Here is a 72089-nt window from a genome sequence, read left to right as displayed (position 1 = left end):
AGGGTAACCTGAGTTTCATCAGGGTCAGATTCAGGCCGTGTAGCGTGAGAGGGAAATGTAGTGGTCTGGGTCAATGTACCAGCAGATTCATCAAGCAGTGGCTGGGCATCAGTGCACTTGTGTCGCCCCCAGTGGCATTACCTTCTTCCTAGGAAGTGTGATTTCATGCTTGGGAGCAACGAACGATCTCTCTAGCAGGTTAACTGATTGGGCGGCGTTATTCCCACGAGTCATGACCCTCCAAACAGCGTTCATGAAGGCAAAGTGTTTGTTTTACGTGGGCAGTATGGTTGCAAAGCTGAACCTTAAAGGAATGTCCAGAAGGGCACCACCAGGAGTGGAGCCTACGGTTAAATTCGACTCCACCTGGGAAACCTCAACCATGCCAGCTACAGAACAGATGCACACATTGCAAGCTTAATTCCGTTAACGAACGAGACTCCGTCATGCCCCGCAGTCCGAGTCCGGCTTACTAGAGGGACACGTGAGGCTCTGGCACATGAGATTGGACAATAACTGGTGTGTCATGCCCTTACATGTCAGTGGCTGCATGTGCGCTACACTGAAAAGGCCAGCGTTTGTCGCTTACAGGTGCAGATAACCCGCTGAACAACGTTAGTGATGGGGATCACTGATTACAATTATTACCCGCGAACAATGATTTCCCAGTAAGTGCAGGTCAACCGCAGTTCCGGAATTAGGCCTAACCGTCATTCCTGAAAAAATGAAAAACTTACGTGTGCAAACCACAGGTGCTGTAGCTTGCTTAACAGCTCGCCAGCCGTTCTCACGCCCAGTATGGATTACACGTGATTGCACAAAGGTGAGAAAGGGTACCGTATCCCCGGATAACATGTATGGATAGCGTACACATTCAAAATATATGTCTCAGGAGGCAGGCTCAGACGGTGTTAGGCCCAGTATGGATTGCACGTGATTGCACAAAGGTTAGAAAGGGTACCGTATCCCCGGATAACATGTATGGATAGCATACACATTCAAAATATATGTCTATACATCAGGAGGCAGGCTCAGATGGTGTTAGGCCCAGTATGGATTGCACGTGATTGCACAAAGGTTAGAAAGGGTACCGTATCCCCAGATAACATGTATGGATAGCGTACACATTCAAAATATATGTCTCAGGAGGCAGGCTCAGACGGTGTTAGGCCCAGTATGGATTGCACGTGATTGCACAAAGGTTAGAAAGGGTACCGTTTCCCCGGATAACATGTATGGATAGCGTACACATTCAAAATATATGTCTCAGGAGGCAGGCTCAGACGGTGTTAGGCCCAGTATGGATTGCACGTGATTGCACAAAGGTTAGAAAGGGTACCGTATCCCCGGATAACATGTATGGATAGCGTACACATTCAAAATATATGTCTCAGGAGGCAGGCTCAGACGGTGTTAGGCCCAGTATGGATTGCACGTGATTGCACAAAGGTTAGAAAGGGTACCGTATCCCCGGATAACATGTATGGATAGCGTACACATTCAAAATATATGTCTCAGGAGGCAGGCTCAGACGGTGTTAGGCCCAGTATGGATTGCACGTGATTGCACAAAGGTTAGAAAGGGTACCGTATCCCCGGATAACATGTATGGATAGCGTACACATTCAAAATATATGTCTCAGGAGGCAGGCTCAGACGGTGTTAGGCCCAGTATGGATTGCACGTGATTGCACAAAGGTTAGAAAGGGTACCGTATCCCCGGATAACATGTATGGATAGCGTACACATTCAAAATATATGTCTCAGGAGGCAGGCTCAGACGGTGTTAGGCCCAGTATGGATTGCACGTGATTGCACAAAGGTTAGAAAGGGTACCGTATCCCCAGATAACATGTATGGATAGCGTACACATTCAAAATATATGTCTATACATCAGGAGGCAGGCTCAGACGGTGTCAGGCACAGTATGGATTTGACGGCCCAGATTACACAGCGGAGGAGCAGGGAGAGGTAAAGATTGCAAATGCTGGGGCCCTGCCCAAGCAAGGGGGGCCCACTCGTGGGCGTCGGTACTGGCACTGGGCCCCTCATAGTACAGCGGTGTGTCTGACGGCGGGTGTGCACCACCACCGTCAGAGACACTTGATTGCACTATGAGGGACCCTGTGCCAGTGCCCGCGCCCAAGAGTCGGCCTACCCACCTGTCCAGGGCAACGGCACTCGCACGGTGTCGTGCGCTAGGTGGTGACCCCGGCCATGGGGGGGGAGGCAGCACAGTTAGGGAGTTTTAGAAAGTGGCATATGTTGATGTTGGACATTCAGCTGATGCAAAAGGCGAAATAGGTGAAGTCCCAGGAAGAGGTGGACCAAAGCAAGCCATTTTTCTGTCACCCTATGTGTCATCAGGGGAAGGTGGGACAAAATCCTTGGAAACCCATGCATGGTTCATTTTAATGAAGGTTAGATCATCCACATTTTGGGTTGACAGACGGGTCCTTTTTTCTGTCAGGATTGATCCAGCTGCACTGAAGACTCTTTCCGATAGCACACTTGCAGCTGGGCAAGCGAGCTCCTGTAAGGCATATTGGGCCAATTCAGGCCAGGTGTCCAGTTTAGCGGCCCAATAGTCAAAGGGGAATGACCTGTGTGGGAGAACATCGATATGGGAGGAAAAGTAGTTTGTAACCATAGTTGACAACTGCTGTCTCCCGTCACTTTCCATCGATGCAGTATTACCAGTTGTGTGAGCGGTATTTGAAAAATCAGTCCACAACATTGTCATGAAACCCCTGTCTCCAATGCCACTTCTGCTGTGTGCACCACGAACACCTCTGCCAAGCTGCCCCCGGCCCGTACGGCTCGTGTGAGAACCATCACCGCTGCTGTGTGCTGGTAATGCCTCAAGCAACCGATTTACCAGAGTTGCTTGTTTATTAGCCAATATTAGGTCAAGGTTCTCCTGTGGCATGATGTTTTGTAATTTGCCTTTATAGCGTGGATCCAGGATGCTGGCCAACCAGTAGTCGTCATCGTTCATCATTTTGGCAATGCGGGGGTCCCTTTTTAGGATCTGCAAGGCATAATCTGACATGTGGGCCAATGTTCCCGGTGTCAATGATGCACTGCGAGTGCTGGGTGGAGGAGCACTTTCTGGCAAATCCACATCCCTCCAGTCACGCACAAACCCTGTACCAGACCTTGCCACGCCAACATTTTCACTTGCCCCACGAGATGCATCCTCCTCCCCTAAGTAATCATCCCCATCATCATCCTCCTCCTCCTCTTCTTCCTCCACCTCGTCCAGGAGAGGTCCCTGAGCAGACAATGGCTGAATGTCATCAAGGATTCCCTCCTCCTCTTCCTCCTCATCAACATTGGCTGCAGACGCCTGCTCCTTAAGGTGCGTCAAAGTTTGCATGAGCAGACGCATAAGTGGGATGCTCATGCTTAGGATGGCGTCGTCTGCGCTTACCAGCCGTGTGCATTCCTCAAAACACTGAAGGACTTTACAGAGGTCTTTCAGCTTCGACCACTGCACTCCTGTCAACTCCATGTCTGCTCTCAAAGTGCCTGGCCGTGTATCCTCCCACAAATGCATTATGGCCTGCCTCTGCTCGCACAGCCGCTCCACCATGTGCAGGGTGGAGTTCCACCTTGTTGCAATGTCTATAATGAGGCGGTGGTTGGGAAGGTGGAGCAATCGCTGCAGCTTCTGCATACGAACGGAGTGTACAGGCGACCGGCGGATGTGCGGGCACAGTCTTCGCACCTTCTGGAGCAGGGCTGTTAACTCCGGATAATTTTTGAGGAAGCACTGCACCACCAGGTTCAAGGTGTGAGCCAAGCAAGGTATGTGGCTGAGTTTTGAAAGGGCTATGGCTGCCACAAAATTACGGCCGTTATCACTAACTACCTTGCCTGCCTCAAGATGTACACTGCCCAGCCATGACTCGGTTTGTCGCTTCAAGTACTCGGCCAGCACCTCGGCGGTGTGTCTGTTGCCCAAACACATCATCTGCAACACAGCCTGCTGACGCTTTCCACTAGCTGCTCGATAGGGGGACACATCGTGTGCAACAGTGGCAGCTGCAGATGGAGTGCTCGTACGACTGCGCTCTGTGGACGAGCTTTCGCTTCTGGAGGAGGAGGAGGAGGAGGGTTGAACGCCTACAGCCAACTGTTTCCTATACCGTGGGCTAGGCAGCACTGTCCCACCACCGCTGTCCCCTGTGGACCCTGCATCCACCACATTAACCCAGTGCGCAGTGATGGACACGTAACGGCCCTGGCCATGCCGACTGGACCATTCATCAGTTGTGAGGTGCACCTTTCCGCTCACTGACTGCTTGAGTGCATGGACAATGCGGTCTTTCACATGATGGTGGAGGGCTGGGATGGCTTTGTGAGAGAAGAAGTGGCGACTGGGTAGGTCATAGCGTGGTACTGCATAGGCCATGAGTTCGCAGAAAGCTGTGCTTTCCACCAACCGAAAGGGCATCATCTCAAACGAGATTAGTTTGGCAATGTGGGCGTTCAAACCCAGTGTATGCGGATGAGAGACTGAGTACTTTCTTGACCTACTCATAGTGTCTGGGAGGGTGAGCTGGACTTGAGAGCTGCATATGGTGGAAGTAGCGGTGGACAGGGCGGACTGAGAGAGGGTTGATGATGGTGATGGAGTTGGTGTTCTTTCTGATGGCCTAGAATCAGTCTTTCGTTGATATAACAGTGGGATTCCCTGACTGCTGTGGCCTTGCAACGACACCTCAACATTTGCTGCTGTGCTAACCGGTGGGCTTACAGTGGGGGAAACAATGTAGCGTTGCTGACTACCTTCGTTGTGATCAGTTGCACATGTGGCACTTGAGGTTTGGTGTTGTGTCCACGCTTGCAAGTGCATGCTGGTTAAATGTCTAAGCATGCAACTGGTATTCAAATTTTTCAGATTTTTCCCTCGGCTAAAGGTCTTTGCGCACTTCTTACAGATAACCTTGGCCTGATCATGAGGATTTTGTTCAAAAAAGTGCCACACTGCACTCTTCCTACTTTGGCAGACATTTTGCGGCCTAGCACGCTGTGATCTTTTGACCCTCTGGACAAGCTGTCCAGCAACTCTTTTGATGTTTGGAACCTGTCATTGGAGTGCTACGGGCCTGCCAGATAACAGCTGTTGCGATGTCGATGTCTGCTGTGGATGCTCCTCATCTGAGCTATTGGAAGCAGCACCCTCTTCCCCCAATGGATGCCAATCTGGGTCAACAACTGGGTCATCCATCACCTCCTCTTCTATGTCATGTGCACCTTCCTCTGTGTCACCGTGTATGGTGGTATAGTGTGCGGGAAGGGGCACCTGAGTCTCATCAGGGTCAGAATCTGGCTCTGTACACTGCGAGGACAATGTAGTGCTCTGAGTGAATGTACCAGCAGAATCATCCATCAGCGGCTGTGCATCAGTGCACTCCATGTCAGATTCATCTTGGCCTGGGTAATTCACCATTTCACTTGATAATCCAGGCATGGTATGTGAAAACAGCTCCATGGAGTAATCAGTAGTATGGCCTGCGTCATCCTTCAATCTTGGTTGGGGTGAAGGACACAAGGAAAGGTGTGGTTCATGAACATGAGCCTCCAATGACGACTCAGTGCTTTTACTTTTTACAACTGAAGAAGAGGAGGTGATAGAGCTGGAGGCTGAGTCAGCAATGTAAGACAAAACTTTTTCCTGATGCTCTGGCTTTAAAAGCGGTTTGCCAACTCCTAGAAAACTAAGCGTTCGAGGCCTTATGTAGCCAGACGATGACGCAGGCTCAACACCTCCTGCATTCGGTCCTATTTTGCTCTTGCCACTACCATCAGATCCACCACCAACACCATCATTACCAGCTGCCAACCCCCGCCCAATTCCACGGCCTCTTCCACCAGCCTTCCTCATTTTTGGTAGAAATGTAGACAAAATCCAACAAACTATATAGTAATGTAAAACATGGTACAAGGTGTCTATAGGACAGGGGAGATTTTGAATTTCTGCAGACACTTGTGGACACTGGACACTTTTGGATTGTGTGAGGCCCACTGATATCTGAGCGCTATGTGACAGGCTCGATGGCACAGCTGTGACCAAAGTGACTAGAGGATAAGGGAGATTTTGAATCTCTGCACACACTTTTGGACACTGGACACTTTTGGATTGTGTGAGGCCCACTGATATCTGAGCGCTATGTCACAGGCTCGATGGCACAGCTGTGACCAAAGTGACTAGAGGATAAGGGAGATTTTGAATCTCTGCACACACTTTTGGACACTGGACACTTTTGGATTGTGTGAGGCCCAATGAATATCTGAGCGCTATGTGACAGGCTCGATGGCACAGCTGTGACCAAAGTGACTAGAGGATAAGGGAGATTTTGAATCTCTGCACACACTTTTGGACACTGGACACTTTTGGATTGTGTGAGGCCCAATGAATATCTGAGCGCTATGTGACAGGCTCGATGGCACAGCTGTGACCAAAGTGACTAGAGGATAAGGGAGATTTTGAATCTCTGCACACACTTTTGGACACTGGACACTTTTGGATTGTGTGAGGCCCACTGATATCTGAGCGCTATGTCACAGGCTCGATGGCACAGCTGTGACCAAAGTGACTAGAGGATAAGGGAGATTTTGAATCTCTGCACACACTTTTGGACACTGGACACTTTTGGATTGTGTGAGGCCCAATGAATATCTGAGCGCTATGTGACAGGCTCGATGGCACAGCTGTGACCAAAGTGACTAGAGGATAAGGGAGATTTTGAATCTCTGCACACACTTTTGGACACTGGACACTTTTGGATTGTGTGAGGCCCACTGATATCAGAGCGCTATGTCACAGGCTCGATGGCACAGCTGTGACCAAAGTGACTAGAGGATAAGGGAGATTTTGAATCTCTGCACACACTTTTGGACACTGGACACTTTTGGATTGTGTGAGGCCCAATGAATATCTTAGTGCTATGTGACAGGCTCGATGGCACAGCTGTGACCAAAGTGACTAGAGGATAAGGGAGATTTTGAATCTCTGCACACACTTTTGGACACTGGACACTTTTGGATTGTGTGAGGCCCAATGAATATCTGAGCGCTATGTGACAGGCTCGATTGCACAGCTGTGACCAAAGTGACTAGAGGATAAGGGAGATTTTGAATCTCTGCACACACTTTTGGACACTGGACACTTTTGGGTTGTGTGAGGCCCACTGATATCTGAGCGCTATGTCACAGGCTCGATGGCACAGCTGTGACAAAAGTGACTAGAGGATAAGGGAGATTGGATTGCTTTTAAAAAAGCAGTTTGCGGAGCAGTGGGTAAACAGCAATGCCAGCCTGTCAGGAAGCCTTAAAAGGCATCCCAACAACCAACACCACTGATACACCACAATATAGCCTCCCCTTGCACTGCACACACAGTGACTGGTGTGTTGTGCAGGCCAAATTGCTAGCAGCAGAAGCAGTTTTTTTTTCTTCTCAGCAGGATAAAAAAAAAAATTGGGATTGCTTTTAAAAAAGCAGTTTGCGGAGCAGTGGGTAAACAGCAATGCAGGAATGTCAGGAAGCCTTAGAAGGCAGCCCAACAACCAACACCACTGATACACCACTATATAGCCTCCCCTTGCACTGCACACACAGTGACTGGTGTGTTGTGCAGGCCAAATCGCTAGCAGCAGAAGCAGTTTTTTTGTCTTCTTCCCTGCCTAACGCTCTCCCTACAGAATCAGCAGCAACCTCTCCCTATACTGAGATCGGCAGAAGTAAGATGGCGGTCGGCGTGCACGCCCTTTTATACCCCCTGTGACGCCCACCAAAGCAAGCCAATCACTTGCATGCCCTTCTGAAAGATGGTGGTGAGCCCTGCCTATGTCATCACCTTGCCCACAGTGTCCGTGGATCCTGATTGGCTGAAAAAGAGCGCAAAACAAACTTTTGAAACGCGACTTTGGCGCGTAAGTCGCCGACCTCGTGGCCGACCTCATCCTAGGGTCGGGTTTCGTTTCATGAAACCCGACTTTGCCAAAAGTCGGCGACTTTTGAAATTTTTCGACCCGTTTCGCTCAACTCTATGGCGAACGCAACATGTTGCATTTTTTGAGGGGTTAAAAATCCATCAAATATGTGCAGGCATGCGCATGCGGATGACTGCGTAAAAAAACCCCACATTATTGTCTATGGGAACGCATTGGTTTGATATGCATGTGTACTTCAGGCAGGACAATCCTCCAAATTGACTGCCACTTCCCCTGTAACAACTTCCCCAACCACTCCTAGCCTACCATCACAGCCTCACACCCCCCAGATCCCAAAAGTAAAGCCCTTTTTTAAACATTTTTGTTGTTTGTCAAATTTTATTTTGTTGTTATGTTTGCTAATAAAAATTCAGCAAACATTACAGGTCCATTTAACTTAGCGGCTTAAACCATTTCCTCTTGCCATGCCACACGTCCAATATCCGAAACAAAGTAGGCAGCAAATTTATTCCTCATTTGGGCAACTTCCACTGTTGTCCTCAGAGGGTGATCTTGGTAATCCTGCAATGTGGTATGAACAGGTTTGTCAAGTACTAAGTGGCGTTGCTCTTTCACCAGGATGTAATTGTGCATACAACACACGCTTTCACAACCTCAACAATTGTCTCCGTTTTTAGATTGATGCCTGTTCCCAAAATGCACCATCTAGATACCAGCAATCCAAAGGCACACTCCACAGTCCTTCCTGCCCTTGTCAGTCGGTAGTTGTAAATCAGGGTCACCAACAGACGTTAATTCGCAGGAATTTCTCAATGTAGTTGTGTGTCCTGCCTGGTGATGGATCCTCGGACACGTTGCAGCAAGTCATCGAAGCTCTGTGCTGATATTCTCGTGTACTCAAAAACTTCTCGGGGTTTTCACACAGCTCTGTGTACGAGGAGTGGTAGGCTTCACGGCTCTCTCGGGCTTCTAACATGGGGTGTTGCCAATAACGATGGCGACATCTTCTCCGTCTTTCTCTTCTTCTTTCTTCTTCATAAGCCGCAGCAAAGGCAACAGCCAATTTCAATTGCAAATCAAGATGAAAAAGGAAGCTCTCCACACTAAGATCCATCTTGCAGCTGGATACAGCAGCAACAGACGAGGATTTCATCTATGCAGTGAGTCTATATATAGAAATCCCATGAGAAACGCACATTGGGTGTCTGGTGTCAAGGAAACTCTACTGGAAAAGCATTGGAAATATCGAACGCATGTGCAGAAACTACGCAAATGCATGCAAAAACGCATACAAACGCATGCACACACAGTGTTTCTTTTTTGCCGTCATGTGTAAGATGATGTGGATAAAAAACGCTGTGCAAACATGCGGATGATACGCTGCAGACTCAAACGCTAATCTGAATCTAGCCTAAAGTAGGCTTCACTTGGATGTTAGTTTTGGGATCTGTAACTCAAATAGTTAATGCACACTTTTTTCTGAGCTTTATTTCCAATGTATCAGTTACCTATTAATGGTGTATTTACCTTTACGGCCGGGGTCACACTGGCAAGGAATACGGCCGAGTGAGAGGCGCTAAAAGCACGCATTAGACACGGACCAATGATTCTTAGGGGGTCACTCGCACCAGGCGTATATTTCTCATCTGTATTCTACGGTCCGTGCCAATCGCAGCATCCTGCCATTGTCAGCATACTATGGCCGTAGTACGCCAATGCAAGTCTATGGGTGCGCAAAAAATACGGATTACACACGGACCACAGATGTGACTTGCGAGAAATACGCACCCGGTGTCTTTTAGCAAAGCCGGCAATTCAGTGCGCTATACAGTAACCTCACACTGACAGTTTTAATAAAGAAACGGAAGAATAGATATATACACATAGAATACATATATATATATATACATATATATGTATATATGCATTCTATGTGTCTATATCTAATCTTTGGTTTCTGTTATAAAACCTGTCATAGGGCTCCATTATATGTCCATTTTGCAAGCCTGCGAGAAAATCTCGCCATACGGATTACATACGGATGCTCACATGCGCAAAATACGCGACCGCACCTTGCTTACGGATGACCTACGGAGCACTGTTTAGGGGTCATTCATCCGTATTTCGCCTGTAAACTACGGACCGTATTTTGCGCAGGTTAGTGTGACCCCGGCCTACTGGTGAATTGCTGGGATCTGCAGGATCCTGGAGAGCAGCTACAGTTTTATCTGGAGGTCACCTAGCTCTAGAACCTGGAACTTGGGCGTCTACCGCGAGATCCTGAACCACCTGAGCTTTATCCCTGCTAATGAGTGGCTTATCAATGATTATTATTAGACCTAATGGACATTTCCAGATTTTGGCGTCCATGTGAACTGTCAGAAAAAGATTCGTGATGTGCTACTTTGGATTCTCTATGTCTTCCATCTGGCTCGTATTCATTTGTGAGAAATATGGATGAGTGCAGTGTTAGGCTATGTGCACACGTAGTTTTTCGGATCTGCGGATTTTGAAGTGAAAACCGCAGATAAATCCGCAGAACTAAAGTCCTGCGGTTTATCTGCGGTTTTGCCTGCGGTTTCACACCTCATAATGGATGAGGTGTGAAACCGCAGCGTTTCTGCACTAAAGAATGGACATGCTGCGGATTGTAAACTGCAGCAAAACCGCGTGGAAAAATCCGCAGCATGTGCACTGCGGTTTTTTTTGTACATAGAAAATAAAGGTACTGTACAACGTATCAAAATCTGCTGCGGACCCGCAGAGCCAAAACCTCTGCCGATCCGCAGCAGATTCCTCAGCGTGTGCACATACCCTAATTCAATCTGTTACATCTCATCTGCAACTTTTTTCTCAGCTGAAATAACTGAGAAAAAAAATCACAGCATGCTGCGATTTGCTGCACATCTCGGATGAGACTCGCCAATGCATGTCAATAGATGCTAGAAAAAAATCGCACAGCACTCGCTGTCCGATTTTTACGCACCAGGGTCCTTTGAAAAGCCAGCAATTCATGTGCGATGAACAGTAAAATCACACTGACAGGTTAGGAAAGGATATACACATATACTGTATATATATATATATATACTGCACAAAAAAATAAAGGGAACACTTAAACAACAGAATCTAACTCCAAGTAAATCAAACTTCTGTGAAATCAAACTGTCCACTTATGAAGCAACACTGATTGACAATCAATTTCACATGCTGTTGTGCAAATGGAGTAGACAGCAGATGGAAATTATTGGCAATTATCAAGACACCCTCAAAAAAGGAGTGGTTCTGCAGATGAGGACCACAGACCACATCTCAGTACCAATGCTTTCTGGCTGATGTTTTGGTCACTTTTGAATGTTGGTTGTGCTTTCACTCTCGTGGTAGCATGAGAAGGACTCTGCAACCCACACAAGTGGCTCAGGTAGTGCCGCTCATCCAGGATGGCACATCAATGCGAGCTGTGGCAAGAAGGTTTGCTGTGTCTGTCAGCGTAGTGTCCAGAGGCTGGAGGCGAGGCGCAACCAGGAGACAGACCAGTACACCAGGAGACGTGGAGGGGGCCGTAGGAGGGCAACAACCAAGCAGCAGGATCGCTACCTCAGCCTTTGTGCAATGAAGAACAGGAGGAGCACTGCCAGAGCCCTGTAAAATGACCTCCAGCAGGCCACAAATGTGCATGTGTCTGCACAAACGGTTAGAAACCGACTCCATGAGGATGGTCTGAGGGCCCGACGTCCACAGATGGGGGTTGTGCTCACAACCAAACACCATGCAGGACGCTTGGCATTTGCCACAGAACACCAGGATTGGCAAATTCGCCACTGGTGTACAGTGCTCTTCACAGATGAAAGCAGGTTCACACAGAGCACATTTGACAGATTTGACAGAGTCTGTAGACGCCGTGGAGAGTGATCTGCTGCATGCAATATCCTTCAGCATGACCAGTTTGGCAGTGGGTCAGTAATGGTGTGGGGTGGCATTTCTTTGGCGAGCCGCACAGCCCTCCATGTGCTCGCCAGAGGTAGCCTGACTGCCATTAGGTACCGAGATGAGATCCTCAGACCCCTTTTGAGACCATATGCTGGTGCGGTTGGTTCTGGGTTCCTCCTAATGCAAGACAATGCCAGACCTCATGTGGCTGAAGTGTCAGCAGTTCCTATATGATGAAGGCATTGATGCTGTGGACTGGTCTGCCTGTTTCTCAGACCTGAATCCGATTGAGCACATCTGGGACATCATGTCTCTCTCCATCCACCAATGTCACGTTGCACCACAGACTGTCCAGGAGTGAGTGAATGCTTTAGTCCAGGTCTGGGAGGAGATCCCTTTAGGAGACCATCTGCCGCCTCATCAGGAGCATGCCCAGGCATTGTACAATAGTGAGGTCATACAGGCACGTGGAAGCCACACACATTACTGAGCATCATTTTGACTTGTTTACGGACATTACATTCCACTTTAATTTTGTGTGTGACTTCAAATCCAGGTTTCCATTGGTTAATAAATTTGATTTCCATTGATGATTTTAGTGTGATTTTATTGTCAGCACATTCAACTTTGTACAGAACAAAGTATTCAATGAGAATATTTCATTCATTCAGATCTAGGATGTGTTATTTGAGTGTTCCCTTTATTTTTTTGAACAGTGTATATATATATATATACAGTATATATATATATATATATACTCGTATAATATGTATGTATTTATTTTGCATAGAGAGATAGATATAAGAATAGCCGGTAATTCATTTGCCGGCTTCTGTAAAATCACTGCAGGAGCTGACAGGATAGGAGAGATGGATTACATACAGTAAATCCATATAGAATAGGTAGATATATAGATTTCAGTGACAAATACAATTAGTATAGTGTTTGTGCAAAATACTGGACCTGCATTTAATTAATAAAATATTATTTTACGGAAAAAAATGGCGTGGGGTCCCCCTCTAATTAATAGCCAGCAATGGCTATGCAGACAGCTGAGGGCTGATGGTAATAGCCTAGGAAGGGACCATGGATACTGGCTCCCCCTGGCAAAAAATATCAGCTCTCAGCCACCCCAGAAAAGGCGCATCTTTAAGATGCGCCAATTCTTGCACATAGCCTTGCTCTTCAAACTGCTCTTTAGCGGTGGCATGTGGGGTAATTGTTGGGGGGTTGATGTCACCTTTCAGGTGATGTCACCTTTTAGGTGACATCAAGCCCCGAGGTAAGTAATGGAGAGGCATCAATAAGAGGCCCTATTACTAACCCCATAGTCAAATTGTAAAGAAAACACTGACACACAGTAAAAAATCCTTTAATTGAAATAAAGACACAGACTCCTTTATTATTCTTATGTGGTGCGAGACATGTTGGGGCAGAAAATGCAAGTATCATCAGGATAAAAACCCAATTTTGGGCCTTTTGATCCAAACACTCTATCCAGTTGTGGTCCGTGGTAATAACTATGGACAAGTTGGTCCTTGAGATTGGATGATCTCCTGTAAGTAATGGATGGCTGGTCAGGTAAGTATTTCGAAAGAGTTTGTCCAGTTTAAGTATAGGCCAGTATTTATGTAAGGCGTCCTTCATCTCAGACCATCTACTATTACAGGCTTGCAATGAATCTTACCCTAGGTTCTTTAGTTGGCTTGTAACGTGGTTGCAATAGATCAATGCGTTGGGCTTTTTCAGCTATTTTTTTTACCCTGAATGAGTGGATTTTACATATTTTGTCCCTATTCCGTATATGTTTTTAACGTGTTTTTTTTTATACTATTGCCTCAATAAAAGTCTTAGAATTTTTATGGCTTCGTTTTTTCTCTTGATTTATGTCTAATTGTTGAAGCTGCCTCTAGGCATTTTCCTGTTGGGATTATACTATTTTTTCCTTTACGTGGTTTACAGTTTCTTTCTTGTTTTTCCAGTTGGACATTAAATCCAGAGAAAAAAACTGGCTTTCTTGTATTGATATTGTTTTTAATGGGGACACTATGAAATCTAATTCCACAGAGAATGGGCAAAAATTAGAATTAATAAACTCTATGAAATTTTTTCTAAAAAAGACGTGGTGGAATAAGGCCCTCTAGAAAACTATCTGGCAAAGGGACTTATTCCAAGAGGCTTACGGGTGCGCAGTATGCCCTCTTTTCCGGTGGAAGACGTAATATTCAAGACAAGGTGGGAAGAGGCCTGTACGGCATGTTCTAAATCTTTAATTGAGCTCCTGATTGAGAGCAACAAAAAAAGTCTCGATCAATTGGATGCTGAAATAGAGACCACATGTCAGAAACTGCAGGATTATTTGTCCCCTTCTGAAATCGAAAATCTGAATAAGGAGATTGAGGACCAATTCCTTGTTTGGGAAAAAGAAATTAAGGAGACAAAGGCAAAAAAACTCCATAGAGACCTCAATGATTTTAAAAATGGCACCATTTATAAATGGCAGGCTGTGCCTAATAATGACTCTAATATTTCTCGATTCTGTTCTTACTCATCTTTATCCTCAAAAAAGGTGATGACTCTCAGAAATGCATGTATAATCTGCAGAGGAACAATTATAGGAGGAAAGCTGATACGCCAAGTAGATTCAATAGGAGCACTGAATGCCCCTCCTCTTCTAAACTGCAGGTGATCAACCTTTCGGATATTGAACTCTCTACACCGCAATTAGAGGTACTGAGTTTGGGCTTGTCTTTTTCACCTGTATCTCCCTTTGATTCCTTTGCAGCCACCAAAGACCTCCAACTCTTCCCACGCAAATTAGTTTAAAAAAATTGCACGAAAAATCTACTGTCGGAGAAAACTGGACGGAGAAAGAATTACAGGCCATTTCGATTCTGGAAGAATTAAGGGACAATAATCCAGGCGAATTTGTTCCACCTGCCCTTAAGAAATTTCCATCTTTACAGCTATATCCAAACAATGAGTTATTTGTCAGATTAGTCACAAAAGAATTTGAAAAATTTACGCATTAGATAGCCAGGGAGAACCTCACACCAGCTCAGCGAACAGCCTTAAAAGAATTAAAATGCCTAAAAGGGGCTGTAGTAAAACCTGCTGACAAAGGGACAACGTAGTAATTTGACCCACCAAGATGTATGAGAACGGTTAAGAGATGAAACCTGTTATAAGGGTACCGTTACACTAAGGCTAGTTTCACACTAGCGTTCATGGGCGCAGCGCAGGGCCGCCGCTAAGCCCCGCCCACGGCCGCGTCCCCTCCAGTCAGTTCCTCCTCTGATCGCATGAGGCTGCATGCGTTCAGCGCATCCTATATTTAGCGCTGGATACACTGATTGTGCGCTGACCATGCGCTGGTCTGATTTTTCTGGCGCTGCGCCCTTTTGGCGCTGCGCCCAGAGCACAAAAACACGCTGCGTTGCATTTTTTCGCTCTGGGTGCAGCGCCAAAAGAGCGCAGCACCAGCAAAATCAGACCAGCGCATGGTCAGCGCACGATCAGCGTATCCAGCGCTAAATATAGGATGCGCTGATCGCATGCAGACTCATGCGATCAGAGAAGGAACTGACCAGAGGGGCATGGCCAGGGGTGGGGCTTAGAGGCGGCCCTGCACCCACGAACGCTAGTGTGAAACTAGCCTACGCAACGCACCAGCGATCCCGACAACGATACGACCTGTAAGAATTGCTGGTGAGTCGCTAAACGGTCGCTAGTAAGCTGTCAAACAGACAGATCTACTCAACAATGCAGCAATAATCCGGTGATCCGTATAACGACCTTGGCGGTCGTTGGTACCTTGTTACACAGCAGCTATTCTGATGACTCCCACCTGCGCCCCTGAGTTCAGCGTCGCCAACAAGGTCGTTCAACGGCGTCAAACACAGCGATGCATGCTGGCCAGCGGGACGCCAACGATCAAAAAATGGCCTGGGACATTCGAGCACGATCAGCGATATCCAGCTTTGAGGCCGGTCGCCGCTATGTGTCACACGTAGTGAGATCGCTGTTGCGTCACAAAATTGGTAATGCAAAAGCGATCTCACTAACGATCACATTTTGTGAGACGGGGCCTTTAGAGATTAACCTTTAATCCGTCTGTGAAGTTTCAGGAAGAATTGCAAGGCATCTTGAATAAAGTTTTTGATGGAGGTATCATAACTAAAGACCTGAGAGATCATCTGATACCAGTATACCCCAAAATAGCCTGCATCTACTTCATTCCGAAAATACACAAAATGCCATCTCTCCACCTGGATGCCCCTTTGTCTCAGGTAATGGAAACCTTATGAGAATGTGTGCAAGTATTTGGATTTTCATTTAAAACCACTGGTATGTGACCTTCCCTCATACGTGAAAGACACAAGTGACTTGTTGAAAAAGATTGAAGGGATACTGTTGTGAATTCGCTTTCTGGCCTCCCTCTGGTTATTACTGAAGGTAGTGGAGCTGGTCAGATTGACAGAGGGGTTGCAAGTTCTCTTTCTGGGCTCCCTCTGGTGGTTACTGGAGGTAATGGAGCTGATATGATTAACAGAGGCTTGCCACCTGATAATGAGGACCACGATTGGAGATCTGGGGTTTCAGATTGGGATTTAAGACAGCCGACTCCCTCTATCCCTGCTGGTGATTTTCTTCTTCCCTCCTGAGGTCTGATGTTTCCAGCTCAGTCCCTGCATGTTCAGCTAAGTGTTCATTTGCTATTCTGTTTGCAATTGATCTGGTTTTGTCTATCTCAGTTTTGTGTGGGTCAGCCAGCTCCGGCTGGGGCTGTGCTGAATAACTGTCATTACATATGTTATATGTAATATGTAATATGTTACTGCTTGTGCCAGTTTGTTTTTGTCCCTTATTAGATTGGCCTCTTTTTGCTCTGCTTTCAGAATATACCAGAATGCTGATATAGTGGGCGAAGTCGTGCGACTTCAGTGTTTTTTGCATCAGACGTGTTGGACTTTTTGCAGGGTATTTTGCGTGATTGCAGACAGCGTCTTTCCTTTTCTGTTCTGTCTAGTCAGTGTGGGCCCCATCTTTTGCTCAGTCTATTTTCCTGCCTGCGTTTGTGTTTTCATCTTGTTTCACCGACAATATATGTTTGAAGGCTATCTATTCCTTTGGGGTCTGCTGTGGGGCAGTTTAGATTTCCCCTTTCTTACTTTAGGCTTAGTTAGCTCTCTGGCTGTGCCGAGGAGTCTAGGATCATCGTAGGTACGCTCCATGGCTACTGCTAGTTGTGAGGATAGGATCAGGGGTCTGCAATACCTTGGGATGACGAGATGTGCATCGTCACTATGGACGTTGAATCCCTGTATACCTCTATACATCATGATCATGGGATCAGAGCAGTTAAAACTTTTTTTGCCATGACGGATTACAATTTTGATTTTTCTGAATTCCTCCTAGCCCTCCTTAGGTTTGCGTTGGAACACAACTTCTTCATTTTCAAGGAAAGCATCTACCTCCAGAAGCAAGGCACCATGATCGGGACGACCTTCGCATCTTCCTATGCAAATCTTTTTATGTGGCTTATGGGAAAGAGATGTTTTCTTTTCTAGGCTAGTGGCATACATTGAGAAGGTCCTTTTCTGGGTCCACTACATAGATGACATCTTACATATCTGGCAGGGCTCTGAACAGGACCTTCTCAAATTTTTGAAAATCTTGAACAATAATGCCTTGAATATCAAACTCAAATGCAAATATAGCAAGAATACTATTGCCTTTCTGGATATTCAAATCTCAGGAGACAAGAATGTTTTTTTGCAAACTACCATTTTCCAGAAGGAAACTGCAGTTAATTCTCTCATTCATGCCAATTCATCGCACAGTAGGCCTCTTATTAATGGAATACCGACTGGACAATTTTTGAGAATAAAGAGGATTTGTTCTAATGAACAATCCTTCATCGAGCAGGCATCCCTCCTTCCACTAGGTTTGAGGAACAAGGCTACTCTAGAAGAAGCATAAAATGAAGTAAAAAAATAGCTGAAAAAGCCCAACACATTGATCTATTGCAACCATGTCAGAAGCCAGCTAAAGAATCTAGCGTAAGATTCATTGCCACCTGTAATAGTAGATGGTCTGAGATGAAGGACTCCTTAAATAAATACTGGCCTATACTTAAACTGGACAACACTCTTTCGAAATACTTACCTGACCAGCCATCCATTACTTATAGGAGATCGTCCAATCTCAATAGAATAGAATAAAATAGAATAGAATAGAATCATAGAGTTGGAAGAGACCTCCTGGGCCCTCTGGTCCAACCCCCTGCTCAAAGCAGGATTCGCTAAATCATCCCAGACAGATATCTGTCCAGCCTCTGTTCGAAGACTTCTATTGAAGGAGAACTCACCACCTCTCGCGGCAGCCTGTTCCACTCATTGATCACTCTGTCAAAAAGTTTTTTCTAATATCTAAACTGTGTCTCCTCCCATTCTGTTTCATCCCATTGCTTCTAGTCTTTCCTTGTGCAAATGAGAATAAAGATGATCCTTCTACAATGTGACAGCCCTTTAGATATTTGTAGACAGCTATTAAGTCTCCACTCAGTGTTCTCTTCTGCAAGCTAAACATTCCCAAATCCTGCAACCTTTCCTCATAAGACAGGGTTAGCAGACCGGTCACCATTCTCGTCACTCTTTTCTGAACTTGCTCCAGTTTGTTGATGTCTTTTTTAAAATGTGGCGCCCAAAACTGGACACAGTATTCCAGATGAGGTCTGACCAAAGAGGAGTAGAGGGCAATAATGACTTCACGTGATCTAAACTGTATGCTTCTGTTAATACATCCTAGAATTGCATTTGCCTTTTTTGCTGCTGCATCACACTGTTGACTCATATTCAGTCTGTGATCTATTAGTATACAGAAGTCTTTTTCACATGTGCTGTTGCTTAGCCTTATTCCTCCCATTCTGAATATGCTTTTTTCAGTTTTATTGCCCAGATGTAGTACTTTGCATTTTTCCCTGTTAAAAACCATTCTGTTAGTTTCTGCCCACTGCTCCAGTTTATTTATATCTTTTTGAATCCTCTCTCTCTTCTCTAGTATTAGCCATCCCTCCTAGCTTTGTGTCATCATCAAATTTAATCAGTTTACTCTCAATTCCTTCATAGAATCATAGAATCATAGAATCGTAGAGTTGGAAGGGACCTCCTGGGCCATCTGGTCCAACCCCCTGCTCAAAGCAGGATTCGCTAAATCATCCCAGTCAGATGTCTGTCCAGCCTCTGTTTGAAGACTTCCATTGAAGGAGAACTCACCACTTCTCGTGGCAGCCTGTTCCACTCATTGATCACTCTAACTGTCAAAAAGTTTTTTCTAATATCTAATCTGTGTCTCCTCCCATTCAGTTTCATCCCATTGCTTCTAGTCTTTCCTTGTGCAAATGAGAATAAAGTTGATCCTTCTACAATGTGACAGCCCTTTAGATATTTGTAGACAGCTATTAAGTCTCCTCTCAGTCTTCTCTTTTGCAAACTAAACATTCCCAAATCCTGCAACCTTTCCTCATAAGACAGGGTTTGCAGACCGGTCACCATTCTGGTCGCTCTTTTCTGAACTTGCTCCAGTTTGTTGATGTCTTTTTTAAAATGTGGTGCCCAAAACTGGACACAATATTCCAGATGAGGTCTGACCAAAGAGGAGTAGAGGGAAATAATGACTTCACGTGATCTAGACTGTATGCTTCTGTTAATACATCCTAGAATTGCATTTGCCTTTTTTGCTGCTGCATCACACTGTTGACTCATATTCAGTCTGTGATCTATTAGTATACCCAAGTCTTTTTCACATGTGCTGTCACTTAGCCCTATTCCTCCCATTCTATATATGCTTTTTCCATTTTTATTGCCCAGATGTAGTACTTTGCATTTCTCCCTGTTAAAAACCATTCTGTTTGTTGCTGCCCACTTCTCCAGTTTATTTAAATCTTTTTGAATCCTCTCTCTCTCTTCTCTAGTATTAGCTATCCCTCCTAGCTTTGTGTCATCAGCAAATTTAATCAGTTTACCCTCAATGCCTTCATCTAAATCGTTGATAAAGATGTTGAACAATACAGGGCCCAGGACAGAGCCCTGTGGTACCCCACTTGAGACATTCTTCCAACTGGATGTGCAGCCATTTACGACCACTCTTTGGGTCCGATCACTAAGCCAGTTATGAATCCACCTAACAGTTGCCTTGTCCATTCCATACTTAATCATTTTTTCAATAAGGATTGTATGAGAGACTTTGTCAAATGCTTTGCTGAAGTCAAGATATACTATATCTACAGCATTTCCTTGATCCACCCAATCAGTGATACCGTCATAGAAGGAAATTAAGTTAGTCTGACATGACTTATTAGTTACAAACCCATGCTGACTCTGTTTAATCACTTCATTCTTATCCAGGTATTGACATACATGTTGTTTAATAATTTGTTCAAAGATCTTTCCTGGTATAGAAGTCAGACTCACCGGCCTATAGTTACCTGGGTCCACCTTCTTCCCCTTTTTGAAGATAGGAACAACATTTGCTCTTCTCCAGTCTTCTGGCACTTCTCCTGTTCTCCAAGAATTTTCAAAGATTATAGAGAGGGGTTCAAAAATTTCTTCTGCTATCTCCTTCAGTACTCTGGGGTGTAATTCATCTGGACCTGGAGACTTGAATTCATTTAGGCTAGCTAAGTGTTTCCTCACTATCTTTCTGTTTATAGATATCTTTCCTCACTATCTTTCTGTTCATCTAAAGGTACTGTCACACTTAGCGATGCACCAGCGATCCCGACCAGCGATATGACGCGGTCAGGATCGCTGGTACATCGCTAAGTGGTCGCTAGTGAGCTGCCACACAGGCAGATCTCACCAGCGACATCACTGGGGATGGGGGTCGCTACTTACCTGTCACACTAGGCGATCCTGCATCCTCCTGCCCGGCTCCACGCTCGTCGCTCGTCTCTCCACAGGAAGCGCCGCAGGAAGCTGACGGCGAGAAACGGTCCAGGACGTTCTTGCGCGATCAGCGATAACCAGCGGGGGAGCGGGTTGTAGGTAAGTATCACACACAGCGATATCGCTAGCAATATCGCTATAACGTCACAAGTTATAGCGATATTGCTAGAGATATCGCTTGGTGTGACAGGCCCTTAAATCATTGATAAAGATGTTGAACAATACAGGGCCAACTTGTCCATAGTTATTACTATGGCTCACAAGTGGATAGAGCATTTGGATTAAAAGGTCTAAAATGGGGTTTTTACACTTGTGGTAGTTGCATTTCCTGCCCCAACATGTCTCGCGCCACTGCTTTCCAGTCAAGTGATGGTAAGAAAGTTTTTACGATTACCCAACACAACACCTGCAATACGATAGGGGTGGTCTGCTATACGTTCTGTCCCTGTCCCAGCATTTACATAGGCCTAACATCCAGAGCACTTAAGACTAGGTTAAGGGAGCATTACCGAGATACTTTTGATCGCACGTGACGTGGTAGACATATCACGCTTGAAGCCAATGCCTAGACACTTTAAGAACTTTCACAACTGTCATGCTGATCTACTGATGGTCACCGGCATTGATAGGGTGCCTATTGATCTAAGAGGGGGTGAATGGAGGAAGATAGCTCAACTAGAGGCCCGATGGATCTCTAGAATTAATTCAATGCAACCTTTTGGTCTTAATGAAGTTTTAAGCTTTGTCCCTTTTCTTTATTTTTATGTTTTTATCGTGTTTTTAACAATAATTCTTTTCATTCCTCTTTATTCTAGAAATTTTTTAATGTTTTCTGTCACATTTCCCATTGGTGTGGCTACTTGGACCTGATGTTTCTTTCGGTGACACTTATTCATCTTCATCCATGATGCTGATTCTTGATACTCCATCATGTGATGCACCTAGATGTGATGATATTGGACTCTTTGGAACAATATCAACATTGGAAGATATTCATCCCAGGAACTTTCTACCTGCATTATAGCACTTTATTTACATAGTTTATCTTTAATAAGCACATAGCCACTTTACAGTGGCTTTATTATTCAGCACTAGTCACTTTTTATATTTTTTATGTATACTTCGTAATACCTTCTTTTTTAAATAGTAATTGACACATATGTATGGATAAATTTAATGTTTGCACAGCACGTTTTTTCCACTCATTCATATTTTAAAATCATGTTTCGATTGTTACATGCACTATTCACTTTTTGATGCTCTCGCAGTATGCATCTATATCTTTGAATAATATTTCTATTGACTTATATGACTGCATATAAATATGCTTATCTTATTTTGCACTACGTACACGCCTCAGCACATTTATTTTTTTTTTTATTATTTAGTCTTTATCTTTTTAGTTATTTTTCTTCTTATTTTTATTTGGTATTTTTCTTCCCATTTTTCTTTCTTCATAGTTCCTTTACGCACATTTTTTCACTTATTCTGTGTATATACTTGTTCTTTTTCCACTTATTTTGCGCATGCTTTATGCTCTTTTCTTACTTCTCGCATCCGCATCACTCTCTGGCGGTGTGCACTCCTGTCAGCTTCCAGCCTCCACATCTCCTGGGAGATGCATCTTGATTGCTGCCTGTACCGCCACCACCTTCTCTGACGCGTTGAGAGGGGTTGAGGCCTGGCATCATGTGACGCTGACCCGCGATGACGTCAGGCAGGTCCTGCCGGCGGAAGCGCCGCACTCCTACCGCTGCCACCCATGATATTGAACACGATATATAAAGCCACCACATCCTCTCTCTGCTATACACTCCCCTCGAAAAAGCAACATGCGATATGCACGTCGGGATACCGCCACTGCTTAAGGTAATGTAGAGATATACCTCCTTTGCACATTTCTTAATATTTGAGTCACTTTGATCTGTTGTATTATATCAAGGCTTTTTGCTTGGTACACTTTTCCTTGCTCACTGTTGCTTTGAGCCATATTTTTCTCTCATCTTTTATGATACCTTCACTGTTATACATTTCATTATGGGACCTTTAAAATATAATATTCTTCAGGAGGGTCTTTTTTTGTATTCAGAATTCTAAATTGTATCTATTCATGACCATCTTTAGCCTATGACACTTATTTAACGAGGCTTTTCCCCCAAATTTTTCTTACATTTTTTATAGGCTTTCTTGTATTTGGATTAATATTATTGATCTATTTCTTCTTATCAACATTTCATTACCTTGAATGAGTGACTTTTGCATATTTTGTCCCTATTCCGTATTTTTTTTTTAACGTGATTTTTACTATTGTCTCAATAAAAATCTTGTAATTTTTATGGCATATAGCTTCATTTTTTCTTTTGATTTATGTCTAATTTTTGAAGCTGTCCCTAGGTATTTTCCTGTTAGGATCATACAATTATATATCTAGTTGAGTGTTACTTCCTATATACTTGGTTACTTAAATTTAATTGAGGAAGGTACATATAGGAGCTATTAAGAAAAAACAGGCTGAATATCTTTATACTGACCATCCTGTCATAACCTTACATTATTTGCTCCCAAAAATCCATAAAAATATCTTCCCACCACCCTTAAAGACTATAGTGGCAGGCATAGGATCATTGGAAGAAAGAATAGGAGTATGGGTGGATCACTACCTACAGTCTTAAGTTTAAGATATTACCAGACACATTAAAGATACAAAATATGTCACCACTGTTTTTGACAACTTTCCATGGTTAGAAGAATACACATGGTTCTCATATGACATGGTAGGGTTTTATCTTTCTATCCCATATTCCATTGTCCTTTCTTGTGTATTTTACCAGCTGGACACTTTTAACTCCTATAATATTGAAACCAAAGAATTTTTGCTGTCTGCTGTGAATTTTCTTCTTAATCACGACTATTTTAGTTTTGACAATCTGTATTTCCTGCAGAAAACTGGAGTAGGCATGGGTGCCAAATTCTGTCCATCTTTGGCAAATATTATCATGTCAAAATGGGAGGAATTATTTTTATACAATGATTACAATGCTCATAGTAACAAAATAATGTGTTACGGGCGTTTTATTGATGATGTCCTCCTGGTGTGGAGGGACACACAGGATGAGGCGGAAGCATTTGTGAAATATATTAATGACAACAATTTTAATCTTAAATTTACATATTCCTTCCAGAAAAATAGTATACATTTTTTGGACCTACAATTATCTGTGAATAATTTAAGGAGTAAAAGATGTGACCTTATTGAAAACCTACAGAGAGCACCTCCATTTTGACAGCACAATCATGCCATCCTCCACATACTAAAAAAAAAACCCATTTGGAGAATTGATCAGAAATAAACTAAATTATTCTGATGAAAATACATTTATGGAAGTGTCAGAAAAAACATGTCAAAGACTATAGAGGGTACCCTAAATGGTGCTTTACAAAAGCACACAAAATTGTATCCAACATAAACATAGATCGTAAAACCCTATTGGGCACAAAACAGAAAAACATTGAAACAAAAAACAATTACTCCATTGTTACATTTAGGATTGAATATAGCAGGACGATAAACTAAAACAAAAGTTAAACAATGATATACGCTTTGCCGCCAAAAAAGCAACCTTGTTAGTCTCCATATTGTCTACCAGCCTTTTTAGTATCAAATATAATAATTTTCACATACAGAAAACATGGCTGAACACACAAGGTTTTTTTAAATGTGGAACCAATCATTGTAAGGATGCGACTTTGTACAAAAAACAAATTCCAATCAAAATATAATTTGTCGAGTTTTCCAATACATGATTTTATTAATTGTAATATAGCAAATCTCATTTACTTAATAGTGTGTACTAAGTGCACAACTCAATACGTTGACTACAGGTCCAGCGAAAGTTTGGATAAGACGGCATCTTTCTGATGCAATTAACCCCATGGCAATATCAACATCTGCAGTCTCTGAACATTTTGCCAACGTCCATAAAGGAGATGTAACTGGCTTTAAGTTCTCAGGCATAAAAAAAGTTTACAGACCTTACCATGGGGTGACTACAAACACAAGTTACTAAACTGAGAATCCTACTGGATATTCATGTGAGACACTCGAGTACCACACAGCTTAAACTTAATACAGTATTTAATCTTACAATATTAAATTTATTTGATAGCATTATATTTATTTAAGCTGTTATATTACACTTTTTTAACTCAACTCTTCTGCTTGTTTTACATATTTATTAATCAGTACCACTGTGTACCTGGAGATGAGTGAACCTTTCAAGGTTCGGTTCGATTCGCCAAACATTTAGACGTTCGCCAAACGGTTCGACGAATGTACCCAAGCACCATTAAATTCATTGGGAGGCCAAACCAAACATATACACAACACCTTAAGGGGTGACAAAAAGCTTCCCAAACAGCTAAAACTAGGAGCAGACACCATGAAAAGAGGCAGCAATTGACACACTGTAGAAATTTGCAAATGGTACAATAGCAGGGTCTAAGCCCAGCATTTATAGCTTGAAATTGAAGTTTCAATGATGACCTGGTGGTTAAGCGAGCAGAAAAAGTCTTCTTAGCTGGGAGCAATGATACCTCCAATTTTTTTCTAGCCACACTCGGATGGCACAAATATTAGTTTGTCACTCCCCTTACCCTCATGTCAGTCAAGCAACTGCACCTAGGATAAGTAGTAGCCTTGTCATATACTAGCTATCAGGTACTCTGTAAGTGAGGGTGGTATGTGTATCCCCAGTCCCAAGCCGAGAATACACACATAAACCTGCGATTCGTCACTGCCAGTGTTCCCCGATAACACCAGGATGCCACGTTCCCACCAGTCCCTTGTTTGATACCAAAGCCTATATCGGGTCAGAAACCAACCCAAGGAAGCAGGATTTTGCGCGGAGTACGTGTTGGTTCGACCATAGAGCAAAAAGAACGAAACTAGTAAATTTATAAGTTTACTGCAGAAAATATCAGCAGTGTTTACAAAAATGCAAAAGATATTACAAAAAGGAGACAAAATACAATATTTTTTAAAAAAGTTAGAAATAAAAGGGATTAAAATATGAAACTTACTCTATCTCAGATACAGGTATGATGTGTTGATAAAGGGGAGGAGAGACGTCTCAAAGAAATGGATCAGCAGCACAGCATGTGGTCTAGCATACTCTGCAGCATCTAACCACCTCCCCAAATGAGCATTTCGATTTTATGCTTTACTCCCAGACCTAGAAACTCCTCCCTTGCTGACTTCACTGGTGGGCTGTATGCAAGGGGGTACTCCTCTTTTTCAAGAATATTAAAACACTTCTACATTCCATATCTTTGGCTGGGAAGCTCACAAGGTGTCTATTAGGGGCATTTCATTTTAACCTGTGAATTTATCATTCTTTTGAGACCAAACATAGCATGTCTGTGTGTTATGGGGGGCAGAAATGCATTTACCAGGTTTCTGATGGCCCTAAAGGCTACAAAACCTTGCCATGCGTAGCTCCAATCACCTTGATCCCGGATATCTATTTTCCCTGTCTCTAGGATTATTGTGTGTTATGGAATTCGACCTGGAATAAGATGGCTGATAGACAAAGGAGTTTTGAAGAGAAAAATCCACACTTAACTCTGTCAGAGCAGTAAAAGTGACCATTTGGCTGAAAGGAGGGGGAATGGATAGAATTTCACAGAGTAGAGACTCAAGGGGCTGGCAGTAATGTGTGGGGAATGCAGCAGGAACTGGGTTTTACACAATCCAATGGGGGAAGAGCAGGCAGCTCTGTATGGATACTTAGGACAATAGGAAATAATTCATATTTCCCTGACATGGACCCTGGCAGACAAAGATTTTTTCAAGGAACTGATGATGTCTGCGCCATGCTGGTGCAGTGCAGGCACAGCTTTCTTAGAGAAGTAATGGCAACTGGTATTGGGGACTGCGACAGCCATCAATTTTCTGAAACCACCTGAATTTACCAGGAAAGGCAGCATTTCCATGGCCATCAGATTGAAGATGGTGGAGTTAAAGCTCTTAGCTTTGGCACATGTTGGAGGAAAATGTATTTTACATGACCACAACTGAGGACCAAGGGCTGGCTGCTGTGCTGAGAGAAGGTGCAGTAGGATGAACATGACAAACTGCTGGACTGTGAGTGAGGTGCTGGTAGAGACGTTATGGTGGATTGAGAAATATGTGTTGTGCTAGGTGACACAAAAACAGCAATCATGTCAACTTCCATAACAGCTGATGGACTCTCACTCATCCCGACTGTGGGGGGAAACAAAAAACCAGACAATGTGATTTTCTGGATTTTTTTTTCTCAGTTTGTCTCCCATAGTTGAGGTCTACCTATGATGTAAATTACAGACGCCTCTCATCTTTTTAAGTGGTGGAACTTGCACTATTGCTGGCTGACTAAATACTTTTTTCCCACTGTATATGTTGGTCCCCATGGATGAAGATCCACTGTCTTATGGGCCCAAATAATGCTCCAAACATAATGGGCCCCATTTCTAATGCTCTAGTGTATAATGGGCCCTGTAAATGCTGCTCCAGTGTCTGATGTCCACCGTTGGATTGTTCCAGTGTATGGTGGGCCCCATCTATCATTCTCCAGAGTATAGTGCTCCCCAAAAATTGCTGTCCCAACATTGAAAACAATGAAATAAGTCTCCTCGCTAGGGAATCCCTGTACTTGTCTGGACTCCTCGTCGTCCCCATCTTCCATCTCACTGCACAGTATTTCAACCTTGCAAGTGCTGTGATCCTGAGCAAGCAGGGGGGCCCACTCGTTGGCGACGGCACTGGCACAGGGCCCCTGATAGTACGGTGGTGTGTCTGATGGCGGGTGGGCCGAACCTGCACTTTCATCTGCAGCTTCCTCTTTGTCACCGTGTAAGATGGAACTGTATATGGGGAGGGTAACCTGAGTTTCATCAGGGTCAGATTCAGGCCGGGTAGCGTGCGAGGGGAATGTAGTGGTCTGGGTCAATGTACCAGCAGATTCATCGAGCAGTGGCTGGGCATCAGTGCACTTGTGTCGCCCCCAGGAGTACGGTCGCCACAGTGGCATTACCTTCTTCCTAGGGAGTGTGATGTCATGCTTGGGAGCAAGGAAGGATCTCTCTAGCAGGTTAACTGATTGGGCGGCGTTATTCCCACGAGTCATGACCCTCCAAACAGCGTTCATGAAGGCAAAGTGTTTGGTTTACGTGGGCAGTATGGTTGCAAAGCTGAACCTTAAAGGAATGTCCAGAAGGGCACCACCAGGAGTGGAGCCAACGGCGTAATTTGACTCAACACAGGCAACCTCAACCATGCCAGCTACAGAACAGATGCACACATAGCAAGCTTAATTCTGTTAACGAACGAGACTCCGTCATGCCCTGCGGTCCGAGTCCGGCTTACTAGAGGGACACGTGAGGCTCTGGCACATGAGATTGGCCAATAACTGGTGTGTCATGCCCTTACATGTCCGTGGCTGCATGTGCGCTACACTGAAAAGGCCAGCGTTTGTCGCTTACAGGTGCAGATAACCCGCTGAACAACGTTAGTGATGGGGATCACTGATTACAATTATTACTCGCGAACGATGATTTCCCAGTAAGTGCAGGTCAACCGCAGTTCCGGAATTAGGCCTAACCGTCATTCCTGAAAAAAATGAAAAACTTACGTGTGCAAACCACAGGTGCTGTAGCTTGCTTAACAGCTCGCCAGCCGTTCTCACGCCCAGTATGGGTTACACGTGATTGCACAAAGGTGAGAAAGGGTACCGTATCCCCGGATAACATGTATGGATAGCGTACACATTCAAAAGATATGTCTATACATCAGGAGGCAGGCTCAGACGGTGTAAGGCCCAGTATGGCTTGCAAGTGATTGCACAAAGGTGAGAAAGGGTACCGTATCCCCGGATAACATGTATGGATAGCGTACACATTCAAAAGATATGTCTATACATCAGGAGGCAGGCTCAGACGGTGTTAGGCCCAGTATGGCTTGCACGTGATTGCACAAAGGTGAGAAAGGGTACCGTATCCCGGGATAACATGTATGGATAGCGTACACATTCAAAAGATATGTCTATACATCAGGAGGCAGGCTCAGACGGTGTAAGGCCCAGTATGGCTTGCAAGTGATTGCACAAAGGTGAGAAAGGGTACCGTATCCCCGGATAACATGTATGGATAGCGTACACATTCAAAAGATATGTCTATACATCAGGAGGCAGGCTCAGACGGTGTAAGGCCCAGTATGGCTTGCAAGTGATTGCACAAAGGTGAGAAAAGGTACCGTATCTCCGGATAACATGTATGGGTAGCGTACACATTCAAAAGATATGTCTATACATCAGGAGGCAGGCTCAGATGGTGTAAGGCCCAGTATGGCTTGCAAGTGATTGCACAAAGGTGAGAAAGGGTACCGTATCCCCAGATAACATGTATGGATAGCGTACACATTCAAAAGATATGTCTATACATCAGGAGGCAGGCTCAGACGGTGTTAGGCCCAGTAGGGCTTGCACATGATTGCACAAAGGTGAGAAAGGGTACCGCATCCCCGGATAACATGTATGGATAGCGTACACATTCAAAAGATATGTCTATACATCAGGAGGCAGGCTCAGACGGTGTCAGGCACAGTATGGATTTGACGGCCCAGACTACACAGCGGAGGAGCAGGGAGAGGTAAAGATTGCAAATGCTGGGGCCCTGCCCAAGCAAGGGGGGCCCACTCGTGGGCGTCGGTACTGGCACTGGGCCCCTCATAGTACGGCGGTGTGTCTGACGGCGGATGTGCACCACCACCGTCAGAGACACTTGATTGCACTATGAGGGACCCTGTGCCAGTGACCGTGCCCAAGAGTCGGCCTACCCACCTGTCCAGGGCAATGGCACTCGCACGGTGTCGTGCGCTAGGTGGTGACCCCGGCCATGGGGGGGAGGCAGCACAGTTAGGGAGTTTTAGAAAGTGGCATATGTTGATGTTGGACATTCAGCTGATGCAAAAGGCGAAATAGGTGAAGTCCCAGGAAGAGGTGGACCAAAGCAAGCCATTTTTCTGTCACCCTATGTGTCATCAGGGGAAGGTGGGACAAAATCCTTGGAAACCCATGCGTGGTTCATTTTAATGAAGGTTAGATCATCCACATTTTGGGTTGACAGACGGGTCCTTTTTTCTGTCAGGATTGATCCAGCTGCACTGAAGACTCTTTCCGATAGCACACTTGCAGCTGGGCAAGCGAGCTCCTGTAAGGCATATTGTGCCAATTCAGGACAGGTGTCCAGTTTAGCAGCCCAATAGTCAAAGGGGAATGACCTGTGTGGGAGAACATCGATATGGGAGGAAAAGTAGTTTGTAACCATAGTTGACAACTGCTGTCTCCTGTCACTTTCCATCGATGCTGTATTACCAGTTGTGTGAGCGGTACTTGAAAAATCAGTCCACAATATTGTCATGAAACCCCTGTCTCCAACGCCACTTCTGCTGTGTGCACCATGAACACCTCTGCCAAGCTGGCCCCGGGCCATACGGCTCGTGTGAGAACCATCACTGCTGCTGTGTGCTGGGAATGCCTCAAGCAACCGATTTACCAGAGTTGCTTGTTTATTAGCCAATATTAGGTCAAGGTTCTCCTGTGGCATGATGTTTTGTAATTTGCCTTTATAGCGTGGATCCAGGATGCTGGCCAACCAGTAGTCGTCATCGTTCATCATTTTGGCAATGCGGGGGTCCCTTTTTAGGATCCGCAAGGCATAATCTGACATGTGGGCCAATGTTCCCGGTGTCAATGATGCACTGCGAGTGCTGGTTGGAGGAGCACTTTCTGGCAAATCCACATCTCTCCAGTCACGCACAAACCCTGTACCAGACCTTGCCACACCAACATTTTCACTTGCCCCACGAGATGCATCCTCCTCCCCTAAGTAATCATCCCCATCATCATCCTCCTCCTCTTCTTCCTCCAACTCGTCCAGGAGAGGTCCCTGAGCAGACAATGGCTGAATGTCATCAAGGATTCCCTCCACCTCTTCCTCCTCGTCAACATTGGCTGCAGACGCCTGCTCCTTAAGGTGCGTCAAAGTTTGCATGAGCAGACGCATAAGTGGGATGCTCATGCTTAGGATGGCGTCGTCTGCGCTTACCAGCCGTGTGCATTCCTCAAAACACTGAAGGACTTTACAGAGGTCTTTCAGCTTCGACCACTGCACACCTGTCAACTCCATGTCTGCTCTCAAAGTGCCTGGCCGTGTAACTCCGGATAATTTTTGAGGAAGCACTGCACCACTAGGTTCAAGGTGTGAGCCAAGCAAGGTATGTGGCTGAGTTTTGAAAGGGATATGGCTGCCACAAAATTACGGCCGTTATCACTAACTACCTTGCCTGCCTCAAGATGTACACTGCCCAGCCATGACTCAGCTTGTCGCTTCAAGTACTTGGCCAGCACCTCGGCGGTGTGTCTGTCGCCCAAACACATTATCTGCAACACAGCCTGCTGACGCTTTCCACTAGCTGCTCGATAGGGGGACACCTCGTGTGCAACAGTGGCAGCTGCAGATGGAGTGCTCGTACGACTGCGCTCTGTGGACGAGCTTTTGCTTCTGGAGGAGGAGGAGGAGGAGGGTGGAACGCCTACAGCCAACTGTTTCCTATACCGTGGGCTAGGCAGCACTGTCCCACCACCGCTGTCCCCTGTGGACCCTGCATCCACCACATTAACCCAGTGCGCAGTGATGGACACGTAACGGCCCTGGCCATGCCGACTGGACCATGCATCAGTTGTGAGGTGCACCTTTCCACTCACTGACTGCTTGAGTGCATGGACAATGCGGTCTTTCACATGATGGTGGAGGGCTGGGATGGCTTTGTGAGAGAAGAAGTGGTGACTGGGTAGGTCATAGCGTGGTACTGCATAGGCCATGAGTTCGCGGAAAGCTGCGCTTTCCACCAACCGATAGGGCATCATCTCAAACGAGATTAGTTTGGCAATGTGGGCGTTCAAACCCAGTGTACGCGGATGAGAGACTGAGTACTTTCTTGACCTACTCATAGTGTCTGGGAGGGTGAGCTGGACTTGAGAGCTGCATATGGTGGAAGTAGCGGTGGACAGGGCGGACTGAGAGAGGGTTGATGATGGTGATGGAGTTGGTGTTCTTTCTGATGGCCTAGATTCAGTATTTCGTTGATATAACAGTGGGATTCCCTGACTGCTGTGGCCTTGCAACGACACCTCAACATTTGCTGCTGTGCTAACCGGTGGGCTTACAGTGGGGGAAACAATGTAGCGTTGCTGACTACCTTCTTTGTGATCAGTTGCACATGTGGCACTTGAGGTTTGGTGTTGTGTCCACGCTTGCAAGTGCATGCTGGTTAAATGTCTAAGGCCTGTTTCACACTTGCTTTTTTTTGCAGCGCGTTTTTCCCGCAAAAAAACGCATTGAAAAAACGCATACAAATGCATACAAACGCTGCCTTTTTTTCAAGCATTTTCATGCGCATGCAGGAAAAAAACGCAGCATTTTTGTGCGTTTGTATGCGTTTTTTGTGCGTTTGCGGTTTTTTACAGATTTTGGAAAAACCCCCCAAAAAAGAAAAAAAAACATTCAACAACACACAAGACCAATGGGACTTCATTGTGGGTGTGGTATGTTAATATATAGACCCTGTCTACAGTATTCTTCACATTTGCTTGATTCTTCTCGTGACCATGGATCTGCGCTTGAAGAGTTTTCACTTCAACTTGGATTTGGACATCGCGATGGCTCAGGCGTATGCAGTTGCTTGCCATGAACAAAGGAAGAGAGAGAGGGAGCGAAGATGGCAGCGGCGGCGTATGTGGATACATCCGATTGTTGAACTCCGGGAGAGCCGTGGGGCATACCACACCCTCTACAGCGAGCTCCAGGCAAACCCGGAGAAATTTATAGATTATATCCGGATGTCCCAAGAAAGTTTCAGGGATTTGCTTGCTCGTGTCCAACAATCCATCCGGAGACAGGACACACAGCTCCGTCGTGCGATTCCTCCTGAGGAACGGCTACTGGTGACATTACGGTATGTAATATTAAACCAAGGGGTGCGGTCTGATGTTTTTTTTTTAAATTTAGTATTCAAAACCTTGGGTAATTAGTTTTCATGAATGTACTAATATTTTATTTTATAGTTTTTTAAAATAATATACATAAATATTAATTTTACTTCTTTGTCTGTTCACAGATTCCTGGCGACTGGAGAAACCCTATCTTCACTACACTTCCAGTACCGTATTGGAATCTCTACCTTGTCTGGAATTGTTGCTGACACCTGCCGGGCTCTCTGGAATGTTCTTTGTCCAGAATTTCTGCCCCTGCCCACCGCTGAAAAGTGGATGGAAATTGCTGACAAATTCTGGACAGTATGCAATTTTCCCAACTGTTTGGGAGCTGTTGATGGTAAACACATACGGATCATCAAACCCAAAAGAACGGGATCTGAGTACTATAATTACAAAAAGTACTTTTCAATAGTACTCATGGCCATTGCGGATGCCGGATGTATGTTTGTAGCAGTGGACATTGGAGCATTTGGCCGTGGTAATGACTCACAGGCTTTTAAAAACTCAGACATGGGCCGGAGGTTGTATGGCAACCAATTTAATTTCCCTATGCCACGGCCTCTTCCTCACACCGAAGCTCCGCCACTGCCCTTTGTAATGGTTGGCGATGAGGCTTTTCAAATGTGCGGAAACTTACTGAAACCCTACTCCAGCCGGGACTTGGACCACACCAAAAAAATATTTAATTACAGGCTGACCAGGGCCAGAAGAACTGTCGAGTGTGCTTTTGGGATTCTTGTCTCCAGATGGCGAATTCTGGGCACGGCCATTAATCTTAAACTTGAAACAGTCGATGAGGTGGTGAAGGCCTGTGTGGTTCTACATAACTTTGTGATGGCTAAAGAGCACCCGACCTTTGAACTGGACGATGATGCTCCTAACCCATTGCCTGAATTCACTCAGCACACTCTCAGGTCATCCGTTGAAGTTGGCCAAATGAGGGACCAATTTGCGGCCTACTTTATTTCTGATGTAGGACGGGTGCACTGGCAAGATGAAATGGTGTAATGTTTTTGTTTGTTTATGGTAATAAAAAACCTTATTTGATACCATTACTGAGTGCACTATATTTTTTAAAATCCAATTAAATAAAAAACTTCCCATGTATAACTGAATTTTTTGATGTTCACACACCTGGGCAGGTAAATACACATATGAGTTAAAATGCAGCATTGCTAGTCTGCGTGAAATATATTGGAACGAGCAAAGCTGCAGGCCATGAATCAGGAAACCAATTTTTTTCAAGAGAAAATTGTCAAACTAGTTGAAAAAAAAGTATGTGATTTTTTCAAAATCCAACCCTCAAAACCCAACCCCACCCAATGAAAGTCAATGGGGAATACAAGTCAGCATTGAGTGGATGAATGTAATCAGCTCAATTCCAACTTTTATTTAAAATTGTGGTAGTGTATAAATAGACAAGTTTCTAGAGTTATTACACTAGGCCTTGGAATGACTATACTAGGCCGTGGTATTTAAAATATGAGTATAGTAGGCCTTGTGCCTACTAGTATAGTCATATGTGAAATACCACGGCCTAGTATAGTCATACCAAGGCCTACTGTAATAACTCGATTTTTACCAACTAGGATCTTGTTTCACGAAAAACAAACTGGTGAAACTTGACAAGTTTCAACAGTTTGTTTTTCATGAAACCAGATTCTAGTTGTTAAAACTAGAGTTATTACACTAGGCCTTGGAATGACTATACTAGGCCGTGGTATTTCAAATATGAGTATAGTAGGCCTTGGGCCTACTAGTATAGTCATGTGAAATACCACGGCCTAGTATAGTCATACCAAGGCCTACTGTAATAACTCGATTTTTACCAACTAGCATCTTGTTTCACAAAAAACAAACTGGTGAAACTTTTTAAGAAAGAAACTTATTTTTTAGACAAGTTTCAACTTTTTGTTTTTCATGAAACCAGATCCAAGTTGGTAAAACTCGAGTTATTACACTAGGCCTTGGTATGACTATACTAGTCCGTGTTATTTCACATATGACTATACTAGGCCTTGGGTTGGTTTTTAACATGTATTTACCCATCAGTGTGTGTGAGCAGCGCAAACAACATTAATGAAACTTTGTAATGGTGAACCACAAATGTAAATTTATTTTTAATCACAAAAATAAACCAAAAAATTATTTTTTCCGGCGTTTGGGGGCAGATGGTTTCAATTTGGGTGTGTGCAGGGAATATGCAACACTTGCAGTTGAAGACGGTGTTTGAGGGGAAGGGGCAACAAAACTTGTGGGGGAAGGTAGTCCAGTTAAGGGAATTAAACTAGGAACACTTGGAGGAGAGGAAATCTGTTCAGGTACATTTGTTGTAATGGCATGTCGCCGTAGGCTTGTGTGCCTGGACCGACTTTGGCCCAATGCCCGCCTTGATTGATTTCGCCTTGAACTTGGGGCAAATATTGAGTGTAGGTCCCCCGTCTGCTGGGGTGGCTGCTGCTGAGGTGGCTGCTGCTGCTGCTGAGGTGGCTGCTGCTGCTGCTGAGGTGGCTGCTGCTGCTGAGGTGGCTGCTGCTGAGGTGGCTGCTGCTGAGGTGGCTGCTGCTGCTGCTGAGGTGGCTGCTGCTGCTGCTCTTGGTTGGCAGTGCTCGTCCTTGCAGGAGGACTGGTGGCGGCAGTGATGGTCCAGGTTTGCGGAGTGGTGGTGGCAGGGCTACTACATGTTGTTGTAGTGGCAGGGCTGTTCCATGTTTGCCTAGTGGTGGCTGAGCTCCATGCATGCATGGGAGTGGCGGTGGTGCTCCAGACAGGAGCAGTGCTTGCCATGGTGGTGTCGGTGAAGTGACCAGCTGCACTCAGACTTGTGGTGGTGTAACGGTGGGTGTCCTGGCTTTGAATAGAGGTGTCCATGCAGTGGTATGCAGCACAAGTCGGTAGTGAGGTGAAGCGAGTCAATGGTGGCACAGGTGGAAATGACACCACTGACTGCTGACCGTACCGATTATGCTGCATAGCCTGCAAGAAAGCATTGTTGCAGGCCTGCAGCACATTCAGCTGTTGCTCAGGACTAAGGTGTTCCGCCATGCCCTTTTCAATCTTACTAAAAAAATGGTGTGCTGGTCTGTTGAGATCGGCCTCCAGACGGTCAAGGCGCTGTTCTACAGAATTGAAGCGGTGTTCAAAGTGGTTAAAACCACGTTCCATGAGTGCAAAACCGCTTTCAACTCTGTCGGACAGCGACTTGAGGCTGGAATTAAAGGCCTCGCTCAAATGCATAAACTCGGGCAAGACATTCCTGTCCAAGGCCCTCTGCCTCTGGCGGGTAGTGCCCGCATAACCAGTGGCAGAGACCTGGGACAGGGGAACACCTGATGGCCCAGCTTCCTGGTCACCAGCTGTGTGTGTGGCTGACCTGCAAGGTGCTTCATAGCTGTCGGATGGCTGGGACGGGTCAGAGGACGTCCGAGGAAGGACCGCTCCAGGGCCAGGTTGCAGGGTGCTGCTCCAGGTGCTGTGGAAGAAAGGAAAATCATTACTACCATGCCTTTACAAGAAGCATCAGCTGTGGATTAGAAAAACACAGATTAATAAAAATAAAAACCCAAAATTTATAATACTTACGATCTCGTGGCAAGGACCGGTCTTAGGAACTGCAACGCGTGATAGTGATGGTATCTAGTTCTGGTCCTTGACGCAGATCCACTGCGAACCTGGCCCTCAGCACGAACATCACTGTTGAAGCGGTCCTTGATCGAACGCCAACGTGTTCGGACTTTGTCCACTGTTGGGGAAAAAAAAAACAGTGCCGTCAAGGACAACAGTCACTGCGGCACAATATAGCAATACAATACTCAAAGCAGTCACTGTAGAGCCCGATGACACTGTTGGGTTTCCTGCTAGAATATACCTAGCACGAAACCCAACAGTGCCGTCAAGGACAACAGTCACTGCGGCACAATATAGCAATACAATACTCAAAGCAGTCACTGTAGAGCCCTATGACACTGTTGGGTTTCCTGCTAGAATATACTGTACCTAGCACGAAACCCAACAGTGCCGTCAAGGACAACAGTCACTGCGGCACAATATAGCAATACAATACTCAAAGCAGTCACTGTAGAGCCCGATGACACTGTTGGGTTTCCTGCTAGAATATACCTAGCACGAAACCCAACAGTGCCGTCAAGGACAACAGTCACTGCGGCACAATATAGCAATACAATACTCAAAGCAGTCACTGTAGAGCCCGATGACACTGTTGGGTTTCCTGCTAGAATATACCTAGCACGAAACCCAACAGTGCCGTCAAGGACAACAGTCACTGCGGCACAATATAGCAATACAATACTCAAAGCAGTCACTGTAGAGCCCGATGACACTGTTGGGTTTCCTGCTAGAATATACCTAGCACGAAACCCAACAGTGCCGTCAAGGACAACAGTCACTGCGGCACAATATAGCAATACAATACTCAAAGCAGTCACTGTAGAGCCCGATGACACTGTTGGGTTTCCTGCTAGAATATACCTAGCACGAAACCCAACAGTGCCGTCAAGGACAACAGTCACTGCGGCACAATATAGCAATACAATACTCAAAGCAGTCACTGTAGAGCCCGATGACACTGTTGGGTTTCCTGCTAGAATATACTGTACCTAGCACGAAACCCAACAGTGCCGTCAAGGACAACAGTCACTGCGGCACAATATAGCAATACAATACTCAAAGCAGTCACTGTAGAGCCCGATGACACTGTTGGGTTTCCTGCTAGAATATACTGTACCTAGCACGAAACCCAACAGTGCCGTCAAGGACAACAGTCACTGCGGCACAATATAGCAATACAATACTCAAAGCAGTCACTGTAGAGCCCGATGACACTGTTGGGTTTCCTGCTAGAATATACCTAGCACGAAACCCAACAGTGCCGTCAAGGACAACAGTCACTGCGGCACAATATAGCAATACAATACTCAAAGCAGTCACTGTAGAGCCCGATGACACTGTTGGGTTTCCTGCTAGAATATACCTAGCACGAAACCCAACAGTGCCGTCAAGGACAACAGTCACTGCGGCACAATATAGCAATACAATACTCAAAGCAGTCACTGTAGAGCCCGATGACACTGTTGGGTTTCCTGCTAGAATATACCTAGCACGAAACCCAACAGTGCCGTCAAGGACAACAGTCACTGCGGCACAATATAGCAATACAATACTCAAAGCAGTCACTGTAGAGCCCGATGACACTATTGGGTTTCCTGCTAGAATATACTGTACCTAGCACGAAACCCAACAGTGCCGTCAAGGACAACAGTCACTGCGGCACAATATAGCAATACAATACTCAAAGCAGTCACTGTAGAGCCCGATGACACTGTTGGGTTTCCTGCTAGAATATACCTAGCACGAAACCCAACAGTGCCGTCAAGGACAACAGTCACTGCGGCACAATATAGCAATACAATACTCAAAGCAGTCACTGTAGAGCCCGATGACACTGTTGGGTTTCCTGCTAGAATATACCTAGCACGAAACCCAACAGTGCCGTCAAGGACAACAGTCACTGCGGCACAATATAGCAATACAATACTCAAAGCAGTCACTGTAGAGCCCGATGACACTGTTGGGTTTCCTGCTAGAATATACCTAGCACGAAACCCAACAGTGCCGTCAAGGACAACAGTCACTGCGGCACAATATAGCAATACAATACTCAAAGCAGTCACTGTAGAGCCCGATGACACTGTTGGGTTTCCTGCTAGAATATACCTAGCACGAAACCCAACAGTGCCGTCAAGGACAACAGTCACTGCGGCACAATACAGAGCAGGGAAATACTCACTAAACGCCTTTTTGGAGGATGCTGTGGCGCTGTCCCAGCCATCCATCAACGCTGCGGCCACCTCATTCCATAGCCGCCGGGTCACCACATTGTCCTTGTACAGCCGGTCACGGCTGTCCCACAACGGCGCACGCTCCTGGACCAGGCTGATGAGCTGCTCATTATCCAGGTAGACGTCTTCATCCCGTTGTGGAACCTAGACAAAACACATTCATTAGAATAATCAAATTTAAATTGAATAAAAAGTTACAAAAAAAGAAACATAAAAAAGAGTAAAAATAGAAGATAAAAAATAAAGAACATTACAAATCATTTGATACATACATTCCGTATCACCACCGGGACTTGGCTTCGCTGCTCCTGCTCTTCGCCCTCACTAGTCCCGTCCGCAGAAGATGATGATGATGATGTATTAAAAAAGTTGAAAAAAACGTAAGAGATTTGGAGTAGCAGCAGATATACTTACCAGATGCATGAAAATAATCACCTCACGGTCTGCTTGCGCCAATTCCTGCCGCGATGGGGAATATTCGGATTCTGAAGACATACTGCATGTAAAAATAATAAAAATCATTAGTACATACATAATTTAAAAGGACAGGCATATAATGTAATATACTCACATTCTTGACGCTGATAGAAGATGGGTTCCTTGGTGACTGTCTGCTCTCCAATCTGTCAGTGTAGTAGTGGCAGAGTTTTGGCAGGCACCTCCTTTATATAGACTTTTTTTGTTTTGACTTTAGAAGTTTATAACTAGTACAACAAGTGGACACCACCAAAAAAACGCAGCGCTAAAAAAACGCATACATGCGCATGCCGGTGCGCACGTATGCGCATCCATAGGCTATAATGGCCATTTTTAGCGCAAAACGTGCGCATACGTGCGCATGCGCTTTTTTGCAGGACCAAAAAATGCAACATGTAGCGTCTGTAAAATACAAACGCACACCCCAAAAAAACGCAGCGCATGAAAATCGCATACGTGCGCATGCCAGCGCGCAGGTATGCGCACCCATGTTAAATATAGGGGAAAAAACGCATGCGCACGTATGCGTTTTTTTCAAGCGCAAAAAAACGCAAATGTGAAACCAGCCTCAGCATGCAACTGGTATTCAAATTTTTCAGATTTTTCCCTCGGCTAAAGGTCTTTGCGCACTTCTTACAGATAACCTTGGCCTGATCATGAGGATTTTGTTCAAAAAAGTGCCACACTGCACTCTTTCTACTTTGGCAGACATTTTGTGGCCTAGCATGCTGTGATGTTTTGACCCTCTGGACAGGCTGTCCAGCAACTCTTTTGATTTTTGGAACCTGTCTTTGGAGTGCTCCGGGCCTGCCAGATAACAGCTGTTGCGACGTTGATGTCTGCTGTGGATGCTCCTCATCTGAGCTATTGGAAGCAGCACCCTCTTCCTCCAATGGATGCCAATCTGGGTCAACAACTGGGTCATCCATCACCTCCTCTTCAATGTCATGTGCACCTTCCTCTGTGTCACCGTGTATGGTGGTATAGTGTGCGGGAAGGGGCACCTGAGTCTCATCAGGGTCAGAATCTGGCTCTGTACACTGCGAGGACAATGTAGTGCTCTGAGTGAATGTACCAGCAGAATCATCTATCAGCGGCTGTGCATCAGTGCACTCCATGTCAGATTCATCTTGGCCTGGGTAATTCACCATTTCACTTGATAATCCAGGCATGGTATGTGAAAACAGCTCCATGGAGTAATCAGTAGTATGGCCTGCATCATCCTTCAATCTTGGTTGTGGTGAAGGACACAAGGAAAGATGTGGTTCATGAACATGAGCCTCCAATGACGACTCAGTGCTTTTACTTTTTACAAATTCAGAAGAGGAGGCGATAGAGCTGGAGGCTGAGTCAGCAATGTAAGACAAAACTTTTTCCTGATGCTCTGGCGTTAAAAGCGGTTTGCCAACTCCTAGAAAACTAAGCCTTCGAAGCCTTATGGAGCCAGAAGATGACGCAGGCTCAACACCTCCTGCATTCGCTCCTATTTTGCTTTTGCCACTACCATCAGATCCACCACCAACACCATCATTACCAGCTGCCAACCCACGCCCAATTCCACGGCCTCTTTCACAAGCCTTCCTCATTTTTGGTAGAAATGTAGACAAAATCCTACAAACTATATAGTAATGTAAAACAAGGTACAAGGTGTCTATAGGACAGGGGAGATTTAGATTTTCTGCAGACACTTGTGGACACTGGACACTTGGATTGTGTGAGGCCCACTGAATATCACAGCGCTATGTCACAGGCTCGATGGCACAGGTGTGAAAAAAGTGACTACAGGATAAGGGACATTTTGAATTTCTGGGAGATTTTGAATTTCTGCAGACACTTGTGGACACTGGACACTTGGATTGTGTGAGGCCCACTGAATATCACAACGCTATGTCACAGGCTCGATGGCACAGGTGTGAAAAAAGTGACTACAGGATAAGGGAGATTTTGAATTTCTGGGAGATTTTGAATTTCTGCAGACACTTGTGGACACTGGACACTTGGATTGTGTGAGGCCCACTGAATATCACAGCGCTATGTCATAGGCTCGATGGCACAGGTGTGAAAAAAGTGACTACAGGATAAGGGAGATTTTGAATTTCTGGGAGATTTTGAATTTCTGCAGACACTTGTGGACACTGGACACTTGGATTGTGTGAGGCCCACTGAATATCACAGCGCTATGTCACAGGCTCGATGGCACAGGTGTGAAAAAAGTGACTACAGGATAAGGGAGATTTTGAATTTCTGGGAGATTTTGAATTTCTGCAGACACTTGTGAACACTGGACACTTGGATTGTGTGAGGCCCACTGAATATCACAGCGCTATGTCACAGGCTCGATGCAGCAGGTGTGAAAAAAGTGACTACAGGATAAGGGAGATTTTGAATTTCTGCAGACACTTGTGGACACTGGACACTTGGATTGTGTGAGGCCCACTGAATATCACAGCGCTATGTCACAGGCTCGATGGCACAGGTGTGAAAAAAGTGACTACAGGATAAGGGAGATTTTGAATTTTTGCAGACACTTGTGGACACTGGACCCTTGGATTGTGTGAGGCCCACTGAATATCACAGCGCTATGTCACAGGCTCGATGGCACAGGTGTGAAAAAAGTGACTACAGGATAAGGGAGATTTTGAATTTCTGCAGACACTCGTGGACACTGGACACTTGGATTGTGTGAGGCCCACTGAATATCACAGTGCTATGTCACAGGCTCGATGGCACAGGTGTGAAAAAAGTGACTACAGGATAAGGGAGATCTTGAATTTCTGCAGACACTCGTGGACACTGGACACTTGGATTGTGTGAGGCCCACTGAATATCACAGCGCTATGTCACAGGCTCGATGGCACAGGTGTGAAAAAAGTGACTACAGGATAAGGGAGATTTTGAATTTCTGCAGACATTTGTGGACACTGGACACTTGGATTGTGTGAGGCCCACTGAATATCACAGCGCTATGTCACAGGCTCGATGGCACAGGTGTGAAAAAAGTGACTACAGGATAAGGGAGATTTTGAATTTCTGGGAGATTTTGAATTTCTGCAGACACTTGTGGACACTGGACAATTGGATTGTGTGAGGCCCACTGAATATCACAGCGCTATGTCACAGGCTCGATGGCACAGGTGTGAAAAAAGTGACTACAGGATAAGGGAGATTTTGAATTTCTGCAGCCACTTGTGGACACTGGACACTTGGATTGTGTGAGGCCCAATGAATATCACAGCGCTATGTCACAGGCTCGATGCAGCAGGTGTGAAAAAAGTGACTACAGGATAAGGGAGATTTTGAATTTCTGCAGACACTGGACACTTTTGGATTGTGTGAGGCCCAATGAATATCAGAGCGCTATGTCACAGGCTCGATGCAGCAGGTGTGAAAAAAGTGAATTGTAGAATTGGGCAGAATAGGAATCTCCCTAGAGTGTAGGTCTGTAAGAACGGAACAAGTCCTCCACTTATCCTTCCACAGTGACACACAGATAGCTTCACTGTGGCTGTGATAACAGCCGTTACACGGTACTGTGTGAGGAGCGTACACCGCTGTATGGTGTGAATAAATGCACGCTCAGTACCTTAGCAGGACAAAAAAAAAATTGGGATTGCTTTTAAAAAAGCAGTTTGCAGAGCAGTGGGGAAACAGCAATGCAGCTGTCAGGAAGCCTTAGAAGGCAGCCTAACAACCAACACCGCTGATCCACCACAATATAGCCTCCCCTTGCACTGCACACACAGTGACTGTTGTGTTGCACAGGCAAAATCGCTAGCAGCAGAAGCAGTTTTTTTGTCTTCTTCCCTGCCTAACGCTCTCCCTACAGAATCAGCAACCTCTCCCTATGCTAAGATCGGCAGAAGTAAGATGGCGGTCAGCGTGCACGCCCTTTTATAACCCCTGTGACGCCCACCAAAGCAAGCCAATCACTTGCATGCCCTTCTGAAAGATGGTGGCGACCCCTGCCTATGTCATCACGTTGTCCACAGTGTCCGTGGATCCTGATTGGCTGAAAAAGAGCGCTAAACAAACTTTTGAAATGCGACTTTGGCGCGTAAGTCGCTGACCTCGTGGCCGACCTCATCCTAGGGTCAGGTTTCGTTTCATAAAACCCGACTTTGCCAAAAGTCGGCGACTTTTGAAATTGTTCGACCCGTTTCGCTCAACTCTACTCTTTTTCTCTGGGGCCGTCGGAGGATTCTTTCTTTAATGGAGATTAAGCAATTGTCTGATCGTGTGGAGCAGCTCGCTGCCAAAGTGCGGGGAATTTCCGCCTATATCGCTCAATCACATGCTGTTGAAACAAAAATCCTCACTCCTGATGTGTTTTCTGGGGATTGGTCTAAATTTTTGAATTTTAAGTAATAGTTGTAAATTATTTCTTGCCTTGAAGCCTAACTCATCGGGGAGCTCTGCGTAGCAAGTAAAAATTGTCATCTCCCTGCTGCGCGGCTATCCTGAAAATCCTATTATGACTAATGTGGATGCATTTTTTCAGGTCTTGGGCTTGTTGTATGATGAACCTAATGCCATTGATCAAGCTGAGAGAACCCTCTTGGCATTAAACCAGGGTCTGGATCCTGCAGAGTTATATTGTCAAAAATTCCAAAAGTGGGCGGTCCTTACTACATGGAGTGATAGTGCATTGGCAGCCCTCTTTCGGAAAGGTTTATCAGAGACTGTAAAAGATGTTATGGTGGGATTTCCTGTTCCCTCTGGTCTGGATGGCTCTATGTCATTAGCCATTCAAGTTGATCGGCGTTTACGTGAACGTAAAACTACACGGGAGGCGCTGTCACCTTTTGAACAAATGTCAGAACCTATGCAATGTAATGGGGTTTTGTCTAGGGCGCAACGTCAGGAGTTTAGAAGGCGTAATAAGCTGTGTTTTTTCTGTGGAGGCGCCTCTCATACTATTTCTGTCTGCCCTAAATGAGATAAAAGTTTTGCACACACATTTGCTGTGTGCAGTGTACAACCTAAGTTCCTTTTGTCAATTACTCTGATCTGCTCCTTGTCCACGTTTTCCACTAAGGCTTTTGTGGATTCAGGAGCAGCTCTGAATCTGATGGATTTGGACTTTGCTAAACGTTGTGGTTTGTCCATGACACCTCTGCAGACGCCTATTCCTTTGAGGGGTATTGATGCCACTCCTTTGGCGGAGAATAACCCTCAGTTTTGGACCCAGGTGATAATGCGAGTTGCCCCAGACTACCAAGAAAATTGTAAATTTTTAGTGCTGCATAATTTGCATGATACTACTGTTCTGGGTTTCCCCTGGTTGCAAACTCATAACCCAGTTTTGGATTGGAGATCTGTGTCTGTGGTGAGTTGGGGTTGTAAGTGTGTTCTTAGGGACGCTCCTGTTTTCTCCACCTCTCCTCGGTCTCATGATGTTCCTGATTATCTTGCTGAATTCTCTGATGTACACTCACTGGCCACTTTATTAGGTACACCATGCTAGTAACGGGTTGGACCCCCTTTTGCCTTCAGAACTGCCTCAATTCTTCGTGGCAGAGATTCAACAAGGTGCTGGAAGCATTCCTCAGAGATTTTGGACCATATTGACATGATGGCATCACACAGTTGGCGCAGATTTGTCGGCTGCACATCCCTGATGCGAATCTCCCGTTCCACCACATCCCAAAGATGCTCTATTGGATTGAGATCTGGTGACTGAGGAGGCCATTTGAGTACAGTGAACTCATTGTCATGTTCAAGAAACCAATCTGAGATGATTCGAGCTTTATGACATGGCGCATTATCCTGCTGAAAGTAGCCATCAGATGTTGGGTACATTGTGGTCATAAAGGGATGGACATGGTCAGCAACAATACTCAGGTAGGCTGTGGCGTTGCAACGATGCTCAATTGGTACCAAGGGGCCCAAAGAGTGCCAAGAAAAAATTCCCCACACCATGACACCACCACCACCAGCCTGAACCGTTGATACAAGGCAGGATGGATCCATGCTTTCATGTTGTTTACGCCAAATTCTGACCCTACCATCTGAATGTCGCAGCAGAAATCGAGACTCATCAGACCAGGCAACGTTTTTCCAATCTTCTACTGTCCAATTTCGATGAGCTTGTGCAAATTGTAGCCTCAGTTTCCTGTTCTTAGCTGAGAGGAGTGGTACCCAGTGTGGTCTTCTGCTGCTGTAGCCCATCTGCCTCAAAGTTCGACGCACTGTGCGTTCAGAGATGCTCTTCTGCCTACCTTGGTTGTAACGGGTGGCAATTTGAGTCACTGTTGCCTTTCTATCAGCTCGAACCAGTCTGCCCATTCTCCTCTGACCTCTGGCATCAACAAGGCATTTCCGGCCACAGAACTGCCGCTCACTGGATTTTTTTTCTTTTTCGGACCATTCTCTGTAAACCCTAGAGATGGTTGTGCGTGAAAATCCCAGTAGATCAGCAGTTTCTGAAATACTCAGACCAGCCCTTCTGGCACCAACAATCATGCCACGTTCAAAGGCACTCAAATCACCTTTCTTCCCCATACTGATGCTCGGTTTGAACTGCAGGAGATTGTCTTGACCATGTCTACATGCCTAAATGCACTGAGTTGCCGCCATGTGATTGGCTGATTAGAAATTAAGTCTTAACACACAGTTGGACAGGTGTACCTAATAAAGTGGCCAGTGAGTGTATATAGTGAGAGTAAGTCTGCATCTTTGCCCCCTCATAGGAGTTATGACTTTGCAATTGAGTTGATGCCTGGGTGTAAATTTCACAAGGGTCGGCTTTTTAACTTATCAGTACCCGAACATGATGCTATGCGATCCTATATTAAGGAGTCATTGGAGAAGGGTCATATTAGACCATCCTCGTCACCTTTAGGCACTGGGTTTTTTTTTGTGGCCAAGAAAGATGGTTCATTAAGACCGTGTATTGATTATCATTCCCTTAACAAGATGACGGTTAAATATCAGTACCCGTTACCTCTGATGTCTGATTTATTCTCAAGAGTTAAGAGTGCCTGCTGGTTTACTAAGCTTGACCTCAGGGGGGGCGTATAATTTTATTCGCATCAAGCATGGGGATGAATGGAAGACGGCGTTTAATACTCCGGAGGGACATTTTGAGTACCTGGTGATGCCGTTTGGGCTCTCTAATGCCCCTTCTGTCTTCCAGTCCTTTATGAATGATATTTTCCGAGACATTGTGGATAAGTTTTTGATCATCTATCTGGATGATATTTTGATCTTTTCTAGTGATTGGGATTCCCATGTGGAACACGTCCGGACTGTGTTTCGGATTTTGAGAGAGAATTCCCTGTTTCTTAAGGGATCGAAATGTCTCTTTGGTGTACAGAGGATTTCATTTTTGGGATTTATCTTATCTCCATCGACTATTGAAATAGAACCGGCCAAGGTACAGGCCATTTATGATTGGGTTCAGCCTACTTTTTTGAAGGCTCTTCAGAAGTTTTTGGGTTTTGCTAATTTCTATCGTAAATTTATAGGTAATTTTTCTAGTATTATCAAACCACTGACTGATCTGACCAAGAAGGGAGCTGATGTGCTGAATTGGTCTCCTGAGGCTGTCTCAGCATTTCAGGAGCTTAAGTGGAGATTTACTTCAGCTCCAGTTTTACGGCAAGCTGATGTCTCACTTCCATTTCAAGTGGAGGTAGACCCTTCTGAGATTGGTGCAGGAGCTGTTTTGTCCCAAAAAGACCCTGTGACTTCTAAGATGAATCCCTGTGCTTTCTTTTCTCGAAAGTTCTCCCCATCTGAACACAACCTTTGACGTGGGGAATCGGGAATTGTTGGCCATGAAATGGGCATTTGAGGAGTGGAGACATTGGTTGGAGGGAGCTAGACATCAATTTGTGGTCCTCACCGATCACAAGAATCTGACTTAACTGGAGTTGGCCAAACGCTTGAATCCTAGACAGGCTAGATGGGCCTTGTTTTTCACGCGTTTTAATTTTGTGGTCTCTTTTCTTCCGGGCACAAAGAATGTTAAGGCAGACACCCTTTCTAGGAGTTTCTTTGCTGATTCTCTTAATGTGACCGAGCCTACTACTATCCTAGGTGAGGGGGTAGTTCTTTCTGCCATTTCGCCCGATTTGAGATGCGCCCTGGTGGAATTTCAGGAGGATAAACCTGAGCGTTGCCCTATGGGAAGATTGTATGTTCCTGACCAGTGGAGAAAGAGAGTGATGTCTGAAGTCCATTGCTCCGTATTGGCTGGTCATCCAGGTATTTTTGGTACCAGAGATTTGGTGAGTCGGTCGTTTTGGTCGCCTGCCTTATCTCGTGATTTCAGGAATTTTGTACAGTCCTGTGGGACTTGTTTTCGGTCTAAACTCTGTTCTCATTCTAGTGGGTTGCTGATGCCCCTGCCGGTGCCCAAGAGGCCATGGACCCATATCTCAATGGATTTTATTTCTGATCTTCCGGTCTCTCAGAGAATGACTGTTATCTGGGTAATTTGTGATAGATTTTCGAGGATGGTCCATCTTGTACCACTCCCAAAGTTGCCATCTCCCGCTGAGTTGGTACCCTTGTTTTTACAACAGGTGGTTTGGTTACACGGGATTCCTGAGAACATTGTGTCCGATAGAGGGGTCCAGTTTGTTTCCAGATTTTGGAAAGCCTTTTATTCCAATCTGGGAATTCAGTTATCCTTCTCCTCAGCGTTTCATCCCCAGACCAATGGGCAGACTGAGAGAACAAACCAGACCCTGAAGTCTTATTTAAGATGTTTTATATCTGCAGATCAAGATGATTGGGTCTCATTTTTGCCCTTTGCCGAATTTGCGCTGAACAATAGAGCTAGTTCTGCCACCTTGATGTCACCCTTTTTCTGTAATTTTGGGTTTCATCCTCGATTATCTTCAGGGCAAGTGGAATCTTTGTCCTGCCCAGGTGTGGACACTGTGGTTGTGAGAATGCAGCAGATATGGGACCAAGTGGTGGATAAATTGTCACTCTCTCAGGAAAAGGCCCAGCGTTTTTCCAACCGGCATAGGACCATTGGTCCCCGGTTTAAAGTGGGTGATATGGTTTGGTTGTTGTCTAAGAATATTCCTATGAAGGTTGCATCTCCAAAATTTAAGCCAAGATTTATTGGACCTTATAGGATTTTGGAGATTCTTAATCCTGTTTCTTTTCGATTTCACAAATCACTGTTGAAGAGGTTTGTTGAGCCAGTAGTTCTTGTGGCGGCACCTCCTGACCCTGTCTTGTTTAAAGGCATTGTGGAATATGAGGTAGAGAAAATATTGTATTCTCGTTTGGTTAGAAGGAGACTCCAGTATTTGGTCAAATGGAAGGGTTATGGCCAGGAGGATAATTCTTGGGTCTCTGCCTCTGATATTCATGCCAATAAATTGGTTCGTGCTTTTCACCGGGCCCATCCTGATCAGCCTGGTGGCATGGATGAGGGTTCGGTGACCCCTCCTCAAGGGGGGTACTGTTATGAGCTCATTTTCTGCTCCACCAGTTGAGAGTTCTCCTTCCGTTCTCCCTCTGGTGGTGTCAGGAGGTAGTGAGGTTGGTTTAATTGGTAGTGATCTGCTACCTGGTGAGGAGGATAACGATTGGATCTCTGGAGTATCAGACTGGATATAAGACAGCCGACACCCTATCCCGGTGCTGGTGATTCAGTCTGCTTCTCAGGTCTTGGACTCAGCTCTGTTCCAGTCTTCTCAAGGTAAGTTTGTTTTTGCTAATGTTCACACTTGCTCTTGTTGGTCAATTCAGTTTTTTGTGTGGTCAGCCAGCCCGGCTGGGCTGTGCTGAATTTCCACTCTTATTTATCTGTATTTGTCAATTTGCTTTTTTTTGTCCCTTATTAGATTGGCCTCTTTTTTGCTCTGTCTCAGAATATTTCAGAGTGCTGATATAGTGGGAGAAGTCTAGTGACTTCAGGGTTAATTTTGCTATCAGATGTGTTGGACATTACTTTTGGTAGGGTGTTTGGCAGACTGCAGACAGTGTCTTTCCTTTCCTGTCCTTTCTAGTTAGTTTGGCCCCATCGTTTGCTCAGCCTATTTTCCTGCCTTTGTATGTGTTTTCATCTTGTTTCACCATCAATACATGTGGGGGCTGCCTTTCCTTTGGAGGTCTGCTCTGGGGCAGTTAGTTTTCCTCTTTTCCTGCTTTAGGCTTATTTAGCTCTCCGGTTGTGACGAGGCGTCTAGGACCAACGTAGGAACGCTCCACGACTGCTGCTAGTTGCGTGGTTAGAATCAGGGATCTGCAGTCTGCATAGTTACCAACCTCTCTGGTTTTCTGAGACTTAGCTTGTGTTGTTTTTTTTTCCTCGGTGACCCATTCATAACAGCTCCGGTCCTGAGTGCCGGCGGCAGTGCCGGATATTGAGGTACGAGACTCATGCGAGTTTCTCACAAGTCTAACCCCGGCCTAATACTGAATAATCATGATTTTTGCTATTTAAATGGCATGGTTTGGTTCTAAACCCACTGGGGCTAAACTTTTCGGGTGTTGACCGGTGTTCCACAGCCCCTGTCCTCACAGGGCATGTTTTTAAATTTTTGTGTGTTTTTTAAATGTTTTTAATATTTTTGTATGGTTTACATATAGTCTAATAAAATTTTATATATTTTTTATGATGATCCCTGCCTGAATGCATGATGGTATATTCTCTACTTTTCTCATTGATCTTCAGTGACATGCAGCAGGTTGAATCCATTTACTAATTTGTTGATGGTGCCCTCCTATCTTGGGTTCTCTGCTAATACTGACTGTGGGAACATATCCTAAGTGTTCAGACAGGCAGTGTGGAGGGAGGACATTATAGAGACTAAGGACATTATGTGGGGGACATTAGGAGAGGGACGGTGTAAGCGGGATATTAAGGGGAGGGGTGGTATAGGGGGTATATTATGGGGAGGTGTGGTATAGGAGGTATATTATGGGGAGGGGATGTGTATGGGGTATACTGTGTGGAGGTGTGGTGTAGGGGGGTATATTATGGAGAAGGGTGGTGTGGGAAGGATATTATGGAGAGACAGGTGGGATTTTTTTGTGCAGGAAGCACATTGAGGGGCAATTATTTAGTCAGGGGCACAACATGGTAGATATTTAAATTTTGTTGGCAGTATAATGATACTTTTTATTTTTAAGGGCACCGTGTCAGCAAATGCTGCTGAAGATGGAGAAGAGGGAAGTTTGCAGAAACTAGCTGTAGGCATGAAATCTCATCATGGCGCCTGTACTACATGAAGAAAAAAGGGACAGAACGACTCAAATCAAGTATGATGTCATCTCTAAGGTACCAGGATGTAATTGTTTGTAATACTGATTACATCTCATAAGAAGTAAGGTCGCTGTTTGGTCCACAGTCTGATGATGAAGGTAACAACAACTCCCAGTATCTCCTTACCATAGTTAAGGACATACTGGGAGGTACATGTTCATGTCACACAAGTGTATCATGGGGCTGATCTAACACTGAAATTGAGCACTGTAATATGCGTGGTGCTGCCTTCATCTACTAATGGTGGTTCTGACCCTCCATTCATCTACTGATGGTGGTTCTGTCGCTGCATTCATCTACTGATGGTGGTTCTAATGTTGTGTTCATTTACTGACTGTGTTATAATGGTTTATTCATTTACTGATGGTGGTTCTTACCCTGCGTTCATCTACAGATGGTGGTTCTGTCCCTGCATTTATCTACTTGTCGGTGGTTCTGTCCCTGCATTCATCTACTGATGGTGGTTCTATCGCTGCATTCATCTGGGTCACCCTCCCAGGGCTGAGGGGTACTCGGTACCGGGCCAGTCTCTAGGATGGGAATGTCAAAGCAGCGGTGACCCGGTCCGTTGCCCTGGGCGCGCAAGTAAAAGGGAGATAGAATAGTGTTTTGTAGTGGAAATGAATAGTTCGTGATGCCACCTGTGGTGTTCGGCAATGAAGATGTAAGCCGACACTGCAGACAGATCCTCCGGGACAGATGGTGTGGTGCAGCAGAGATGTTATAGCCCTCCACAGGCAGGGCTGTAGTCCCAGGGCAGAGTAGGTGAAGTGACACGTAGATGGTGTAGTGTCAGGTGCAAGGGATGTAGCAGTGCGGGGCAGGTTGGCGCTGGAATAAGTGAAGGACACCAGGGCATGTAGTTTCAAAGCTTTACTCACAGTCTGTTGTGCAAACAGGTGCCTGCCTCCATGCCGTGTCCTCCAGGTCAGGGACTCAGTCAACCCCCAGGCCAGATGGAATACTCCTTTCCAACACTCTGCCAACATGTGCCTTTCTGAACGTCTCATCTTATAGCGCCTTTGAGTGAAGTACTCCTAGTACTGAGTTACACTGGAGTTCCTCCTGTCAGATGTTCTTATGAACCCTATTTGTACGGCAGACAGCTGTAGCCTGCTTTGGGGACTTCTTGCTACTAAGTCCCGGCTCACTATCCAGTTGCTGTTGTGCCCCCAAGTCTTGTGTGGGAATAAAGTGGTCACTACTTCTATTCTTCCAGTGTCTGCTGCAGGACCATTAGTATCCATACAACCTCGGGGACCGAACCCCGGCCTTGTGCTTAGAACTTCTAGGAAGGGTTCTCTTCTAACCCATGTCCTGTGTTCTCTTTTACTCCTCACGTTCCGTACTAATCCTTTCTTTCTATGGAGAAACAGGCTTTCAGTCTTTGTTGCTCTCTCTCTCCCTTTCCCGTGCCAGCAGACCCAGGTAACTGGGATCTGCTGCAGCACTTCCATCCATCTATCCCTCTCTCCGGGGATCTTCTTCTCTCCAGCTCTCGAACCAACTGACTAACTGTTGTCCTAAACTCTTCCTGCTCCTTGTAATGTAAACTGTTATGAATGAGTCACCATATGAGGCAAAAACAGAAATACTAGCTAAGTCCAGAAAACCGGAGAAGTTGGCAGCTATCGGATTACAGACCCATGAACCTATCAACAACAACTAGCAGTAGCCGTGGGGGGTTCCTACGGTGCCCTAGACCCCTCAATCACAGCCGGAGAACTACATAGCCTAAAGATAGAAAGGGAAATCTAAACTGCCCCAGAGCAGACCCCAAAGCAATAGGCAGCCCCCAACATATAATGACGGTGAAGCAAGATGAAAAAACACTCACACAGATAGAAAGATAGGCTGAGCAAGCGATGGGGCCCAAGCTAACTACAAAGGACAGGATAGAAAAGTTGCTGTCTGTAATCCGCCAAAACCCTATCAAAAGAGCCAACAGCTGATAGGGAAAAAAACCCTGAAGACGCTAGGCTTCAAAAAGACTATATCAGTACTCAGGTATATTCTGAAGACAGAGCAAAAAGGAATTCAGCACACCCCAGCAGGGAATGGCAGAAATCCAGAAAAACAAGGAAAAACAAAACCAAAACACAAAACAGAGCAGAGAACTTAGCTTTTGAGGAGCAGGAATCAGACTGGTCTCCTAGAATCCCTCAGAGAGATCACCAGCATGGCAGAAGGGCGTCGCCTGCCTTATATCCAGTCAGAAATTCCCGTCACCCAGTCATCATCATCCAGCTCAGGTGCTTGGTGATCAGCCTCACTACCTTCCTTCACCAGAAGAGGGAGTTCATCAGACCTCAATGGTGAAGGGGAAAATGAACTCACAACAGTAAACTAACTCCACCCACCTCCCAGCTCGTTTCGTGTTCCAAGCAGGGAGCCACAAATGGGTGCTTTGCTATACTCCAAGCAGGAAGCCACTGAAGGTGCTTTGCTGCACTACTTTGTGGTGTGGGGTGCAGGTGTTGGAGTGTGGTCAGGAGTCTCCACCTTACCTGGATGGTGGGATACCACACCTCAGGAGGAGGTGCAGTACCTCTGTGGCGACTGAGCCTCAGGGGCGCCACACGTCTACAGATGGTGGTTCTGTTCCTGCATTTATCTACTTAGCATCCTCAATAATCAGAACCTCCCACTCCCGTCTCCAAGACTTTATACGTGCTGCGCCAATTCTTTGGAATGCACTTCCCAGGTCAATACGATTAGTCCCCAATCCCCACAATTTTAAGCGTGCCCTGAAAAAGCATTTATTCAGACTGGCCTACCACCTCAACACATTAACCTAATCTATCCCTGGGTGGCACAGTCAAAAGTTTTAACATAACCAGGTTCCCCGCATCATGTTCCCACATGCTTTATGCATCCATTAGACCTCTGTGTTTGTACTGTTACACGCTTAACAATATGGCTGGTCCAAACAATCAGGGCAATTGTTACCACCCACCTTTTGTGACTACCTCTTTCCTCATAGACTGTAAGCATGCGAGCAGGGCCCTCATTCCTCTTGGTATTTGTTATAATCTATGTGATTATTATTATGCTGTAATGTTTATTGTCCGTACAAATCCCCTCTGAAATGTAAAGTGCTGCGGAATATGTCGGCGCTATAGAAATAAAATTTATTTTTATTATTATTATTACTTGTCGGTGGTTCTGTCCCTGCATTCATCTACTGATGGTGGTTCTGACCTGCATTCATCTACTGATGGTGGTTTTGACCCTGCATTCATCTACTGATGGTGGTACTGTCCCTGCATTCATCTACTGATGGTAGTTCTGTAACTGCATTCATCTACTGATGGTGGTTCTGTCCCTGCATTCATCTACTGATGGTGGTTCTGTCCCTGCATTCATCTACTGATGGTGGTTCTGTCCCTGCATTCATCTACTGATGGTGGTTCTGTCCCTGCATTCATCTAGTGATGGTGGTTCTGTCCCTGCATTCATCTACTGATGGTGGTTCTGTCCCTGCATTCATCTGATGGTGGTTCTGTCCCTCCATTCATCTGATGGTGGTTCTGACCCTGCATTCATCTACTGATGGTGGTTCTGTCCCTCCATTCATCTGATGGTGGTTCTGGCGCTGCATTTATCTACTGATGATTCTGTCACTTCATCATGTACACATGTAGCAAACCATAATGTGCTTCATGGCTATATTAAAACTGAAAATTATATGGTTCCATATGTGATATCTGAGGTTCTGTAGGCAGGTCAAGGTGTGACCACCAGTATAGAGCTTTGTAAAAAAAAAAAAACCTCTTAGGTAATGATGAGAAACATAACATACTTTGCTTTACTACATATCTGAAAATGTCGACCATTATATGCTCGTTACATGTACCATGCACAGGATGGAATGGTTCAGAAATTTCTTTTGTCGATTTTTAGGATCATTTTGAGCTTGGTGAAGTCTTAATCACTACGTAATTTCATCAGATTACTCAATTGTCACAGTAAAGTATTCTTCCGCTACTGTCTGTATGTGTCCTTCAGAAGCTATATCCGGTTCTAAATTTATAGTAATAGGCTCTGATGTTACCGCGTAGCTGTGTTCAATGAAAGATGATGGTTTCCATTTTTTAAGTCCATTACTTTGGTCGGAATCATCTAATTCAGGTTGATCTTCACTGTCCTTACATGGCGGCAGCGGAAAAATTGTGGGAAGGGCTCCTTTTTTCAATCTACGAGAGCTATTTGCAGCTTAATAGCAGTCCACAGTAAAATGTTTGGTACATATCCAATACACCCCCTGCTTACTGGACAGTATGCATTCTAGAGTCTGGTCAATATTTAGGTTTTTGTTTGGAAGGCGATTAAGCCATTCCGTTAGTAAACATCTGTTCCGTTGAAAGGAATGCATCATGCTGTAGGGATAGTTAGGTATCCAACAAGTTTTACAATGTTCAACGTAACAGACTGGCATTTTTAATTTGTGAAAGAAAAAGCTCACAGCATAGGAAAGTTGCAGTCTCGGAGCAGGTGTCCAGCAGCCAGGAAATCACAGCTCTAGGCCATTCCCATCCGTACATTGCACACAATTCGCCCATTATGCACGAAGAGAAGGTGCGACATTCTGATGAAGAGAAAAAATAAGGAGCAAGCAGAGATCCGAGCTGCGTGCAGCATCTGCGACAGCGAAGAGAAAACTACAAATCCCACAATCCCTCCTGGCAAGGCATGCTGGGACAAGTGAATTATCTTACAAATTCAAAGATGACAATGGTATGAACAAAGTGATAGGTGTTCCTGGCATTTATTACATTTATTAATGTTTTGAACGCAATTCCTAATAATATTTCTCATCAAAGTATTGTTGATAGGATTTTAATCTATAGAACTAAAAAAAACACTTTTTTAAAACTGTTCTGACCTGTGTCAACAATGTTGTGCTAATCTAATTTCAGTTGGATTACCCAGTTTCTGTTTTCAATCTTAACCCAAGCTTCTATCAAGCTATAAAAATATGGAAGAGCTGCTTGACCATGACGTGTTTTGAATACACATCTTTCTGATATGGAGTCAGAAGCACTACAGTTGAATTAAGATCTTCACAATCAGATTCAGTGATTTCCACTCAAAAATTAAGAATCTGGTAGTAAACCCTCTTTTCTTAAAAATTCAAAGATGGCAATGGTAAAAACAAATTAATAGGTGCTTCAGACGTTAATTACATTTATTAATGTTTTGAACTCAGTTCCCAATAACAATTCTTATCAAAGTCCTCTTGAAAAGACTATAATCTATAGAATTAAAAAAGGAAATTTCTTAAACACTGCTGACTGGTTGCAACAAAGTCAAAGTTAACTTTTGTCAGTTGGACTACGCAGTTACTGTTTTCAATAATAACCCAAACATCGATCAAGATATAAGATCTGCTTGACCCTGACGTGATTTGAACAAGCAACCTTCTAATCTGGAGTCAGCCGCGCTACCGTTGCGCCACAAGGTCAGTTGAGAAGCATTGCTGCTCCCATAATTCACATGAAAAGTGCATGATAAAATATATGGCCACCATCTTGAAATTTGCTAATTTTAATCACAGTTTGGAAAAGATATAAACAAGGATGAATTAAGGTCTTCACTTTCAGATTCATGGATTTCCACTTAAAAATTTAGAATCTAGTAATAAACACTCTTTTCTTACAAATTCAAAGATGACAATGTTATGAACAAATTAATAGGTGTTTCTGACTTGCCACACATTTTCTGTTTTGAACTCAATTCCCAATGAAATATCTCATCAAAGGATTGTTGATAAGATTTTATTCTGTAGAATTAAAAAAAACAATTTTTCAAACACTTTCCTGACAGGTGGCAACAAGATCATGATGATCTATTGTCAGTTAGAATACGCAGTTTCTGTTTTAACCCAAACATCGATCAAATTTTAAAAAGATGAAAGAGATACTTGAACGTGACATAATTTAAACATGCATCATTCTGACAAGGAGTAAGGCACACTACCGTCAGTCTACGAGGTCAGCTGTAATGCTTGCTTGCCCCAATAATTCACATATAAAAGTGCATGAGGAAATATATGGACACCATCTTGAAATTTGCTACTTTAAATCATAGTTTAGAAAAGTAATAACAAGGATGAATTAGGATCTTCACGTTCCGATTCAGGGATTTCCCATTTAAAGTTTAGATTCTAGTAATAAGCCCAATTTTCTTACAAATTCAAAGATGACAATGGTATGAACAAAGTGATAGGTGTTCCTGGCATTTATTACATTTATTAATGTTTTGAACTCAATTCCCAATAACATTTCTCATCAAAGTATTGTTGATAAGATTTTAATCTATAGAACTAAAAAACACTTTTTTGAAAACTGTTCTGACAGGTGTCAGCAACGTTTTGTGTTATGATCTCATTTTCTGCTCCACCAGTTGAGAGTTCTCCTTCCGTTCTCCCTCTGGTGGTGACAGGAGGTAGTGAGGTTGGTTTAATTGGTAGTGATCTGCCACCTGGTGAGAAAGATAACGATTGGATCTCTGGAGTATCATACTGGATATAAGACAGCCGACGCCCTATCCTGGTGCTGGTGATTCAATCTGCTTCTCAGGTCTTGGACTCCGCTCTGTTCCAGTCTTCTCAAGTTAAGTTTGTTTTAGTTAATGTGCACACTTGCTCTTGTTGGTTAATTCAGTTTTTTGTGTGGTCAGCCAGCCCACCTGGGCTGTGCTGAATTTGCACTCTTGTTTATCAGTATTTGCCAATTTGCCTTTTTTTGTCCCTTATTAGATTGGCCTGTTTTGATCTGTCTCAGAATATTTCAGAGTGCTGATATACTGAGAGAAGTCTAGTGACTTCAGGGTTAATTTTGCTATCAGTTGTGTTGGACATTATTTTTGTTAGGGTTTTTGGCAGATTGCAGACAGTTTCTTTCCTATCCTGTCCTTTCTAGTTAGTTTGGCCCCATCGTTTGCTCAGCCTATTTTCCTGCCTTTGTTTGTATTTTCATCTTGCTTCACCGTCAATACATGTGGGGGGCTGTCTTTCCTTTGGGGTCTGCTCTGGGGCAGTTAGTTTTCCTCTTTTCCTGCATTAGGCTTACTTAGCTCTCCAGTTGTGACGAGGCGTCTAGGACCACCGTAGAAATGCTCCATGACTGCTGCTAGTTGCGTGTTAGGATCAGGGGTCTGCAGTCTGCATAGATACCAACCTCTTTGGTTTTCTGATACTTAGCGTGTGTTGTTTTTTATTTCCTCCTCAGCGACCCGTTCATAACAGAATCACCAGCCATACTGCAAATTCTAGGGTACTCAAAAGCAGGAGGAAGTTGTTAGAAAAAAAGGGAAAAAAAGTGGCAGAATTTTTTTTTTATTTATTTTTTCCTCTTTTTTTCTGGGGCCATAGGAGGATTTTTTTTTCCTAATGGAGATTAAGCAATTTTCTGATCATTTGGAGCAACTTGCTGCTGAAGTACAGGGAATTTCAACCTACCTCATTCAGTCACATGCTGCTGAACCTAAGATCCCTACTCCTGATGTGTTTTTTGGGGATTGGCCTAAATTTCTGAATTTTAAGAATAATTGTAAATTATTTCTTGCCTTGAAGCCTAACTCATCGGGGAGCTTTGTGCAGCAGGTTAAAATTGTCATCTCCTTGCTGCGCGGCGATCCCCAGGATTGGGCATTTTCTCTGACACCTGAAAATCCTAGTCTGACTAGTGTGGATGCATTTTTTCAGGCCTTGGGGTTGTTGTATGATGAACCTAATGCCGTTGATCAAGCTGAGAGAACCCTGTTGGCATTAAACCAGGGTCAGGATCCTGCAGAGTTACACTGTCAAAAATTCCAAAAGTGGGCGGTTCTTACTACAGTCATGGCCAAAAGTATTGACACCCCTGCAATTCTGTCAGATAATACTCAGTTTCTTCCTGAAAATGATTGCAAACACAAATTCTTTGGTATTATTATCTTCATTTAATTAGTCTTAAATGAAAAAACACAAAAAAAATTGTCCTAAAGCCAAATTGGATATAATTCCACACCAAACATAACAAAGAGGGTGGACAAAAGTATTGGCACTGTTCGAAAAATCATGTGATGCTTCTCTAATTTGTGTAATTAATAGCACCTATAACTTACCTGTGGCACCTAACAGGTGTTGGCAATAACTAAATCACACTTGCAGCCAGTTGACATGGATTACAGTTGACTCAACCTCTGTCCTGTGTCCTTGTGTGTACCACATTGAGCACGGAGAAAAGAAAGAAGACCAAAGACCTGTCGGAGGACTTGAGAAACCAAATTGTGAGGAAGCATGAGCAATCTCAAGGCTACAAGTCCATCTCCAAAGATCTGAATGTTCCTGTGTCTACCGTGCGCAGTGTCATCAAGAAGTTTAAAGCCCATGGCACTGTGGCTAACCTCCCTAGATGTGGCCGGAAAAGAAAAATTGACAAGAGATTTCAACGCAAGATTGTGCGGATGTTGGATAAAGAACCTCCACTAACATCCAAACAAGTTCAAGCTGCCCTGCAGTCCAAGGGTACAACGGTGTCAATCCATACTATCCGTCGGCATCTGAATGAAAAGGGACTGTATGGTAGGAGACCCAGGAAGACTCCAATTCTTACCCGAGACATAAAAAAGCCAGGCTGGAGTTTGCCAAAACTTACCTGAAAAAGCCTAAAACATTTTGGAAGAATGTTCTCTGGTCAGATGAGACAAAAGTAGAGCTTTTAGGGCAAAAGCATCAACATAGAGTATACAGGAGAAAAAAGAGGCATTCAAAGAAAAGTACACGGTCCCTACAGTCAAATATGGCGGAGGTTCCCTGATGTTTTGGGGTTGCTATGCTGCCTCTGGCACTGGACTGCTTGACCGTGTGCATGGCATTATGAAGTCAGAAGACTACCAACAAATTTTGCAGCATAATGTAGGGCCCAGTGTGAGAAAGCTGGGTCTACCTCAGAGGTCATGGGTCTTCCAGCAGGACAATAACCCAAAACACACTTCAAAAAGCACTATAAAATGGTTTGAGAGAAAGCACTGGAGACTTCTAAGGTGGCCAGCAATGAGTCCAGACCTGAATCCCATAGAACACCTGTGGAGAGATCTAAAAATGGCAGTTTGGAGAAGGCACCCTTCAAATATCAGGGACCTGGAGTAGTTTGCCAAAGACGAATGGTCTAAAATTCCAGCAGAGCATTGTAAGAAACTCATTGATGGTTACCGGAAGCGGTTGGTCGCAGTTATTTTGGCTAAAGGTTGTGCAACCAAGTATTAGGCTGAGGGTGCCAATACTTTTGTCCGGCCCATTTTTGGAGTTTTGTGTGAAATGATCAATGTTTTGCTTTTTGCTTCATTCTCTTTTGTGTTTTTTCATTTAAGACAAATTAAATGAAGATAATAATACCAAAGAATTTGTGTTTGCAATCATTTTCAGGAAGAAACTGAATATTATCTGACAGAATTGCAGGGGTGTCAATACTTTTGGCCATGACTGTACATGGAATGATAGTGCATTGGCAGCTCTCTTTCGGAAAGGTTTATCAGAGACCGTAAAAGATGTTATGGTGGGATTTCCTGTTCCCTCTGGTCTGGATGGCTCTACGTCATTAGCCATTCAAGTTGATCGGCGTTTACATGAACGTAAAAATACATGGGAGGCGCTGCCATCTTTTGAACAAATGTCAGAACCTATGCAATGTGATGGGGTTTTGTCTTGGTCGCAACATCAGGAGTTTAGAAGGCGTAATAAGCTGTGTTTTTTCTGTGGAGATGCCTCTCATACTATTTCTGTCTGCCCTAAATGAGAGAAACATTTTGCACACACATTTGCTGTGGGCAGTGTACAACCTAAGTTCCTTTTGGCAATTACTCTGATCTGCTCCTGATCCACATTTTCCACTAAGGCTTTTGTGGATTCAGGAGCAGCTCTGAATCTGATGGATTTGGACTTTGCTAAACGTTGTGGTTTGTCCATGACACCTCTGCAGATGCCTATTCATTTGAGGGGTATTGATGCTACTCCTTTGGTGGAGAATAAACCTCAGTTTTGGACCCAGGTGATAATGCGAGTTGCCCCAGACCACCAAGAAAATTGTAAATTTTTGGTGCTGCATAATTTGCATGATACTATTGTTCTGGGTTTTCCCTGGTTGCAAACTCATAACCCAGTTTTGGATTGGAAATCTGTGTCTGTGGTGAGTTGGGGTTGTCAGTGTGTTCTTAGGGACGCTCCTGCTTTCTCCACCTCTCCTCAGTCTCATGATATTCCTGATTATCTGGCTGATTTCTCTGATGTGTTTACTGAGAGTAAGTCTGCATCTTTGCCCCCTCATAGGAGTTATGACTGTGCAATTAAGTTGATGCCTGGGTGTAAAATTCCAAAGGGTCAGCTTTTCAACTTATCTGTACCCGAACATGATGCTATGCGATCCTATATTAAGGAGTCGTTGGAGAAGGGTCATATTAGACCATCCTCGTCACCTTTAGGTGTTGGTTTTTTTTGTGGCCAAGAAAGATGGTTCATTAAGACCGTGTATTATCATTCCCTTAACAAGGTGATGGTTAAATATCAGTACCCGTTACCTCTGATGTCTGATTTATTCTGCAGAGTTAAGAGTGCCTGCTGGTTTACTAAGCTTGACCTCAGGGGGCGTATAATCTTATTACATCAAGCACGAGGATGAATGGAAGATGGCGTTTAAAACTCCAGAGGGACATTTTGAGTACCTGGTGATGCCTTTTGAGCTCTCTAATGCCCCTTCTGTCTTCCAGTCCTTTATGAATGATATTTTCCGAGACTTTGTGGATAAGTTTTTGATCATATATCTGGATGATATATTGATCTTTTCTAGTGATTGGGATTCCCATGTGGAACATGTCCGGACTGTGTTCCGGATTTTGAGAGAGAATGCCCTGTTTGTTAAGGGATCGAAATGTCTCTTTGGTGTACAGAGGATTTCATTTTTGGGATTTATCTTATCTCCATCGACTTTTGAAATGGACCCGGCCAAGGTACAGGCCATTTATGATGGGGTTCAGCCTACTTCTTTGAAGGCTCTTCAGAAGTTTTTGGGTTTTGCTAAATTCTATTGTAAATTTATAGGTAATTTTTCCTTGTATTGTCAAACCACTGACTGATCTGACCAAGAAGGGAGCTGATGTGCTGAATTGGTCTCCTGAGGCTGTCTCAGCATTTCAGGAGCTTAAGTGGAGATTTACTTCAGCTCCAGTTTTACGGCAACCTGATGTCTCACTTCCATTTCAAGTGGAGGTAGACCCTTCTGAGATTGGTGCAGGAGCTGTTTTGTCCCAAAAAGACCCTGTGACTTCTAAGATGAATCCCTGTGCCTTCTTTTCTCAAAAGTTCTCCCCATCTGAACGCAACTATGACATGGGGGAATCGGGAATTGTTGGCCATGAAATGGGCATTTGAGGAGTAGAGACATTGGTTGGAAAAACAAGGCCCATGTAGCCACTTGAGAAGTGGAGACATTGGTTGGAGGGAGCTAGACATCAATTTGTGGTCCTCACCGATCACAGGAATCTGACTTATCTGGAGTCGGCCAAACGCTTGAATCCTAGACAGGCTAGATGGGCCTTGTTTTTCACGTGTTTTAATTTTGTGGTCTCTTTTCTTCCGGGCACTAAGAATGTTAAGGCAGACGCCCTTTCTAGGAGTTTCTTTGCTGATTCTCTTAATGTGACCGAGCCTACTACTATCCTAGGTGAGGGGGTAGTTTTTTCTGCTATTTCGCCCGATTTGAGATGCGCCCTGGAGGAATTTCAGGAGGATAAACCTGAGCATTGCCCTATGGGAAGATTGTATGTTCCTGACCAGTGGAGAAAGAGAGTGATGTCTGAAGTCCATTGCTCCGTATTGGCTGGTCATCCAGGTATTTTTGGTACCAGAGATTTGGTGAGTCAATCGCTTTGGTCGCCTGCCTTATCTCGTGATGTCATGGAATATTGTACAGTCCTGTGGAACTAGTTCTCGGTCTAAACCCTGTTCTCATTCTAGTGGGTTGCTGATGCCCCTGTCGGTACCCAAGAGGCCATGGACCCATAGCTCAATGGATTTTATTTCTGATCTTCCTGTCTCTCAGAGAATGACTGTTATCTGGGTAATTTGTGATAGATTTTTTGAAGATGGTCCATCTTGTACCACTCCCAAAGTTGCCATCTTCCGCTGAGTTGGTACCCTTGTTTTTACAACAGGTGGTTCGGTTACATGGGATTCCTGAGAACATTGTGTCCGATAGAGGGGTTCAGTTTGTTTCCAGATTCTGGAAAGCCTTTTGTTCCAATCTGGGAATGGGCAGACTGAGAGAACAAACCAGTCCCTTTAGTCTTATTTAAGATGTTTTATATCTGCTGATTAATATGATTGGGTCTCATTTTTGCCCTTGGCCGAATTTGCGCTGAACAATAGAGCTAGTTCTGCCACTTTGATGTCACTCTTTTTCTGTAATTTTGGATTTCATCCTCGATTCTCTTCAGGGCAAGTGGAATCTTCATCCTGCCCAGGTGTGGACACTGTGGTTGTGAGAATGCAGCAGATATGAGACCAAGTGGTGGATAAATTGTCTCTCTCTCAGGAAAAGGCCCAGCATTTTTCCAACCGGCATAGGACCATTGGTCCCCGGTTTAAAGTGGGTGATATGGTTTGGTTGTCATCTAAGAATATTCCTATGAAGGTTGCATCTCCAAAATTTAAGCCAAGATTTATTGGACCTTATAAGATTTTGGAGATTCTTAATCCTGTTTCTTTTCGATTGGCTCTTCCAGTTACGTTCAAAATCCATAACGTATTTCGCAAATCACTGTTGAAGAGGTTTTTTGAGCCAGTAGTTCCTGTGGTGGCACCTCCTGACCCTGTATTGGTGAAAGGCAATATGGAATATGAGGTAGAGAAAATATTGGATTCTCGTTTGGTTAGACGGAGACTTCAGTATATGGTCAAAATGGAAGGGTTATGGCCAGGAGGATAATTCTTGGGTCTCTGCCTCTGATATTCATGCCAATAAATCGGCTTCCTTAAATCCAATCAGAAATTCCTGATGTCCAATCACAGTCCTCTTCCTCAGGTGGCCGGTCTCTGCCATTTAGATCAGCTTCATTACCTCCCTTCACCAACAGAGGGAGTCTAGATAGAGAACTCACTACTCCTCTGTCAGCACAGCCAGCTCTATAACCCTCACCAGAAGCCAGAGGTAAACCCGAAAATGAGCTCACAACAGTACCCCCCCTTGACGAGGGGTCACCGAACCCTTATTAACGCCACCGGGCAGATCAGGATGGGCCCGATGAAAAGCACAAACCAATCTATCGGCATGAATTTCAGAGGCAGAGACCCAAGAATTGTCCTCCTGGCCATAACCCTTCCACTTGACCAAATACTGGAGTCTCCGTCTAGCCAGACAAGAATCCAGTATTTTCTCTACCTCATATTCCACATTACCTTTAACCAATACAGGGTCAGGAGGTGCCGCCATAGGAACTACTGGCTCAACATATCTCTTTCAACAGCGACTCATGAAACACGTTATGGATCTTAAACGTAACAGGAAGAGCCAATCGAAAAGAAACCGGATTAAGACTCTCCAAAATCTTGTAAGGTCAAATAAATCTTGGCTTGAACTTTGGAGAAGCCACCTTCATAGAGATATTCTTTGATGACAACCAAACCATATCACCCACTTTAAACCGGGGACCAATGGTCCTATGCCTGTTAGAAAACCGCTGGGCCTTTTCCTGGGAGAGAGACAACTTATCCACTACTTGGTCCCAAATCTGCTGCATTCTCACATTATTTTTGGTAGGGTTTTTGGCAGATTGCAGACAGTTTCTTCCCTTTCCTGTCCTTTCTAGTTAGTTTGGCCCCATCATTTCCTCAGCCTATTTTCCTGCCTTTGTTTGTGTTTTCATCTTGTTTCACCGTCAATACATGTGGGGGGCAGTCTTTACTTTGGGGTCTGCTCTGAGGCAGTTAGTTTTCCTCTTTTCCTGCTTTAGGCTTATTTAGCTCTCCGGTTGTGACGAGGCACCTAGGACCACAGTAGGAACGCTCCACGACTGCTGCTAGTTGCGTGTTAGGATCAGGGGTCTGCAGTCTGCATAGTTACCAACCTCTTTGGTTTTCTGAGACTTAGCGTGTGTTTTTTATTTCCTCCTCGGCGACCCATTCATAACAATTGTGTTAATCTATTTTCAATTGGATTACCCAGTTTCTGTTTTCAATCTTAACCCAAACATCGATCAAGCTATAAAAATATGAAACAGCTGCTTGACCATGATGTGATTTGAATACACAACTTTCTAATATGGACTCAGAAGAACTACAGTTGAATTAAGATCTTCACATTCAGATTCAGTGATTTCCAGTCAAAAATTAAGAATCTGATAATAAACCCTCTTTTCTTGCAATTTCAAAGATGGCAATGGTAAAAATAAATTAATAGGTGCTTCTGGCATTAATTACATTTATTAATGTTCTTAACTCAATCCCCAATAAAAATTCTCATCAAAGTACTCTTGAAAAGGCTATAATCTATAGAATTAAAAAAGGCAATTTCTTGACCACTGCTGACTGGTTGCAACAAAGTCGAATTAACTTTTGTCAGTTGGACTACGCAGTTACTGTTTTCAATAATAAACCAAACATCGAACAAGATATGAAAAGATTTAAGAGCTGCTTAACAAGGACGTGATTTGTACACGCAACCTTTGGATCTGAAATCATATGCACTACCTTTGCGCCACGAGGTCAGTTAAAAGGCATTGTTGCTCCCATACTTCACATGAAAAGTGCATGATAAAATATATGGCCACCATCTTGAGATTTGCTACTTTTAATCACAGTTTGGAAAAGATATAAACAAGGAGAAATTAAGTTCTTCACTTTCGGATTCAGGGATTTTCAATTAAAATTTAGAATCTAGTAATAAACCCTATTTTCTTACAAATTCAAAGAAGACAATGGTATGAACAAATTAATAGGTGTTTCTGACTTGCCACAAATTTTCTATGTTTTGAACTCAATTCCCAATGATATATCACATCAAAGGATCGTTGATAAGATTTTATTCTGTAGAATTAGAAAAAGCAATTTTTCAAACACTTTCCTGACAGGTGGCAACAAGATCATGATAATCTATTGCTAGAATAGGCAGTTTCTGTTTTCAATCTTAACCCAAACATTGACCAAATTTTAAAAAGATGAAAGAAATAATTGAACGTGACATAATTTTAACATGCATCATTCTGTCCAGAAGTAAGGAGCACTACGGTCAGTCTACTAGGTCAGCTGTGAAGCTTGCTTGCTCCCATAATTCACATATAAAGTGCATGAGGAAATGTATGGACACCATCTTGAAATTTGCTAATTTAAATCACAGTTTAGAAAAGTAATAACAAGGATGAATTAGGATCTTCACATTCCGATTCAGTGATTTCCAGTTTAAAGTTTAGATTCTTGTAATAAGCCCGATTTTCTTACAAATTCAAAGATGACAATGGTATGAACAAAGTGATAGGTGTTCCTGGCATTTATTACATTTATTAATGTTTTGAACTCAATTCCCAATAATATTTCTCATCAAAGTATTGTTGATAAGATTTTAATCTATAGAACTAGAAAAAACACTTTTTTAAAACTGTTCTGACAGGCGTCAACAACGTTGTGTTAATCTATTTTTAGATGGATTACCCAGTTTCTGTTTGCAATCTTAACCAAACATCGATCAAGCTATAAAAATATGAAAGCGATGCCTGCCCATGACGTGATTTGAATGCACAACTTTCTGATTTGTAGACAGAAGCACTACAGTTGAATTAAGATCTTCACATTCAGATTCAGTGATTTCCAGTCAAAAATTAAGAATCTGGTAATAAACCCTCTTTTCTTACAAATTCAAAGATGGCAATGGTAAAAACAAATTAATAGGTGCTTCTGGCGTTAATTACATTTATTAATGTTTTGAACTCAATTCCCAATAACAATTCTTATCAATGTACTCTTGAAAAGACTATATATAATCTATAAAGTTAAAAAAGGCAATTTCTTAAACACTGCTGACTGGTTGCAACAAAGTCAAGTTAACTTTTGTCAATTTGACTACGCAGTTACTGTTTTCAATAATAACCAAAACATTGATCAAGATATGAAAAGACATAAGAGCTGCTTGATCCAGACGTGATTTAAACACGCAACCTTATGATATGGAGTTAGACGCGCTACCGTTGCGCAACGAGATCAATTGAAAAGCATTGTTGCTCCCATACTTCACATGAAAAGTGCATGATAAAATAAGATGACAATGGTATGAACAAAGTGATAGGTGTTCCTGGCATTTATTACATTTATTAATGTTTTTAACTCAATTCCCAATAATATTTCTCATCAAAGTATTGTTGATAAGATTTTAATCTATAGAATTAAAAAAACACTTTTTCAAACACTTTCCTCACTGGTGGCAACAAGTTCATGATAATCTATTGTCAGTTAGAATACGCAGTTTCTGTTTTCAATCTTAACCCAAACATCGATCAACTTTTAAAAAGATGAAAGAGATACTTGAACGTGACATAATTTAAACATGCATCTTTCTGACCAGGAGTAAGGCGCACTACCGTCAGTGTATGAGGACAGCTGAAAAACTTGCTTGCTCCCATAATTCACTTGTAAAGTGCATGAGGAAATATACAGACACCATCTTGAAATTTGCTACTTTAAATCACAGTTTAGAAAAGTAATAACAAGGATGAATTAGGATCTTCACGTTCCGATTCAGGGATTTCCAGTTTAAAGTTTAGATTCTAGTAATAAGCCTGATTTTCTTACAAATTCAAAGATGACAATGGTATCAACAAAGTGATAGGTGTTCCTGGCATTTATTACATTTATTAATGTTTTTAACTCAATTCCCAATAATATTTCTCATCAAAGTATTGTTGATAAGATTTTAATCTATAGAATTAAAAAAACAATTTTTAAAAACTGTTCTGACCTGTGTCAACAACGTTGTGTTAATGTATTTTCAGTTGGATTACCCAGTTTCTGTTTTCAATCTTAACCCAAACATCGATCAAGCTATAAAAATATGAAAGAGCTGCTTGACCATGACGTGATTTGAATACACAACTTTCTGATATGGATTCAGAAGCACTACAGTTGAATTAAGATCTTCACAATCAGATTCAGTGATTTCCAGTCAAAAATCAAGAATCTGGTAATAAACCCTCTTTTCTTACAAATTCAAAGATGGCAATAGTAAAAATAAATTAATAGGTGCTTATGGCATTAATTACATTTATTAATGTTTGGAACTGAATTCCCAATAACAATTCTTATCAATGTCCTCTTGAAACGATTATAATCTGTAGAACTAAAAAATGCATTTTCTTAAACACTGCAGCCCGGTAGCAACAAAGTCGAGTTAACTTTTGTCAGTTGGACTACGCAGTTACTGTTTTCAATAATAACCCAAACATCAATCAAGATATGAAAAGACATAAAGAGCTGATTGACCCTAACGTGATTTGAACACGCAACCTTCAGACTGGAGTCAGACGCGCTACCGTTGGGCCACGAGGTCAGTTGGAAAGTGTTGTTGCTCCCAAACTTCACATGAAAAGTGCATGATAAAATATATGGACACCATCTTGAAATTTGCTACTTATAATCACAGTTTGGAAAAGATATAAACAAGGATGAAATAAGGTCTTCACTTTCAGATTCAGGGATTTCCAATTAAAAATTTAGAATATAGTAATAAACCCTTTTTTCTTACAAATTCAAAGATGACAATGGTATGAACAAATTAATAGGTGTTTCTGACTTGCCACAAATTTTCTGTTTTGAACTCAATTCACAATGATATATCGCATCAAAAGATTGTTGAAAAGATGTTATTCGGTAGAATTAAAAAAAACAATTTTTCAAACACTTTCCTGACAGTTGGCAACAAGATCATGATAATCTATAGTCAGTTAGAATACGCAGTTTCTGTTTTCAATCTTAACCCAAACATCGATCAACTTTTAAAAAGATGAAAGAGATACTTGAACGTGACATAATTTAAACATGCATCATTCTGACCAGGAGTAAGGTGCACTACCGTCAGTCTATGAGGACAGCTGTAAAACTTGCTTGCTCCCATAATTCACTTGTAAAGTGCATGAGGAAATATACAGACACCATCTTGAAATTTGCTACTTTAAATCACAGTTTAGAAAAGTAATAACAAGGATGAATTAGGATCTTTACGTTCCGATTCAGGGATTTCCAGTTTAAAGTTTAGATTCTAGTAATAAGCCTGATTTTCTTGCAAATTCAAAGATGACAATGGTATGAACAGAGTGATAGGTGTTCCTGGCATTTATTACATTTATTAATGTTTTTAGCTCAATTCCCAATAATATTTCTCATCAAAGTATTGTTGATAAGATTTTAATCTATAGAATTAAAAAAACACTTTTTTTAAAAACTGTTCTGACCTGTGTCAACAACGTTGTGTTAATCTATTTTCAGTTGGATTACCCAGTTTCTGTTTTCAATCTTAACCCAAACGTCGATCAAGCTATAAAAATATGAAAGAGCTGCTTGACCATGACGTGATTTGAATAAACAACTTTCTGATATGGATTCAGAAGCACTACAGTTGAATTAAGATCTTCACAATCAGATTCAGTGATTTCCAGTCAAAAATTAAGAATCTGGTAATAAGCCTGATTTTCTTACAAATTCAAAGATGACAATGGTATGAACAAAGTGATAGATGTTCCTGGTATTTATTAAATTTATTAATGTTCTTTACTCAATTCCCAATAATATTTCTCATCAAAGTATTGTTGATAAGATTTTAATCTATAGAAGTAAAAAAAACACTTTTTCAAACACTTTCCTGACAGGTGGCAACAAGATCATGATAATCTATTGTCAGTTAGAATACGCAGTTTCTGTTTTCAATCTTAACCCAAACATCGATCAACTTTTAAAAAGATGAAAGAGATACTTGAACGTGACATAATTTAAACATGCATCATTCTGACCAGGAGTAAGGCACACTACCGTCAGTGTATGAGGACAGCTGTAAAACTTGCTTGCTCCCATAATTCACTTGTAAAGTGCATGAGGAAATATACAGACACCATCTTGAAATTTGCTACTTTAAATTACAGTTTAGAAAAGTAATAACAAGGATGAATTAGGATCTTCACGTTCCGATTCAGGGATTTCCAGTTTAAAGTTTAGCTTCTAGTAATAAGCCTGATTTTCTTACAAATTCAAAGATGACAATGGTATGAACAAAGTGATAGGTGTTCCTGGCATTTATTACATTTATTAATGTTTTTAACTCAATTCCCAATAATATTTCTCATCAAAGTATTGTTGATAAGATTTTAATCTATACAATTAAAAAAACACTTTTTTAAAAACTGTTCTGACCTGTGTCAACAACGTTGTGTTAGTCTATTTTCAGTTGGATTACCCAGTTTCTGTTTTCAATCTTAACTAGTGTTGAGCGATTCCGTTCGATACCCAAAAATATCGTATCGGATGGTATCGCCCGATACGAAAAAAATATCGGGTATCGCCGATTCCGATACCGGAAGTCCCATTCAAGTCAATGGGACTTCCGGTATCGGAACTAAAAAAAGGCCTTTATTTCCTTGTTGGCTAATTCTACATAATTGAAAACAAGTAAGAATTATGTAGAATGTATTGTGGGAGGTGGAGGAGACATTAAAAGCATAGTGGTTTATTCAAATCACATGGCATAGCATTAATTCCAATTTTTTTTTTCAAGACGTTCGGAGTTAAAAAGATATTGACTATGTTAACTTTTTTATATTTAGTCAGATACAGTGGGGCAAAAAAGTATTTAGTCAGTCAGCAATAGTGCAAGTTCCACCACTTAAAAGATGAGAGGCGTCTGTAATTTACATCATAGGTAGACCTCAACTATGGGAGACAAACTGAGAAAAAAAAAGCCAGAAAATCACATTGTCTGTTTTTTTTTTCATTTTATTTGCATATTATGGTGGAAAATAAGTATTTGGTCAGAAACAAAATTTCATCTCAATACTTTGTGATATATCCTTTGTTGGCAATGACAGAGGTCAAACGTTTTCTGTAAGTCTTCACAAGGTTGCCACACACTGTTGTTGGTATGTTGGCCCATTCCTCCATGCAGATCTCCTCTAGAGCAGTGATGTTTTTGGCTTTTCGCTTGGCAACACGGACTTTCAACTCCCTCCAAAGGTTTTCTATATGGTTGAGATCTGGAGACTGGCTAGGCCACTCCAGGACCTTGAAATGCTTCTTACGAAGCCACTCCTTCGTTGCCCTGGCGGTGTGCTTTGGATCATTGTCATGTTGAAAGACCCAGCCACGGTTCATCTTCAATGCCCTTGCTGATGGAAGGAGGTTTGCACTCAAAATCTCACGATACATGGCCCCATTCATTCTTTCATGTACCCGGATCAGTCGTCCTGGCCCCTTTGCAGAGAAACAGCCCCAAAGCATGATGTTTCCACCACCATGCTTTACAGTAGGTATGGTGTTTGATGGATGCAACTCAGTATTCTTTTTCCTCCAAACACGACAAGTTGTGTTTCTACCAAACAGTTCCAGTTTGGTTTCATCAGACCATAGGACATTCTCCCAAAACTCCTCTGGATCATCCAAATGCTCTCTAGCAAACTTCAGACGGGCCCGGACATGTACAGGCTTAAGCAGTGGGACACGTCTGGCACTGCAGGATCTGAGTCCATGGTGGCGTAGTGTGTTACTTATGGTAGGCCTTGTTACATTGGTCCCAGCTCTCTGCAGTTCATTCACTAGGTCCCCCCACGTGGTTCTGGGATTTTTGCTCACCGTTCTTGTGATCATTCTGACCCCACGGGGTGGGATTTTGCGTGGAGCACCAGATCGAGGGAGATTATCAGTGGTCTTGTATGTCTTCCATTTTCTAATTATTGCTCCCACAGTTGATTTCTTCACTCCAAGCTGGTTGGCTATTGCAGATTCAGTCTTCCCAGCCTGGTGCAGGGCTACAATTTTGTTTCTGGTGTCCTTTGACAGCTCTTTGGTCTTCACCATAGTGGAGTTTGGAGTCAGACTGTTTGAGGGTGTGCACAGGTGTCTTTTTATACGGATAACAAGTTTAAACAGGTGCCATTACTACAGGTAATGAGTGGAGGAAAGAGGAGACTCTTAAAGAAGAAGTTACAGGTCTGTGAGAGCCAGAAATCTTGATTGCTTGTTTCTGACCAAATACTTATTTTCCACCATAATATGCAAATAAAATGAAAAAAAAACAGACAATGTGATTTTCTGGATTTTTTTTTTCTCAGTTTGTCTCCCATAGTTGAGGTCTACCTATGATGTAAATTACAGACGCCTCTCATCTTTTTAAGTGGTGGAACTTGCACTATTGCTGACTGACTAAATACTTTTTTGCCCCACTGTATGTATGTTTCGCAACTTCCATGCTCTTCACCTTCTTTTGTACTTCTCCTACACTTTCTCCTTCATGATCCGCAGCAGTAGCATTTTTTTCATCAACTTTTTCTTCACCTTATTCATCTTCTTCTTCTTCACCTTCTTCCCAT

General features: G+C 43.6%; 1 protein-coding gene across 1 annotated transcript; it reads right to left on the bottom strand.

The window, feature by feature from the left end:
- Positions 1–35075: 35075 nt before the first annotated feature.
- On the bottom strand, positions 35076–36552 carry LOC141054365 (uncharacterized). Its single transcript, XM_073551690.1, has 2 exons — positions 36513–36552; positions 35076–36402 (listed from the first exon to the last, which is right to left on the bottom strand). Exon 2 carries the CDS (start codon positions 36165–36167, stop codon positions 35076–35078), a length of 1092 nt encoding a protein of 363 aa, XP_073407791.1. The 5' UTR covers positions 36168–36402; positions 36513–36552.
- Positions 36553–72089: the final 35537 nt, after the last annotated feature.

Source organism: Dendrobates tinctorius, unplaced genomic scaffold, assembly GCF_039654945.1.
Source record: "Dendrobates tinctorius isolate UK_male_01 unplaced genomic scaffold, ASM3965494v1 ptg000178l, whole genome shotgun sequence".
Lineage (NCBI taxonomy): Eukaryota > Metazoa > Chordata > Amphibia > Anura > Dendrobatidae > Dendrobates > Dendrobates tinctorius.
This window is presented reverse-complemented; position numbering and strand designations above follow the sequence as displayed.

Bases quoted from the DNA above. Each gene is read 5' to 3' on its own strand.
- LOC141054365 (XM_073551690.1), bottom strand. From the start codon at position 36,167: ATGCATTTGAGCGAGGCCTTTAATTCCAGCCTCAAGTCGCTGTCCGAC.